The 72,089-nt window shown below is 39.9% G+C and overlaps 2 protein-coding genes across 9 annotated transcripts in view; both read left to right on the top strand.

The window, feature by feature from the left end:
* rgs3a (regulator of G protein signaling 3a) overlaps nucleotides 1-2,795 on the top strand; it is a gene marked incomplete at its 5' end in the record, with an annotated part of 139,806 nt that extends 137,011 nt beyond the window's left edge. For all 3 annotated transcript variants that reach the window (XM_080046981.1, XM_080046982.1, XM_080046983.1), the window contains 2 exons: nucleotides 214-380; nucleotides 523-2,795. In XM_080046981.1, coding sequence (XP_079903107.1) covers nucleotides 214-380; nucleotides 523-723 — 368 coding nt within the window. In that variant the 3' untranslated portion in view covers nucleotides 724-2,795. The remainder of the gene's footprint in view (nucleotides 1-213; nucleotides 381-522) is intronic.
* A 34,746-nt stretch (nucleotides 2,796-37,541) lies between these two features.
* Nucleotides 37,542-66,917, top strand: znf618 (zinc finger protein 618). 6 transcript variants are annotated; one of them, XM_080047066.1, is made up of 14 exons: nucleotides 37,542-37,838; nucleotides 47,756-48,098; nucleotides 49,605-49,682; nucleotides 49,899-49,976; nucleotides 53,522-53,611; nucleotides 53,976-54,056; nucleotides 54,859-54,948; nucleotides 55,097-55,190; nucleotides 56,478-56,551; nucleotides 57,960-58,004; nucleotides 58,713-58,790; nucleotides 59,726-59,920; nucleotides 60,186-61,294; nucleotides 61,658-66,917. In XM_080047066.1, the coding sequence occupies exons 2-14, from the start codon at nucleotides 47,780-47,782 to the stop codon at nucleotides 62,204-62,206; spliced, it is 2,880 nt and encodes a 959-aa protein (XP_079903192.1). In that variant the 5' UTR covers nucleotides 37,542-37,838; nucleotides 47,756-47,779; the 3' UTR covers nucleotides 62,207-66,917. The 6 variants fall into 6 exon arrangements, with proteins under 6 accessions (XP_079903192.1, XP_079903196.1, XP_079903194.1 ...); XM_080047070.1 differs by having other exon boundaries at nucleotides 47,753-48,044; nucleotides 49,932-49,976; XM_080047068.1 differs by having other exon boundaries at nucleotides 47,753-48,044.
* Nucleotides 66,918-72,089: the final 5,172 nt, after the last annotated feature.

Raw genomic sequence — 72,089 nt, 5'->3', positions numbered from 1 at the left:
TGCATATGTGCTGCTGTGTGTGTGTGTGTGTGTGTGTGTGTGTGTGTGTGTATATTTTTGTCTCACTTTATTCCAACCACATGAGTGAAAAAAAGGCCGTCACAGAGCTATTTCAGGCGCTGAAACACCAAGGAGGGCTTCAGCACGGAGGTTGCCATGGCACTCTAGTCAACTTTTCTCTTGTTTATTCTCCTCCTCTCTGCTCTCCCTCAGATGGCCTGGCAGCGTTCAGAGCTTTCCTGCGCACAGAGTTCAGCGAAGAGAATCTGGAATTCTGGCTAGCATGCGAGGAATACAAGAAGATCAAGTCGCAGTCCAAGATGGCCTCCAAAGCCAAGAAAGTCTTTGCAGAGTACATCGCTATCCAGTCCTGTAAAGAGGTGAGGGAGAGTGTACCACAAGTCCCATGTGGATGCTGGGAAAAAAAAGCCTTCTGCAAAAAAAATTAAGAATAAAAAAAAGGGGTTTCCCTAAATGTAGTCCTACACTTCTCTTACTTGTCCCTTTGTTTTTCTCCTGCAGGTAAATCTGGATTCGTACACTAGAGATCACACTAAGGACAACCTTCAGAATGTGACACACTCCTGCTTTGACCTAGCGCAGCGGCGGATATACGGGCTGATGGAGAAGGACTCATACCCACGCTTCCTGCGCTCAGAACTCTACTCGGACTTAATCAACCAAAAAAAGCCCAGTTCCACTCCGACTTCGTCCTCATCATAAGAGACCTATAGGAACAGATATAAAGATGGTGATGATGATGATGATGAGAAACAAAAAATGGGGGCAGACTTGAAAAACATAAGCGTGTGGTTGGGTTTTGTTTTTGGTGCGTGTGTGTCTGTCATCCTGTCCACTATTATTTTATGTGTTGTTATGGTGTGAGGGGACGCTGCAAAGCTATGGCACTGCAAAGTAAGAATGTAGTTTACACAGTTACCAAGTGGATGGATGAATGGTTGGATGGATGTTACAAGAAAAAAAGAAAAAAAAACAGAACCCCACATGCAAAGGGGGCTGGAGCAGGAGCTGGACGCTTGTCTGATCACTGTCTCTCTTCTTTTCTGTTTTTAATGTTTTTTTTTCTATTTTTTTTTATTTTGTGGGGTGTCTGTGTTTTGGTCGCTTTTTAAAATGCTTTTGTCCAGTTTTACTGGAGAAAAAAGAGGGGTTGCTTGGAAAAAAGCCCGCAGACATATAGACAGTCCGGCACTGTTTTGTCACTTTTTTTCTTTCATTTCCTTTAAAAAAAATCCCACTCCTTTCCTCCACCTCATTCTCTGTGAAGCCACTTCAGAGCTGTTGGTACGACACAAAGTCCTTTTTCCTTAGTGTTTATTTATCAGGCTCCAAACATGTATGACGGATGGTTTTTGTGAAGAAAAAAACCCCAAGATGTCTGAATGAAAGCTTGCATTATGGCTCTGCATTCACACGCATCTCTGTGTAACACCTACACCCTCCTACAAGCTTCTCTGAATGGCTTTCAGCTCATTCTGTTCATCCCAAGACTGCGAAACAAAGAAACTGAGACGGAGACAGCGACAGCGACGGGCAAGGACCATAGGTGTATAAATAACGTACAGACTGGAGGTGTGATGAGACACGGATATGTGTCACTCCCACTTTGAAATAACAGTCAGTCACATGCAAAGCCAGTATGGAGGAGGGAGAGAGTGAGAGAGAGACAGAAAAAAAACGACTTGCCTCCTGTCTCCAAAGACTGTTTACAACGGGGCAAGAAAAACTCCACGAAGAAATAGAAGAAAATGTTCCACGCAGCCGATCGACATTTCTTTTTAACATTGTAGCTCATTCTGGACTAATCGAGGAAGCATTCTCAGGACATTGCTACAACGACAGGTTCCTGCTTGGTTCATCTTCTCAGCTGTTTCTGTTTTTCTACACACTCACTGTTCTTTTTATATATATATGTGTTAGGGTTACAACCTGCAATCCCTAGTTCTGCTGAGCAATACAGCCACACACAAGAGGTCGCTCGTTTCATAGTCGGAGGAACAATGAAAAAATTGCTTCATGTTGTACAAAAGGTTTGCCTATTTATTTAGATTAACTCGCTGGATGCTTGGACAGACACCCTCACCTCCTCTAAAGCACTCAGCTAAAAAAAGCTCACACTTTTTCTCTTAACCACCAAACAGGTCCAATGCTGTCCTGAACTTTAAGTGCAATATGTTTTTTTCTATTTTATTTTATTATTATGTATGGTTTGTTCATTTATTTGGATAATTTTGAATTTTTATGGGGAAGACGAACGGCTTGAGCTCTGTATTAACTTTATTTGTTAAGAGAAAAAAACAAACAAACTTAGAGCTACAGTATAAGATTGACTTACAACGCAAACTTTCAAGAAACATAAGTAGTTTAATGAATTTTAAGCAAGTGATTCTAACTGTGTGTTAACCCCCCTGGCAGCAGGCAGCTGGGGGGGCGTTATGGTTGTAAATATAATTCTTTAAGAAAACTATGTGATAACACATTAAAAACAAACAAAAACAGAAAACCAATAGGTCTCTGCTGGTGATGAATGAGGGACCCAGCTGTATCTATGTATATATGAGAGACTCAAAACTATAAGATGACATGTATTGTTAAAAAAAAACAAAGAGGTGAGCAGGTACAATCTGCTCTTTACCCCTGGTCATACACTGCTTGTAAGGAGTTTTCTGAAATGCATTTTATCATTTTCACTGTTTACAATTCAAAATGCATCTCCTATAATAGCAAGTGAAAACAGTAGAGTACATTTGGTGTCATTGCTAATGATAAATAAACCAACCAACTGATGAAGTAAGATGTGTTGTCTGGATTTTTCTTACGATGTTCAAGCATTTTCATATTGGTCATCACAAACATGCCAAGAGTAAAGTTCTAGTCATACATTTTTTACAAATGTTATTATTTTCTTGGGAAATCAGGAGATCCAATTGGCTCTTGCACTAAATATGAAGCTACAGCAAATTAGCTTAGCTTAGTATAAATAGGCCTACTGGAAACAAATAGGCAAGTTTGTTTTTTCTAAAGATGCCTTAGAGCATCCATAAAGCTTAGTTATGAACATACTGATTAATATATAAAAAAAACTTAAAAACTAAAAACATCAAGTTGTGATTTATAGCTAGTTTTGTACTGGTGCCAGGTCTGACTTCATGCTAAGCTAATGGTATGGTGACACTAGCATCATATGAGCCTACAGATATGAGAGTGGTTTGGAATCCTCCTTTAACTCTGGACAAGAAAGTAAATGATTGTTTTGCTCCAAACATTATTTTTAAAGTAAATTCTGGTTTAAGACTTGGGTCAAGGTTTTAGCTACAACTCCTTTTGGTTCTAACATTATATTTTCTATCTTTTCACTATAACAAAATGATATACATGTTTTAAGCAAAATCACAGATGTACGGACCATTCAACTTTGACATAGCACAGGTGTTAGCGTTGCAGTTTTCCTGCATTTTGGGTTTGTTTGATTAACTTTGTCACCCCAAAATAAACTGGTTTAGAGTAAATGGTACATTGGTTATATGAACACTTGTGTTAGTCTAATTTTGTCACACTTTAACAACAACTAAACCAAACACAATGTGATTATCTGAAGCAATTGATATAAAGTAAAAAAAATAAAAGTGACTCCAAACGAAAAATATATTTAAAGAAAATAAAAAAGCTCGATATTTAATGTTTAAATAACATGTGAACTCCCATACAAACCAAAATAATGACTTGGTTTCCATACTTTGTCAATAAACTTTGGAACCTCAAGATTCGTCCTAATCCCAGCTGTCTGGAAAAGAGCAGGGACAAGTGTGACACAGGGGCAAGCGTTGGTCTGGTCTGGTGGCTGAGGGCAGTGTGTGTGTGTGTGTGTGTGTGTGTGTGTGGCGTTGGGGGGAACAGTTTGTTGGAAACAGTAGTAACAGAGCCTAATCTTCTTCACCAGCTGCCATCTGTTTTGACTGACAAAGTTTCTTTTTCCAGAAGGAATTGTCACCAGCCTTTCTTATAGCCTCTCGCGGCCTGTCTCCTCTGCGTCTCGCTCCTTGCTAACTTTGTCTTCAGAGCCCACACTAGACATTAAAAAAAATATTTTTATATATAAATTGTCCGCTCATCTTTAATGCCAAACAATGGAGGTCATGTTCCTGAGCTGGGATTCCTTTACCAAATCCCTTTGTTCAAGTTTCCTTCCTCCCGGTCATCTGTGTAAACCATTTCCCAGTGTCCCGTCATTGTTTTCATATTCAGCTTTCACGTGAGCCCCGAAACATGCCAGCTCGCATTTCCTGCTCAGAACCCTTGTGTTCTGCCATACCAAATATGGCCATCAATGTTTCCTCCACTGGGATAGTCTCTTATCTTACTTTCTTGTCAGGTGAAAATGTGTCACCAGGATATGGAGCTATTATCTTTATTTCCAGCAGTTTTGATATCCATGTTTTGTCTGCCAGGCCAGGGCTATAGGAAAATAGTAATACAGTACACTTGCTGCATAATTAAAACAAAAATCAAATTTAAAGACTTGTTTGTGTAACGGTTGGGTCTGGAGGACACAGGCGCGGAGACAGTATAAGTAAAAGATGATTTATTTCAGGAGAAACCAGCAGGGTGTTAGGACTGTGATCCGGGGAGGGGAACTGGCTGGCATGGGGGTCCAGGGAGAGAGCAACGGGGCAAGTCCAGGGGGCTGAGTGGAAGCAGGCTAGAGCAGGCAGGCAGGAGGGGTCCGAGGAGTAGTGCTGGAGAGCTAGGGCTGGAGCAGGTGGCTGGAGTCAGGCCGGGAGAACTGTGGCAGAGAAACAGGGGTTAACCAGGAAAAAATGCAAAAAAAGCGGAGCTGTAAACAGGTGAGCAAGAGAGTGAACTGACTGTATGAAAACAGAAGCTACAATCTGGCAGTGTCTGGAAGGTAGGCCCGGGTATATGTAGAGCAGTTGATGAGGATTGAAGGCAGCTGTGAATGTTGGTAATTGACTCCAGCACACCTGGCTCCACCCCTACAATTAGCTCAGCACAAAGACAAGGGTGAAAGGAAAAACACACACAAGGCCAAGGGGCCCAAGCGGGATCATGACAGTTTGGATCTTGTTTCAATATCCCATGTCTGCCATCAAATGGTCACTTCCCTCAGTTGGTGCTTCAGACAATAAACTTAGAGTCACAGACATTTTGGGAAATTATGAAGGTGTAGGGGATTGGCTTAGTTTAGATTTAAGCTCAAGAATAGAACCTCCCTGTAGAAACAACAACTCTTAAATTAAACAAACCAGTTATGAGGTGTTAATCATGAGCTTGATCCAGGCTCACCGTTTCCCCCATTTCCAGTTAAGCTTTTCTAATCATCTGCTGGCTTCAGCTTCATATTTATTTGAAAATATGATAGTTGTACCGATCCTCTCATCAATTTTCAATTTTTTTCTTCTAATAATTGTCATGATTAGAAAAAAGGTCAACAATTGTTGTTCAGAAATGTTCTTTGTGGACAGCTAGTTATTTTAACATTTACTTAATACATGGATTCTAACAGGTATTTTAATAAAAAAGTACATTGATAGTAAAGAAGATGATTCACACAAAACCATCACTGGATAGGAATTCAATGTTCATTTATTTTGCTTTGTGAGTTTTGTGCAGTGAAGGGAAACTAGCAGATACACATTTTCAGGAACATAAAGAGTTATGCAAAGGCCAATTCAAATAAAGACACAAACCTATGCTTTTTATGTTACAACGATCATCAAACCTTTCAATTTTTGTTAGCCCTGATCTGATGACCTCCTATAAATAACTGTCAAAAGCAAGCTGTTGAATTGTGTATTGAATTGCTGTTTTTGCTAAAAGACCCATAACAACACAGTGTTGCAAAATGCAGAGGGACTCCCCCTCTCTCACATACTGTATGTGTGCAGCAGTCAAGGGGCTTAAGCCTTGATTAATCCTTAATTCTCAGTTCAGCCTATCCCCTCAACTCTTGGCAGGTTTACAAAAGAAACATCATGTCTACCCAGCTTCCCTTGCTGACTCAGTGGACTCCCTTTAATCCTGTTTGGTGTGTGTTTGTTTGTTGTCTACTCTATTGTCCTATAGCCCGACTCTCGCTCACACAGTTCAGCACTCATTTTCATGAAGAGGATCCGTTTCATTTGACTGTCTTCCATTTAGTGTATATATTCCTCAATTCATGGGCTGATGTGCTCAATATCTCGATATCTATGCAAAAGCATTGGCCACGGAGGGCTACAAAGTCATTTTTTGATGTATTGGGAAATAATTTATTATTGAATTATCAATATTTAATAATTCCCAGTTATGTAGCCTAATGCGGAGGCAGTGAATGACCATTAGAAACATTGTACAAAAGTCCCAGCACTGGCCCTGTAATCCACGCCCCTTGCCAGGCCAGGCCCCTTGCCAGTTGCAGACACCTTCAGCTCAATCAGCCCTGATTGAGAGCAGCTGCTGGCCACCCTTTATCTTGCAGTCCACACAGGTAGGATCAACAGCAATGTCACTGGCTCACCTCTGAAGTGCATCAGAACAAACCACGCACAACCTACTGCTGCTACAAAACAGCCAATCACACCCTGTATATCAATAAAACCCCATATCCTTTGTTTGGAATCTCCATCTCATGTGTCTCATTCCACACCTCCACCCACTGGTCATCTGACAGTGGCCGCCCTGCCAGTGTCTATCATCCTGATCCAGCAATTATTCACACAGATCCTCTGAGATCTTTTTCAAACATGAAAAGTGGTAGCTGAAGTGTCAGCATAGGTAACAATCCTCTCATATTAAACACAGCATACCCTTATACCTAAACAAAATTCTAACCTTAACTAATCCCCTACCGAACAACAACGTGCAAGACATTTTTGTTACAAACGTGAACAAGTTTGGAGGCCTCTATGCATTCATGCATGTGTTTATCCATTTGTCCATCTGGGTAATGTACGTATAAAAGCATGTGTGTGTGTGTGAGAACCTGAGGAAAAACTCTTCCATTCATTCCTGAAACATGACATATAAGACATTCAGGCAAGCGCAGCTGGACTGGACTGAGAGAAAGCAGCTGTGGTCCTCGGAATTAGACACGCCGAACACACACACACAAACACATGCAGGGACACACACACTTTATAACCTATACAACTTCTGGAAAGTACTCCTGAAATACTATCCAGAGAGTCATATGTGTTGTGCGATATAGCCTAACTACTTATATTTGAAACCTGTAAATGTCCAAGGAAAGACTTATTTTTTGTTAAAGAAAGTCAAAATTTTGGAAAGTAGACCTAGATTAGTTTACTTTCTTGTTGAGATTTGGATGAATAGATGGACCATTTTTAAGTTCTGTTGATAACATGTTAAGGAAGTGTCTGCCTGAAGGTATCATAAATCCCGTTCAATAGGCTACAAAACCTGAAGCAACTTGTTTGTTTTACAGGGTGTTATGTGTTGAATGATTTCTAGGCCAGGTGCAACCTCACAGTGAAGACAACCATCCAGTGACTGCCAAGAAGTCCCCTTCACCCCAAACCCCAACATTTTTGTGTTAATTCCTGAGCTTTAGCCTAGACGTGCTGTGTAGGCGGATTTTTGTTAGAGTTGGACAGAGTCAGGCTAGCTAGTTCAGCCGGTTTCGAGGCTAACTAGGCTGCTAACTAGCTCAATATTTCGGCAATGCAGTTTTGCTGTCAAGGTTTGGCAGATTGCTCCATTGTGTTCCAATGCATAACTGCTAGCTCTGTTAAAATTCCTCCAACAAAATCATCAACCGTCAATAAGATTACTCAAGTTGTTTTCCGGGACCAGAACAACGCCTTTAACCAATATGTTGTCTTATTAGCCCCTTTTACACAGAGATTGCGGCATATTGACGGAACAACATCACTCCAATATGCCGGCTTTGCTTGCTTCTGTGTTATTTACACAGAACCAACCTCTATCAAGCTCACTGCTTTCCTCCCAGGAGAAACTACTCCAGATGGTTCCTCCATAATGAAACAGCATTCAATCAACACCGTGCAATAGTTAATTTCACGCTGAACTTTATAAATTTAAGTACATTTACAGATACCAGCTGGAAAGCGTTTACTAACAATTTAAGCGTCAGGTAAGAGATGTTTTTCCTAGCGACCATTTGGTCCATGCCCACTTTAAACCATCTGATGTGTGATGGGTAAGCACATTTCTCTTTTCATTTCACATGGTAATGGTACAAGGAAGATATTGCCTTTTCTGTTTACATCTTAAATCCTGTCTGTAAAAAATACAGTAAATTAGATATTTATTTTATTTCTTATTTCCATACGGTTAAATAAAGCCGTTGAACTTTTACATATCAAAAGTTTTTTTTTCAGATTTTTCATACACATTACGTCTCATATTCTCCTATAATAATATATTCAACCTATAATGTACACCCCGCCCCATTGTGCTGTTGGTTATGCAACAATCTAACAGCTGCTGGATGCTCCATCAAAGAGAGAAAAGTCAGGTGGATTCCTCCACAACAAAACACTTTATTTGATGAATGTTGTAGGTAAAACACTAAGCTTCAATAATGCACTTCACTAATAGGATTGTAATCGACCAAAGTCCCACTGACCTCATCAGATTACTCTACTAGCCTGTAAAATCCCACAGTATGTAGTTTGCTGTTCCCTAAAACGGCTCCTTTAAAAAAAACATTCAATTTAATTTCAATTGGACTTTTACCAAGAATATTGAGTTGACTTTGGAATAACCCATACTAACAACAGAGGTATCTCAAAGTTATAAATGAAAACCAGCCAAATTGTTTTATAATGTTCTTTCTTCACTCATGCAGGCTTCTTCAATTCCTTACAGGCGTTCCCAGCACCATGGCTCTACCATGGCAGTGTTCAGACATATCTCAGCATGAATCAGATGGCTTTCCTCAACATCTTTGAATGCACATTCATGTTTGCCAGAGGATCAAGCCTACTGACTTTTACCCTTTTAAATTTGAGGGCTGGTTCGGATCTGGTGCCCAATTGCGAATTAGTCCATTGGGCAATTTCAACACCCAAAGGAGCCAGCTCCCAGCCAAGAAAACTGGCTCAAGAGTGGCACCAACCATGTGCTGGTCTAGACCCAAGAACAGCTTACGTCAAAGGCTGGGGGCGGTATTATTGTGACCAACCAGACCAATAAAAAAAAACTTTGTGACCGCCATTTGATAAAACAAAACAAACAACAACACTATGAGATGTTATCAAAACATAATTGCTGCTTGTGGCGTTCGAGCAGCACAAGTGTGCTGGATCCGGCACGTTTGGATGCCTGTAAGGCTATAAAAACGTGAGCCCATAGCAACAGTCGTAAAAATGGGTTTTAGTCCACTGTTCTTGTTGTTGTGCACTAGCATTGGCTGGGAGAGTGGAGACATATTTATTTAATACAGACGTAAACAGAAATGTCATGACTTGGCTCTGTAGCCTATAGTAACTGCCCAGCACTGGCACCAGCCACAAACTAGAACCAGGTTCCTGTTGGTGGAAAAGATGATTTGATCCTCTGTCGCTTCCCTGACGTTGTAGTTTTGAGCACCATCAGCAGGTTGACATTTGTTATTAAGAGAAATATTCTTGACAGCTGTTTGATGGTTTACCATGCCGTTTAGTAAAGACATGAAATGTGAACTTTTGGGATCCCCTCATATTTTATGTAGTGCCACCATGCACTACATAAGCGCTTCATAAAATAGGAACAACAGATCATTGTATTTGTATTGCCGTCCAAGCTAATAAATCCGCATCTGGGATTTCTATCCCTTCTTGGAACATTTTCTTCTGTGATGTGTTCCAGGCCTCTCTGTGTAGCTTTCGGGCTGCTGATGGCAGCCACATACGTGCGTTCTCTGCCAGTTATGACACATTTAAATCCCTGTGCTTTGCACTGTTGATTGTGTGCCTCGATTCCGATTAATGAGCCATTACACACTATGGTGCTCTGGCATGGAAGTAGGTAGGGGGGCGGAACCAGGCTAGTCTGACACCACTGAGTGAGTGTTTGTGATTAGAAGTGAGGAAGTGAAGAAAAAAAACGGAAATGAATCAAGCCCATGATGTCATCACTGCACGTAGCTAGTAAGTTTGACTCATGGTTTGATCACAGATGGTGTAAAGTAGCAAGTACAGATGCATGCAGAGTAATCAATGTAGTCAAAGAATTACAGGAACTATACAACTCCTTTCTACAGAAACTGACATCCAGTGAGAACAGCAGAAAATATGTTGACTTAATCTAACTTGATTTTTATCTGGCTACAAAGCTTATGCTATTCTTGAGATATCATGTGAAACTATCCAAGCAAATCAACCAGAAGCATATTTGGAGGCAGAGTTTCCATTTTGTTTGGAAAGGAATGATGATCCATGACTGTGAAAAGATGACGCTCACACATCAAGACATGTGACCATGAACAACAAATGTGTCATTTTTTCCCCAGTTACCTGATTTCATGCGTTGGTGAAAATAGAAACGACATTCTCAACAACGTCACCACCCAATCACCTGATTGCTGATTCCTTTAAGGGTTGTCGAAGGTAAAATAGCGCCCAATGCTCATGCAGGAAAACAGATTAAGCCTTATGTTATCATAGGATATGGGCAACATGAGTGGAAGAAAAACCTCAAGGGAACACATTATAAAAGTAAGAATTGACATTCTACATGTATCTCTCTATACCCTGTTTCTTTTGACCAGATCGCCAGAAACACAGCAAATCTGGAACTCTTGAAGCTGCGGACAAACCGACAGACTCTTGTGACTAGAGAGCAGAAAAAGGATGGGACACGTGAGAAAAAATAAACTTGTTTGGTAAACGTCCATCCAGCTGTAAATACGAGATCAGCATCGGTGACCTCTGATCCTGTTTACTACACTGCCATTTGACCAAACTTTGTTTACATTGTACAACCAGTGCCAGGATGCCTCTTTTAACATGGCCAGATAAAGTCAAATTTCTCCTCTACCCTCTGCTGCAATGTGGTTCTGGAATTATTTTAAGGCCACGGCTTGGAGCATACAAGAGAGGCTTAGGTGAGAATCTAGCAAGCTGGAATCAAAACGATTTGCGCGGTCTGGATGAAGCCGTAACAACCGAATAGACATGGAATTACTGGTTTCAGTATTTTTTTCACTCAACCATATTTATCTGCTCCTTTAACTTATGCTAATGTCACACTGAAAACAAACCATCCGTTAATCTTAAACTTCAGTTTAAGCTGATTAATTTGATAAATTATATTCATGATGCACACTGGATGTGTGTCTGTATTAATTACAACTTACAACTACAATTTTTCTTGCTAAATGCAAGCTAAGTGATATGTTGTGAGAACATGGGTGGTAATCATACAGGTTTCAGATAAACCTTTAGCCTAGCCAAAGTTATACCATGCAAGCAAATTGTAAAATTATAAACATAAAATATAAAGTTAATGATGGCTGAATTCCATATAGCGTCTTGAGTTTCAGAAAATGTGAAAAAGGCCTCTTTTCAGCTGCTAAATGCTCAAAATAACTATGTGTTCAGTAACGACTGCCTGCTTCTGCGGCAAACCACACTGATGAGAGCTGTGGGAGTTAACCGAAAGATTAAAGATGCAAGCCAGGGTTTAGTTTTTGCCGGAAGCCTTTTTGTTTGGGTAGAGCTCTGATTGCAGTCCACAGTCCAGCCATAAAAAAAAAAATCACTTTCACATCTTTTAAAGTTCTGGCCCCTGAAAAGCTGAGGGATGATCATTCACAAAATACAAACTATTGATGATGAGTTAGGAATACTAAAACACAAAATCTATTTTACCACAGCACAGGCGCTCTTGGGATACTGGGACACTCAAAACCAACTGATGTCACCGAAGAGTGCAATTTCCTCTATTTTTGTGTCAACAATGTACTATGCACTGTTAGTACAGAGGAGTTGGAAGGCATCAGTGCTTCAGAGATCAATGTCGCTGTACGCATGCACACAAACAAACATTTCCTGAGGCGTGCACACACACACACACACACACACACACACACACACACACACACACACACACACACACACACACACACACACACACACACACACACACACACACACACACACACACACACACACACACACACACACACACACACACACTGCATTTCCCTTTGCATACAAACATAGCCTACATGCACTAATCAATAAATGATTTACACATGGATTAGGTGTACCCGGCTGCATCTGCAGGTGTTTGCATCAGCCAAATTATTTTTCCATTTTCTGTTCCTCTGTCGCAGTCATTTGGTTATGCAACAATCTTAACACTATCCAGACAGTCTTTCAGCTTCTCCTGCTTTTCATCTCCTTGCTTCTCGTTTTGACTATCGTTTATGTGTTGCAAACACAGGAAGAATACTTATGTGTGTAATTAATGCTTTAGGAAAAAATAGATTGTGTGTGTGTGTGTGTGTGTGTGTGTGTGTGTGTGTGTGTGTATTATTTTAGATTTCTTAACATGCACAGTGGTGTATCCAGCACGGGTTAGCCATTGGCAAAGAGGATTCCAAATAAAACAGGGCTCATACAGACATGCAATTGTGTCTGTTTGCAATTACAATGATAAGCCAATGTTCTGTTTTTAGAGTCTGAGCTGCACCCAAGTGATATTTTTGTGCCTCTTTGAAGAAAAAAAACTAAAATAACAGCTTTAAAAAATAGAAACATCTTTGGGCTTGGCAGTTGGAAAAATCTAAATAAATTCAATTATTTCTTTATGCAGAAGATTGAGGTACAAAAAAACTGTTGCATAAGATGTATGAGGTACGTTTTGGCAAAGATTTTACCGACTAATATAAAACCCTCCTTTGCAAAGAGAGAGAAATATTTGGACAGCAAGAATCAATCCAAACTCGGCGGTGTAAAGTTTATCTTCCATCACTAAGAATGTGGTGACTGGGTGACTGATGGCATTGGATGAGCGAGAGGGGTTTTTCAGCGGTTTCCATCTTGGCATTGAGTCATACATCTGCACATTGAATCTCCCTGAGGATTATTCTTAGCCAGCCAAGTCTTTGCAAGTTAACGCAGGAGGCAGAAAAGGAAAGCAGAGGGTTTGAGTAAGCATTCTGCATTCATGTGGGACTTTTCAATAATAATAATAATAACAAAAGTGTGTGGTTGTCAGTTTAGACAATAAAAACACCAGCACTGTTTAGTGAACTTTGAAGTGAAGGGAGCAATAGTAATGGACCTAAGCCGTCATCACAACAATGACATATTAACGCCATTTAAGGTAATATGGTGTGTATACTGTATATATGTAAAATATAAAGGGGCAATGCAGAAGGGAATAATAGGTCACATAGACTTGTGAGAATGGGGATCTTGAATAATATACTCCTACCATCTACTTTATATTATATTTGCTCCAATATATACATGCATAAGTAATTATGTATTATGTCTGGTCATGGTCAAATGGTCAAATGAAAATTTTACATTTGTCATTAAAATGGCCCATAAACACAAACATGTAGACTACATGACTTTGTTTTTACTTCACAGTTTAAGGCATTTTTTCTTCTCCTACAAAAACATTTCCTAGAAGGATGTTTTGGAAAACCTCATACCCTAAGCATGGCATCGGAATGGAAATACAGACGGTAAGAGCTTCACCACAGCTTAAAGCTGCATTAACTAATTTCTGACTGTTAAGAGTGCAGACTCCAAAACAAACTGACTGGCGACAATCCTTGAAATACTTTATTACCATTTTAGGGTGTCTTTGGTGAACATGTAGTATATCCATGTGGCAACTTCATGTCTGTAACAGCAAACCAGACAGAAGGAGGGGTCGAAAACCTCTGGATGGTAACATTCATTGGGAGCAGTTATGGATGTGTTGAGGCAGGTTACTGTCTGAATGAATGTGAATCACTTTTCTATCCTCTCTCTCTGTTCATCTCATCACTCATGGTGGGGTTTGGTTAAGGAGTGGCTCTTTCACACCAGATCACACATCGACACCTCAACAGCTGATCACTGTTGGCCTTTTGCCAAATCCTGTGATTGCAGACCACTAATTCCTTATTGTTGCATTTATAGGCTGCCTGATAAATAAGGATTGTATACGTGATGTAAAAATAGACCAATGGAAAGTCGATGGAGGTTGGGTGTGAAAAAGGAAGTACAGCATAGAGTATAAATCAGAACATTAGAATTCAAGGGCAAGATACAGTGGGTAAGGATAACAAATACATCCAATTCATTATGCTACGTTTTTATTGTTCAAATAACTGCTGGGTCAACTACTTTTTTGATATAAAAAGTCATATTAGATTCAAAATAGTATTTGTATTTATAAAATAAATTATGAATCAATGAAAGCAATGTTGCTTTAGTTCCCCTTACAGTGCTTTTATTTCATGATGTATCCAGCAAGCGAGCTGCATTTGGCAGGTTATCTTTCTAAACTTCAAAATGAATCACTAAAGAGGAATGACACTATCATTTTGTAACAAAAATGGAACAGATGTTATTTCCACAAATTCATAAATCAAAGTCCCCTTAGGTAAACATACAATTTTGCATGGCAGCTATACAATCCATCAATAATGAGAAGTCAGTTGGCCTCATCAAATAAGAGCTTAAGTATTGGGAATGGATAAAAGTCACAAATCACAATGACACACTTAATACCAATCTGGCAACAAAAAAAACAGGTGATCGACTGACTCTTAAAGGCCTACTTCACCGGTTTGAATATGAAGGTGTATTGAATTCTGAGATCCTATGTAGTATAAATGTGCGAAAAAAATTGAAATCGGTTCATCCTAGCCTGAGAAAAGGCAGAAAGAGTGTTTTTTTTAACCCTATATTTCTCTTTCTCGTGACATCACAGAAAGAGAAATATAGGGTTAAAAAAAAACTTACTTTGTAAATATTATTGTGATGTCTTTTACTGTGACATCACAGTAATATTTACAAAGTACGTTTTTTTTAACCCTATATTTCTCTTTCTGTGATGTCACGAGAAAGAGAAACATAGGGTTAAGAAAACACTCTTTCTGCCTTTTCTCAGGCTAGGATGAACCGATTTGTTTTTTTTTGCACATTTATACTACATAGGATCTCAGAATTCAATACACCTTCATATTCAAACCGGTGAAGTAGGCCTTTAAGTGTTGACAAGGGGACTGTACTTACGGAAATAATATATATGTTTGTTTTGTTCCAGGACGACAAGTGTGCTTCAGCGAATAACAAAATAATAAGCAGTGAGCCCTGCCAGCCACCTTTAGCCAGTGGCATTCAGTATTGTCATTACCAAACATATGTGGAGGGATTGTTGTCTATTCTGTTACGCAACAATCCAGGAATTTAGTCACAAAAAGGTTGGAAATTCCAGCTGATGATGGGGTGCAGCTTTTCGGCTTTGTTTATTTTCAATCACTTTGTGTAAGCTTTGTTAATTACTGCCCCTTCAGGCAGAATTATATACACTGTACTCACTTTGGTTGCATCACCATAGGCGAACACATGTGTGGGTTATGGGTCTGACTAGGAGGATGTGTGGAAAATATAGTGGTTCACTTATGGTCTCCAAACTGGTTCCTGGAGGTTGTTCTGGTCTTTAAAAGAAAATAATATTTCTAGTTTAAAAGGACTTAAAAGTTTTTTTTTATTCGGCCTGTGGTTTGACACAGCAGAATAGCTGGCTGTGAATCTACAACTGCGGCCACAGAAGCCCAGTAAAAAGCTGCAGTGATGACAAATGAGCTTTTTCCACTGTGTGACTGCTCTCACTTCCTCTGGATCTATTCCTGTCACAGAGGCTGTATGCCACATACTTGACCTGTGGTTTGAAAAGTTGCAGGTACAGAAGGATTCACAGCGGTTTCAGATTGTTTTTTCTGTGAGCCTCAGCAGAGGCGCTTTAGATTTACTTGAGTGGACAAGTCAAAGTTTAGATCTCGTAAAAGCTTTATTCATGCAATATGTGATACTCAAGGATTTATTTGTGATTCTCGTCTGCCACAAGGTCTTACATGACCTCGGCTTCAGCTTCCATCTTTAGAAAATCAACTGGAATCCTTCTTTGCCTTTGACAGTTTCCAAAAGGTTTCTCCTGTGGTACCAAGGCCATATTTTACATGTTGGTGGCCCCTGGAATAGAACCTTCTTTCACAGACTTCTGGTGTAACTGCACAGCCAAGCCACTTTGCGAACGGCACAGTGCTTGCTTGTTTGCTGAAATGCCTCATTATGAGCCTGTGTATATATACACATAAATCAAGCTGTCATAGCTGTTCGTGTAGCAAAGGCGGAGGTTCCCACACAATTTCTGTGAGGAACCTTTATGGCAAAAAAACTTGTTCCATTTTGTTTTTGCAGGTTTGCCTATTCTTATATTAATTTGTGAACATGTGCACGTGTTTGTCTCCAAATCTATTTTTGAAATGATCATTAATCATTTTCTTTCTGTTTTTTATTGGAAGAAACAATTTTATTTTGGCATATCATAAACGGCCCTCTCACAACAGCAGCTTTGCAACTCTCTCTCTCTCTCTCTCTCTCTCTCTCTCTCTCTCTCTCTCTCTCTCTCTCTCTCTCTCTCTCTCTCTCTCTCTCTCTCTCTCTCTGTTACTTGCATTGCAAATTTCTAAGGAAAGACCTCACTTCAGATTCACTTAATCATGCTAAACCTTCCAGGAACACACGTCCTCCCCTCGCCCACAGACGCGTTACTTATCACCACATACTTAATGCAACATTGTACAGTCAGGGGTTTTGTTTTATCAACTGTAAACCAGAGCTGCAGAAAGAAACACTTTAGCAAAGCCTCATCCGGTATAAGGTGAGGTGGCGAATTAAGTTGCAATATCTGTGACACATATTCAGGCAAACAGAGTGATGGATCAATCCTGGAACCTTACAACTTACTAAGTCTGGACCAGGAGGTAGAACCACTATACACTGTGAAGCAGACATATGGACCACTGCATGTCTGTCTGTACAGCTGAAGTGCATATGGTGCAGTTAAATGATTGAAAGCATGTATAATTCAAGTAAGTATCTCCCTGTAATTCTTTGCAGTCTTTATGCTTAGCTAAGCTCACTAACTGCTGGCTCTAGCTGTACCGTATAATCACGAGAGTGGTACAGATTGATCTTCTTATCTAACTCTTGACAAAAAAGCAATTAAGTGTAAATGAAAAAATAGGTTGAACCACTCCGATTCCACGAACAGTGTCACACCCTTAACGTACTGACGTCAAAAGAGCGACACCGGTAATGGCTATAATGATGTGAAATAAATGCCGCGAACACACTCATCTTTCTTGTTTCACTTCTATGTGATACTTTATCAAAGACGTGCTGCACAGATGTGGCTGCGCATTCATACAGGCCTTGTTTTGAGCAAAGGTCCCTTGTATAGGGACTAAAATGGTTTAAAAAACGCTCTCTGAGTAAAAACAATAAGGGTCGCTGATCCCTTTTGTTCGTGGAATACCACGTTCCAAGGCGTGTAATTATCGCTTGGACAAATCCATAGTTCTTCTGAGATGGAAACCGCTGAATTTAAATTCCTCCAGGTATTTTTATACTGTGGGATCAATACAACTGGGTCAATCAAAAGCAGCCAGTGAAGGAGGATGTGGGCAGGAGGACAAATGGAGTAATAAACAACACATGGAAAGCATAACAAACCAAAAGTAAATATGATGATACTAATTCATTTATCCACAGTAATGTAAAAGGTAGAGGATTTAATTTCCCATTTGAATTCTCTCTCTCTCTCTCTCTCTCTCTCTCTCTCTCTCTCTCTCTCTCTCCGTGGTCAGTGACTCACCAATGCCATTCCTTTAGCCCCTGATTTTCCATTAGTTTCTTAGCAACCAGGACTTGATCCCACAGGAGGCAGACAGGAAACGCCTCATCTCCTCTTTTTCTGATGTAAAATTAGAAAACAGGAACCGGGGGACTGGCAACATTATCCCCCATTCTACTCCCTGGCGGCTGGATAATTGGCCAGAGTGATATATGTCAACACATTATAAGATAATTGCTTTAATAAAGCTTCTAAATGGCAACGTCAGTCAAGAGAGGCAGAGTGGTGATGTTATCCTTTGGATCAGGGAATTTTTTTTCACTTTGTGTAGTTTAAATTAAATTCAATTATTTCTTTTGATTTGTGAAACAATGTTTGGGGCAAATTTAAAAGCTTTGAAGGTACCTGTCAGCAGTAGATCAAGTAGGGAAAATTGAGATTTCTGGGAAATTTTTGTGAAATGAAGGGATAGGATTTCAAAACCTTTGTGGGAAACAACGTGTCCAAGAAAGGCCTTGCTCTAATATATTATGACTTTCTGTCAATACTAAAAAAAACAAGACAAAACTTCCATGCCATTTCACTTGTGTTTTTTCAATTCGATTTCAATTATACAACATTTAAAGCTTTACAGATTTTTTTCCACCTCAAAATACCCATTGGCCTACAGTAAAATTTGAACTGACAATCTTTCTCCTCCTACTCGACTGGGAAGGATGATGAAGCAAAATTCGAGCTCAAACTGTCTGAGACTAAAAATAACTACAGAAATGAAAGCGGTGGTTTTAACAGGAAAAGCCACCTCATCTTTTACTCCTTTGCGCAAACCTAAAATATCCCAACCACTTTTTTACACAGCCTTTATCCCTCAGTTTTAACCTAAATATTAAATCATTACATTTCTCAGTCTTACCCACTAAAGTACATCATTGTTGCTAGCTTTTGAAGTCCATCATCCTATCATCGCACCAACAGCAATTCAAATACTGTAAAATCTTTGATATCAGATCATGCTGTAGATAAATAAATAAAAAATGTTTCTAATGAACGTGGAGTCAAAAAGAGTTTCAAGCTTCTTTTTTTCTCTTAATCCATCATAAGGAGCAGGTAGGAAACAGTCACGAAACAGGAAACGGCTAACAGATACCATGTGCAAATACTGAGCAGTTAGCTTGAACACCTGACGTCTATTAGCCGTAGTTTCCTGATAGCTTTACTCATGTATGTTTTAGATATCCATGGATAAGTGTAGTTTTTTTCCTGATGTTATCACACTGAACTTAAATCAACCCCCACTTACAAAAAAACAATGAGAAGATGGGTATAATGTAGGCCAATCATTCAGGAGGGCACTCTTTTATGTATTTAAATCATTTAATCTAAGAGCTCAAAATCAGGGGATCAACACATAAAGTAAATGAGGGAAATTGTTTTTTTTTTGTTCCAAAGATGCACATGCAGATTCCTCATTTCAATATGTTTACCACGTGCCCATAACTGTGTCAGTTCAGTAGGGTTGACGTATGATTCGCGTCACACTGTGAGTTACTGACAAGCTTAGGCAGCTGATTAAAGAGGGTTTTTTCAGAACGAGAGATAAAAAAAAGCCACTGGGGGAAAGGTAAATTGTTTCACTGCAAATCATTTCCTAGCCCCCCCCCCCCCCCCCCGCCCCCTTACTGTAAATGCTTCAGGAGAGCGTGACCAAACCCTGTGGTTGCAAAATGACGCAACACCTGAGGAGGAAGGAGACATAGAGAATGGTTTAACGTATGGCATTTTATTTGTTTTGTTATGGTGGATAACGCAACATGTCCACCACCCCCAGAGGAGGACGTAATAAGATACCATTGTCCCATAAAAAGTCTAATTCTGGTGCTTTTTTTTGTGAGGCAATCTTGACCAAGCATCTCGCTGCATGTGGTCGTTTCCAGGCTTGAAATATGCTGGGCATATTTCTCTTGGCCCACACACAAGTTTGTCTGTTAATTCAAAATAGGCAAAGACAACAGAACCCTGCCCTGCCTGCTTGTCACAGTTGTCTGCTCGCAACAATATTCATTTATGTATCTGATGAATTATTTCTACTTTATTTTGCTCAATTGTAATGCACTTTAACTCCCTGACACGTGGAAGAAAGCTGGTTGTAAGGATAAGTGATATAATACCTATACACATTGAGTGTAAAGGTAAATCTAAAATGACTCACAGGTTAAACCATAACTAGAAGCCCTGTTACAAGGCACCCAGGGCGCAGCAGAGCTCAGAGGCCTCAAAAACGGAGATAGAAGCTGACGGGAATACTCCACCAGATTATTGCTCATGCATGGTTTAGCATAATCCTCCAAGCTGGCATCACCAGCAAAGCGTTAAGATTAGAAATATTGCACATACAGAAGTGCCCTATTGACATGGGTGTGTATTTGTGACTGCACACAGAGCTGGATTTTGAAGCTACCGACGTCACAGGAGGAGGACTCATCCATTAAGGTTATTTGATGTCTATTTTTAGCTGCATGTATCAGAAACAATAAGGGATGATTGGCATCACGTGCGTACTCACAAATGTGCAGATGCGGACTGAAGCTCGTGCAGCTTGTTGATACGCTGTTTTTCATTAAGGGTGATTCAATTAGTGTGATGTAATTAAAAGACCACTGTGAATTGCATTCTTAAAAAGTTTGTTTTTTCTTATTTACAATTTTATCTACACTAAAGAATACACCGAGTTTATACTAACTATACTTTCGTACTATCCATTATGCTCTCTGTTAACATTTCTTTCAGTTCTGAAAGGGCACAAGAGGCTTTTAAGGAAAGCAAATACACTGGCACTTTTACTTTGCACAGAAACCACAACAACAGAATAAAGGAAAAGGACAGCCTATTCTCCTGGCTCTTCAACGCCATTATACCTGTAGATTTTAATGTCACACAATAATAGTGTGCGCTTATGTGACTTTTATGTATGTATAAACAGAGAAAAAAGGACAGAACAGTACAGTATAGGAAATATGTATGATCAAAGCACAATTGTTCAGGACGGATCATAATGGAACTATCTGTGCAAGGTTTGCGTAACGTTTGCACACATGCCCCCTGAATATGTTTTGAAAAAAAAGGGGATTATATTTAGGCTACCGCACCCACACAAGCACACATACATACAGTACATACAGCCTTGTTTGTTGAGGTCTGTGATGTAATAGTTGCTGTCTCTCTCATATCTCTCTTTTAACTTGTGTTAGGATCTGCTGTTGTTAATTTGTATTTATCCCAAATGCACTCAACGTATCATGTGTGTGTGTGTGTTTTCATATTGCAGTGAAGGCTGAACTCCTACCTTCTAACTCCTAAAATGAGTAAAGTGAAAGGGTTTCATTTTGAGATATAATCAACCTGTTGAAGAAGACGACAGAAACGTCAATGTCTATTTATGTCCATTGTGCTCACGATTTACAACAAATATGTGCAGATGATGTGAAATATGAAGAATCTTTCAAGTGAAAAAAGTATTTGCTTTTGTGGATCTTACTTTACTCTTAACCTCATGTTACATTTGTTCAGGGTTAAGGTTATTATCTCTGCGGAAGCTCCAAGAGAAAAAAAGGATATGGAAAATCCTCCCCTGCTCTTTCAATGAATAAATAACCTTATGCAAAAGTCAACATCATCAGGTATGATAATTTTATATCTGTATGCTGAACCTTTATGTTGGAGCAATCAAGCCATGAAACAACCTAGGGAAGAGAACCAATCATCCACCTTTAATTATAGCACAATGTTATAAAGAGACTGATTGATGCAATCACTCCAAATCAGCAGGAGGCTGCTGAAGAGCTTGATTTATACATTTCCACACAAGCTGAAATGAGTTCAAACCTACACACATGAATCATTGATTCTGGACTAGTATGAACAAGTTATTTGTGAATCAATCCGTTCATGTAGGTGTGTTTAGACACACGTACAGGTCCTGATGAAAGTAGGGCACCAAGGGCTGCAGTCTTTTGTAACATCCCAGCGCATAGGCTCATTCTCAATCACCAAATCTTCATTCACAAGAGTGAGCGACAGGCAGAGAGGGGGGGAGAAGGTAGATGATTGGGGGGGAGTCATGTGGAAACTGGGATTCATATGAGAGACATTGAAGAGGACAGAGGACACATAAATAGAGCTCAGAAAAGGAGAGCAAGAGGAGAACAGCCTCAAAATAGCAGCAGTTGGGTCAGATGAGGGAGGACTCAAAGAAGTCACAAGACTTCTTTAAAAAAAATTGTCAATCACCGAAAAAAAGTAGGTTTTTCTTCGACAGGCCAGACCTAGAACTTTAAAATGTGCTCCACCTACTTTTTTTAGGTCAATTAAGCCATTCTTTAAAGTCTCCCCGTGGCCATATTTATCTTTAGTTGCTTGTCATGCCACGTTCACGACAAGGGAGACATAAACCAAGCTGCACAAGAGGAAGGACGAGAGTGCAGATTACATAGAGGGATAATGAATATGGAAAATGAAACAGGCTTTTTCTTCACATAAGAATGGTGGCTTCAAAGAGCTGAATATTAAGCTCTCAGTAAACACTGGATTATCAGGCAAGTATATTGAAGTGACAAGCATTGCATAACCTGTAACAAGGTTCAGGAGCCACAAAGGTGGTAGGGAAAGAAATGGACAATCGACCTATAGCTCAAATAAAACTGTGATTTCTAGCGCTAGAACATATTGGAAAAATGTACTCACCTTTATTGGAGGAGATCAAAATAAAAGTAGTTTTACTATAGTTTGATCAATTTCGATCAAAGCCGTCTTATCACACTATAAAATCACTCCTTTACAACTGAATGTACTGCTTTCAGAATTGTTAGTAAATACATAATAAAACATTGGACACTTATTACTGACGCATTAACATCTAAGTAGCATTTTAACTGCTCCATAGTACATACTGGTGGGTAGCTTAAAGGTAACCTATTATTCAAGATTAACTTTTTCCTGGTCATTCAAAATGAATATGGATCCCCTGTCTGTCTACTGACTCACACAATATGAGAAAAAACTACCCTCTCCCTTTCTCTCAACCTCCACCCTATACGTTCAAAAACCCCAGTCAGATTTACTCTTACGATGTCATAAAGGGAGAAACCACGCCTCCCCCACATCCCATTACCAACCTAACTTATCACTACCCCAGATACCCTGAATCTAACTGTCAGTCTGCCGTATTTAGTAACCATATGTGAGGACACAATATGGTTGCGTTCCGAATCGCATACTCTTTCTTTTTTCTATTCTACATACTACATCCGACGATAAAAATAATCTAGTTAGGATGCAGTAGGCATACTATTGGGACATACTTTTCTCTCTTATTTCATCATAACATTGCGCCTTGATCTTGCCTCTTGCTTTTATATCCGTCGCATCCCCGTTTGTTTTCATATGGAGGCTTCGTCGATGTTACGTCACTTCACGTGCGCACTGGATTGTGGGTCAGAATCGCCCAAATAGGATGCACTTTTCAACACTAACAATCTTGGCCGCATGAAGTAGGACATCCGGGTACTTCTAACCATCCTAAATCTGGCCACAAGAATCGGGACATCCTAAATCTTTTTTCTACATACTATATAGTAGAAAGTATGCGATTCAGAACGCAACCTATATTTCAGCCCGGTGAGGGAACGGAGTATGTGAGAATGGTGACTGATTCTCTCACTGCAATCAGGTGTGGGTGGCACTGATTGGCTGATTGAACCCAGGTGTGAAGAGGTTATTTATGCCCTGGGACCCCAGTGCTCTGTGCTGCTCGTTGTCTCACCTTCAGAGGTAGTGAGAGGTTGTCTCTGAGTGCTCTCTGTTTTAAGGCCAGGACACACCAGTCCGACTACCCGAAAATGGTGACTGCCGATTCAGGGAGCTCCAGTCTTCCCGTCGCGGCCGAAAAAGTGCAAAGAACACACCAAACCGACTGTTGCCTTTCCGTACGCTCTGCGCTTGCGCGGGACGTAATGTCTCCATAACAGCAGACGGCGCTAATCTGTATTGTGGCCCAAAAAATACGGAAGCCGGAAATGATGGGACGGCTCTCTAGACCATAAACATAGATAGAAATACGTATTTATATTTATGGACCATAAAGAGCACCATTTTTAGCAAAGAGTGTTGAGCATGGTGTCGAGCAGTCAACAAGGGTTGATGCATGTGAGTACTCGCTGAACGAAACAAACAAACACATTAAAACGATGGCTAACTGTCATGGGCGTAAAATTGCGTATGGACGGTGTGGACGTGTCCATACCAATATTCAAATGTGCTGAAATTGTCCACACCAATATGAGAAGGATAATGCGCGAAACAGCGCCCCTTTACATTTAGATTCTGAAGACGCGGCGAAACACGACACTGCACACTGTATGTCTGCGAGGAAGCTTCCCTTGGTTAAAAAAAAGAAAAATAATTGACCAATCAGGTGAGGCTATTACCATGACACTGCCCTCTGTGTTTGGTCAGGAGGGTGCCAAGGGAAGCCACTCGGCCTTTGGCTTCACACCAATCAAATCAAAGCATCATTATCAACGTCACTGAAATTTAACAACAATAACAATAGCGGGAGATTAGCATGTTTGCATTGTTATCATATTAGCAAGAACAGTTATGGAGGGTGGAGATTTTGAGTATCTAGTAACAAATTATTTTACCAAACTGCCAATTGAGAAGCCATTAAAAATCAAATCTGACGGCAGGCCAATGCGTGTGGAGAGAAAGAAAGTTTATCGCACTTTCCGTGAGGATAACTGTCCGCACCGAGTGGCTAGCTGGTAGCGGCAAACTTCAGCTAATGGCCTTCCTCTACAAATAGTGAGTAAAATACACACCTTCTCCCGGCGCGGGTTAACTGTTCCCTTAACTGTCTGTGTAACTATGTGTGTTATGTTTTGTGTTATTTTATTGCTAATTGTGCCTTGATTGCCTGGATTAAGTTACATTGGTAGGCCTACTGTATATCCACTGAAGTTGTTCTGGGTTGTTTTAAGTATAGTGTTGTAATGAACATTTGGCCTAGTTCTTAAACGAAAAGGATGTATAAAAAGTATGTGTGTGTGTCAAGCACCTACAACTGATTGTGTGAGTCGTGTCTCATGTGAACGTGAAACTTAAAATAGCCTTAAACGTCCCCTAATTATATTGTGAATGAATTCGAATCTGCATTGGGCATTAAGCGGCTAGTTGTGCATTCCGGTCGGGGTTGGGGGGTGCATTCATAATAAAATTTATACTTTAATAAGACGATAAGGAAGTGTGTGAATGAGTGAGTGAGTGAGTGAGTGAGTGAGAGAGAGAGAGAGAGAGAGAGAGAGCGAACGAGCGGTGTCGGACAGATTACAGGCGTGTGTAAATCCTGGTAAAGTGACCAGGCGCTATAATAGCTCTTGTAGTTAGGCCTACATTAAATACAAGCTGCGACGTAGCCTACTCTTTTCTGTCCCCCACCTTCCAATACACATGTAGATTAAAGGTGTTGTCTCACTTGGCTTCCTCAAAAAAAAATCCCCACGCCACGCCACTGGAAAGGAGAAAGCAGAACCAAAGCACTGTGCAAATTTCGCACCATAGGCTATGCCTATTGATTCTGCTCTGCTATGTGCTGTAGTAAAGATAGGTCGCCTTGGAAACAATTAAGCCCCCGTAGACCGCGAGCATCTTGTCTTTTTTACTCGCGCAAATCACCATTCTCTGCAGCCGTCACCGGCTCTGTGTTGTTTCTCTCTCACCGGCTCGTCGAGGCTCGGGCACGCTCGCGCTTCAGCTGCGCTCCAACTCCCCGGTTCACTCGTAAACTGAAATTCCGAGTCGGGGACAGCCCTACTGTGAAACATAAGCAGCCAATGATGTATGAATATAATACGTTTTTTAGTACAAAACGATTGATAGCCGCTCAACTCTTGACTAAACTGTACATAGATACATGATAAAACTGGTTTGGTTAATTAACTAGTGAGCGGTTGGATGCTGGATCTGGGGCGAGGGCGTTTCGCCAAAATGTGTCCCCACCAATATGAACATCAAAGTTACGCCACTGCTAACTGTTGTTAGCTGTTTGTGCTACCCGCCTCACTTCCGGGCTTCACTGATTCGCTAGCCCTCCACAATTCAAATTGCTCAAACTGAAAGACTGTCCGCCGCCTCAAAAGAAGCCCGACGACATCAACTACGACCGATTTCACGGCACACACCAAACAGATTCGTCTCTCCGTCCCCTCGAAACTCTACGACGGCGATTATCGGGCCGGTGTGTCCTGGCCTTTAAGTGTTGCAAAGGAAACTGTTTTACTTGTGTATGCGTTCAGCTGCTTGGCAGTGGTGGTTTTGTTGTTGCTTTAGTTTGTTATATTAAAAGGTAGCCTGTGTGGCCCTTTAGAGCTCTGTGCATTTTTGTTTTCTCCCCCTCCCTGTAGTCGCTTTTGCGATTTAGTGGTTATCCCTCCGGGGATAACTTTCAGACACCCCTGGGTCCGCACCTGTGTCCCAAACCCCCTCCCCCCAGTCATTACAGAGTAGACTTTGTAAAATCATACAAAATTCAGGTAAAATTGGTTGGTTTTGATTCCAATTTTTCACCCAACTTATAATGTTCTCAGGATGATAACCAGGCAATAACTTAGACATGAACTCTTTTGTTGAAGAGCCCATAAGCCGTCTCGATGTGCATCACTGACAGAATTTAAAGCCCCCAGGGTACTTGAGATACCCTGTCTCTATTATAACAGCCCGCTAATGAGGTTCCATTTATAGACAGTTCATTTATATGATGTCAGCACTCAGGTCAAGCCAACACACACACACACACACACACACGCACACGCATCTCAAAGGAGCACATTCCTAATGGATAAATGTAATTTACGAATACCTTGAGAAGTCTTGCTTTCCTATTTTATTAGTCCAGTGATTTATGTGAGGGGTTCCTTATGACCCAGATGCATACTATCACTAAAACTGCCTTTTATCATATTGGAGACTTTAACGTGAGGCTGTACTTGACTTTGGCTTCCAGATTGATCTAAAAGAAACCGCTGACCAACCATGGCATTCATGGCCGCAGCCCAGGAATGTAATCACATCAAAAAGGATATAGGAGGGTGCAGATTGGCTATTTTGGCTTTATTGCTTAGCTATCGCCTCGTCGTCAGGATCCAATACAATTGGTAACAAGTTTTCGTCATACTACTAATGCTAGATACAGCAATTTTAGCAACACATATCCTGATTCCTGAGCAAGCTGTTTTTTTTAAATGTTATATCAAGTATGGAATTTTCCTTGGAGTATTACTATGGGTATGTATTGTGTCTGCAGCTGTCCACACATCCTCTGTGTGTCTGTCTGGTCAGAGGTCAGACAGCCTGTCTCATGTCGACTGTCCCAACCCCTGCCCTGGGTCAGGGAAAAGGTCATCTTTGAGACGATGAGCGCACCACATGAGGCCAAACTTACAAACTCTTCCCTACTGCCGAGAACGATCACAGTCTGTGTTCACACAGACTTCATCGATATCAAAATTAGTATAAGACAGGAGGGTGTATAAGATCCCCGGTAAACCAGCATTCTTCAAAACGACTTTAGACCAGAAACCCTTCACAGGGTGGACATTTTGTCAAGCAGGATTTATAGCTGTTCTTTGGGTACTTTGGAAACATTTCATATTTTAATAACCAGCATCTGTTTGAAAACACATTGAAACTTTAATCATGTAACATTCTCACATAAACAATCAAACAGAGGGTCATGTATTGTACATTTGTGTTCGTCCTCAACTTATTATGAGGCCATGTGCACTTTTTGTGAAATTTTGTCACCATCTGTAATTTCTGGCATGTGTATTCGTCCCTCTGCAGATAGAAAAAAAAACACATTTTGTTTTCCTTCATACTTGGGGTGCCTTGTAATCAGATGTCGCTCTGACTTGGCTCGCTTCCTGGTTTTGTTCTCCAGCAAGTTAAACAGATGGTGCATTTAGGTCATTGCCGCTGTTTTCAATTCACTAAAGTCAGTTTACATCTACAAGTGCTTCGCCTTAATTTAGGTGATGAACTCAGTAACCCTTGGGAATCTGGAGTGAGGAGCTAGCGATGTTCAGAGTAAAGCAGGGAAACAGATTTCGGAACATTCTGTACAGTACTCGGTTGACGGGATACTTCTTTTCCGTTGTCTTTTTAGAACACCTTTCAATTTTAAATCACTAGCTCTATTCGTGTTCTGCGGAAACAAAACACTGCTTTTGTTACGGTAAGATGTATCAGTTCTGGAGGACGTCCAGAGGAGGCTCAATAGACAACAAACGGAAGACAAAGTAGAAAAAAACAGGATAGAAAGACAGATAAAGGATAGAACAGGATGTCCTGGCTTCATATTTAAAATGTTGAAACTCAAAGTGAGTTGTAAAAACTGGGGGCTGGAACCACTTTGGTGATTCAGAACTATCAAAAGTTGCAAAAAGCACAACGTTCATGGTGGCAAAGACAGCTGTTTTGTCAGGCATCTTTGACACAACACAAACACCTATTGCAAATAAGATATTGTATTTCCCATTGTGATAAGGCAAACTGATAAAGACCGGAAGGACCTTCAATTTGTGTCTCACTTGTTTCAGAGGAAGAGGAAAAAATACCGTCATGGAACGAGATCAAAGAGAAATACTAAGTAGTGCTAAGGTGTTCCTTACATTTTACACAAATAGTAGTTTGAAATTAGGCTCCTCGAAAAAAATAAAATAAAATTGGAAAACAAGACTAATTCATCCGTAGGGCTACATGGTGGTTAAGAGACTGTTCTGAGTCGAAGAAGAGGGTTTGGGAGAGGTTACGTACATTTTTAAGAGATGTGCATGGAAAGGCCTATTAACCTTGGCCTTCGTGTGAACTGCATTGAGTCATTTTGAGGTTTTGAATGTATTTATATATCTATTTCCGCCCAATCACACTCCGAGCAGTGGATTGTAACAATACAAAGGAGTGACAGTGTGACGAACAGGAAGTGGTGATGACATATACAACTGTTATGTAAATGTCTATTGGTCTGTCCTGCTCCTTTTAGCCCAACCATAGTGACACTCAGTCCACCACTTTAGTCCAGAATGATACACCTAAAATACTATCAGATGTATTTCCATGATGTTATGTACATACATTCATGGTTCCCAGACAATGTATCCTACCAACCCTGGTAAGCCCCTGACATTCATTGGAGCCTCACCATGAGGTTGACATGTGTGTGGTTTTGAATCAAATATCTTGAAAGCTATTTGTTGACGAATGACATTCCCCCTAAAGCAGCACTGTGGCGTGGCTGTAGACTTGTTTAATTAGTTTCCATATGGTCACCCTACTACATGATAAGCTGTACCAATTTAAAGTGCTGTTAATGTGAACTTTCTTCATAAAGGAAAACGCTGAAATCCACCTCCTGCCTCTACTGTCTGCGTCTGGGTCAGATCTCTCTCTCGCAAAACTTAATATGCTGGTAGTGGGCCATACTTGAATGTGTTTTATGAGAGTATTGTGTGTGAGTCCTTCTCAACTTTTCAAAATCGTGCCTTTAAGCCTTTCATTGCAGCAGTTAAATGACATCATTCTCTTGAATTCAAAGCATGTGCGGCTTTCGTCGGCAAGGTCAGAATGACCACAAAATCTCAATGTTTACAATTACCGAGCTTATTTTAGGCAGAAGTTTATTACACATGAAGAGTAATAGTTATTTAGTTGCATACTAATTTTATTCAAGTCCACACCGGATGCCTGGTTAAAAATAGGTGATTCTTTCAAGGGAGACCTGTTTTCCTTTCCCACGTTACCATTCACACACACATTCATACACCGATAGCAGGCTAACTATCGACATTCACACGAGGCAAGGTGGGTGAAGTGTCTTGCCCAAGGACACAACAACTATGACACAGGTGGCAGGGCGGGGATCGAACCTCCAACACTTTGATCATCAGCCGACCCGCTCTACCAACTGAGCCACAGTCGCCCACACATTTTTGATTTCCACTTTGAGTAGAGCCAAGTTCAATGGAAAAATAGAAAGACATCACATGTAGGCTCTGATATTTTCCCCTTCCTTGATGATGATGTTAGGTTGTGGCGTTGACTCTGCAGTGACCAGACATAAAAACAAGTGCAGAAAGTGGATCACTATAATTAGCTTGTGAAAGGGCAATGCTGTATTCAGATGCATTTGGTCATTGTGGGCAGCAGACGCTCACTGCACAATCACAGTAACTTTTATTCTTAGCTACTTCCTTGACTTCTCATGCATAAGAAAGGTTCAGTCAGTTCATACTTCCCTGTCCTACCTATAATTACATTACTCACTTCTCTTTCCCTAACCAGGTGCACACGATATAAGTGTGGGTATGGCCTTAAAGCAATTATGTGATTTTTAATCGTTTTTCCCCTAGGTGCTTGCGAGGTGCTTGCAATCATGCAATGAACAAAACCACCTGATTGTGTGATTATCTAAAGGGTATTGTGTAATATCTTTTTGTTAGAGAAAACCTGTTCCAAGTTACTCTGACACATGTATACACAACTTCTTTCACTTCTTACAGTTCTTTGCTTTGCTCTAGATTAAATTGTTTTACAAAAATGTTATGGTACAAAAAAATAATATATATATACAACAGAACACTTTGCCTGATCCTAAATAATACAGTGCACATGGACTGAATATTTGGCCTTTCAACAAAAGCCTGCAATTACCAGAGGCAATGCAACGAACAACAGTCAGGATTCCTTCTTGCATTAAGTGGTCTGCTTTTGCTCTGTGGTGAGCCGACAACTACTGTTTTCTTCTACCAACAATGCGTGTTAGGTAAAGGATGAACTTGGTACTTGGTGTTTTGAATGACAACAGAGATTGTATCATGTTGTTTACTGATCACGCCACCACTGTATAACTGCCACAGTCAACAATAACATCATTCAGTGCCATACCTTTAAAGTCGTTTTTGACAATTCAACGATCTTGAATCTTGAATATAATTGCACATCGACATACCCTAACAACAGCAAATGTATGTGTCTATACTCTGTCTCTACACTGGTCTGTGTATTTTATTTGTACATAACTACTTACTGTAGGCCTACATCCAGCCCTCACCTTGTTCAGTTTGTGTTTTCACTGTTTGTGCCTCATTGCAGATAAATTTAAAAAACAGGTAAGTGAGCTTCTATATACGCTAAGGGTACAGAATAGATGTAGGGTGGGCTACTGATGTTCTGTCTGTTTACACTGCACGTATATTAATGTACAAGTATATTTACTGAATTATGCCTTACCTTACCGAGTGTATGTTTGTTGAATTCGGGCAGTCTCAAATAAATAAATGTACATGTGTGTATTCTGGCTTTAAAATAGGCCTACTTGAATGCAGTCCTCCAGTACTAAAGCTGCAGTGGGTTTTTGATCTGACATCAATTCTGTCAGAAATGATTGTTGGGCCAGAATGGGAGTTGGAGGGAAACCAACTCTTCAGTCAGAGACGGTTGATCAAGTTACCATTACAGAAGGACAAATTGAATTTCCATACCTTTCTGCCGAGGTATGAAACTTGTTTTCCTTTTCAATGAAACCATTGACATTTTTGTGATATGCTAAAACGTACATACTCTAAAAGCAACAACAAAAAGGCAAGTCATAAAGACAGGCAACTGACAGCAATGTCGGTAACAAAGCAAAGTCTATCAAACATTAGCTATCAGAAGCTGCTGGTTCATACCAGAGAGAGCGCCTGGCTGTGGGAGCAAAACAAAGTGTTTTCAATTAAATAAGGGTTTGTTTTATTGCTTACTGGTTTTCTTTGTGCAGGTTATTTATTGTCAAATTGTTGGCAGACCTATATTGTAGTAATGCCAGTGGTGGGGAACTGTTTTCTTATTTATACCAGGCTTTTGAGCACGCAGCAAAAGGTCTGGTGGCTTTCGAGCCCAAGTAGGTCACTAAAGAAAAAATAGCATCCTTGTTGTCAGCCCCACTCACCTGTTGCTGTCTTCTGCCACTTGACGGAAGGATTTCTCGGAAAGCAAGTGGGAAAGTAGGCCGAGTGGAGGTGAGGCCATCCTTGAGCTGTGATAAAACACAAGTGTGTTTTGTAATATTGAGGACACTGTGGTTCCTAGGTTTTATTAACCCAAAATTCTGAGCTGTCAAATGTTTCAGCAGGATTTAAAAACACCTTCCCAAGTATGAGTCAGTGGATTCAAGTTTGTATTTATTGCTCACTTACTGAAATACCCATCAGTCTTCGCCTCTTGTCTTACTCACACATTAAAACTCGGAATTTAGGGCTGTTGGTTGCCAGCAGAAAACCTCTTAAAGAACATTGACTGATTTAAAACACATCTTAGAGTATCATCACCGGTAAGTCTTTGACACACATTGGGCTGGCTTCAGTGTTCACCAGTGTCTTCAAGTACCTCATGTACACAAACAAAGCAGTATTAATCCATCTTTGCTCAATGCCTTAGATTTTACTCATTGACAGCATCAGCAGCATTTCCAAAACAATACTTTTGTCACGGAAAGAGATCAAAGTATCTGTTTTTGGTCAACCTTTTTCTTCTATAAAGATGGCTGTAACTCACTTGGAATGCTGCAACCCTTCACTTGCCCAGGACAAAAAATAAATAAATCATATCATATCATCTTAAACAGCTCCAATTTCCCAATACACAACTAACTCATTTTACTCCTTTTCTTTACACCACTTGTATGTGGACCCAGAATATACTCTAATCGGCCACTTTATTAGATACCGCGGTTCATGTTCTTGTTAACACATATAACTTATCAGCCAACCACATGGCAGCAACAATGCATTTAAGCATGTAGACCTGGACAAGACAACTTATTGAAGTTAAAACTGAGAATCATAAAGGGGAAGAAAGGTGGTTCAAGTGACTTTGAACCCGGCAAATGTATAGTTTGCCGGGTTCAGCCAGAAGGGCTGTGTTGGAGCCATTATGCTATTTTATTGTTTGGTGTATTTGGTGACATGTAATGCTGTGTGTTGACCACTGGGTGGAGCTTTGGGCTCAACAGGGCACGGCCAGGTGTGTGTAATTGGGATCGCAAACAGTTTTGTACCATGAGCGTGGCGTGACATGTCAGTGATATTTGTTTGAGCTGCACAGAACCAATGGAAAGGAATGAACTATGTATGAAACTAACTGGATGGTGAGCATGCACCAACAGCAAGAATAAATGGGTTACAGCACCCAAAGATACAAATTAATTGGACATTTATTATTGGCACCACAGAACACGCGTACGACCGAGTTCTCCCCATAGATAGTATAATAAAGTTCTCCCACACCACACCAAGCAGGTCTAATGCAGGTTAGTTGGCTCTACAGGCTGGTTTGACTATTTTAGAAGCTGCTGATCTACTGGGATGTTCATGCACAACCATCTCTAGGGTTTACAGAGAATGTCCCGAAAAAGAAAAAATATCCAGTGAGCGGCATTTGTGTGGACGAAAAGCCCTGTTGATGTCAGAGGTCAGAGGAGGATGGGCAGACTGGTTTGAGATGATAGAAAGGCAACTGTAACTCAAACAATCACTCGTTACAACCAGTGTATGCAGAATACCATCTCTGAATGCAAAGAATCCACCAACCTTGAAATGGGCTACAGCAGCAGAAGACCCCACTGGGTGCCACTCCTGTCAGCTAAGAACAGTATACCATTGACTTTTGCAGGTAAACTCAAGACGTTTTGTTTCATAAAACTATACATTTGTTGTGAGTATGTTTGTGTGTGTACCCAGATAGGGTTTGAATTCCTTTTGTCCAGTGGTATTGGCCCTCTCAAAGGTATCCTACGTCAGTTCAAAGCATAGTGTTAACCTACATCTCTTTCTTGACACATTGCTGCAAAACGAGGTCGACCGATCAATAAAGTGACGCCATCGACAAAGGATTATGCAGTCGCTGAACAAACTGGACTCTCCAGACTGCAATAGTAGGATCCTTTTTTCTTTCAGCCCACACCTAATGTGTGCTGATGCTTACCGAACAGCCCCTGCAATAATCACCTCAATACCCGTATGAAAGAAGGCTTTTCTCACATGAACGTTTGGGAACTGTTCTCTGTACTGCTCCATTGCATGGCTATCAGAGAACATACTATCATCATCATGAGGAGGCAACAGAAGATGTTTTGGAAAGCAGTCTCTTTGTAACTGTTGGGAGGAATTGGATTGGACCTTGGCAGCCTCCTAGCAGCAGGGGGAGACAAAGAGCGAAATAAGTGAGTAAGTTCTAATGCACTGACAGACACCCACTAGTACACTGGCCATTACATAGGAGCAAAGGAAGTGACAATTTTTCTTTGGTATGTTGGTGCTCTCTGCTGGACAGAAACAATAAATACAGCAGGAGAGAGAGAGAAAGGCAGTAGGGTTTCTGAAGTCAAAACAAAAGACAGGCACTGAGCGCACTTCATAAGCACTTAACTATTTGATATGCAATAAATCACATAAACACAAAGGAATCCATTCAAAGTAAGTGTGGCATTTAACTTATATATAAAGCAACTGAAGAAAACTATAAAGGCATACAACTAAAAGTAAAAGTACATTTGAAATTCTTTCAGCACGCTATAAATAAGAGGACAATATTTCCTTTGCCCTGTTTGACTGTTTAACCTTTAATCTTAATTTAAATAAGACAGAATGAATTGCCTCATTAGCCTGTGTCTATATTGAAACTGCAAGGATTCAGGGAATTATCATTGTTCTCACTATACTTTCCAATTGCAAAAGGATGTTTCATTATTTAAAAATTCTCAAAACAGAGTATCACAGATTGCATAACTGTGTTTCAGCAATGCTTTAAAAAACAGGAAATTGCTGGGACTTTTCCAATCCTACCTATATAGCAACTGTATTTCTGTGTAATAATCATATAATTGTAGAGGAAAGGAAAAGATGGCCCGGCTTGATTTGATATTTAGGGTAAAATAAATCAGGCTACACCCACAAGAACATACATTCTCATTATTCATACAATGAGTTTTTCCTGTGTTGTACAAATAAATCAGTGGGTGTAATTGGGATTTTTCTCTAACCACTTCACCACAAGCGTAATTGGGATTTTTGAACTGATAGTGATAACAGAAAAAAAACAATAAATCTACAAAATGAGTTAAGTCCAAAAATAAAAGATGGATTGGATATTCAAATCTTCTAGAGTCACCTTATCTTTAACAGCAATAAGAGCCTTTTTGCAGATTAGTGTAATATCTCCTAAATGTACCCCCATTGGTCTTTGCAAAGTTGCTCAAGCTGTGTCTTTGCACAGGGGCCTTTGGGTTGACAGCAAATTACAGGTCCGCCACACATTCTTGAATGGACTCAGCTACTCTCACACACTGTTGTTTTTCTGCTTCTCTTGTTTAGCCGCCATAGCTTCATGTTTATAGTTGTTGTAAAACTATTCTCCCAAGTTGCAGACTACAGCAAACTTTCCTTCAAGATTTCTATTGTATTTTGCTGCATTCATTTGACCCCCCTCCCCTCCACCCCCTCCAGCACTCTGCAGAGAAGCATTAGCATGATGGGGTGTTGTGTTTCTGCTGAGGTGCACATTGTTTACTATATATGATGCCCAAAAAACATATTCACTCTTCAGTGCCCTCTGGAAAACTTCAGCTGACATGACATTCTCGTTGCCACTCTGTAAAGCACCTGGACTCCTTGGAGCTCTTTCAGAAATTGTGTAGTTATGCCATATTTAAGATTGACCTTACTATTTATTTGTATTTGTTGCATTGAAAATGTATTTGTATCCATCGCCGGATTTATTAAATAATTTTGTTACGTATGAGTTTGGAGTGATTTTTTTTTTCCATCCTGCAGTTTTTGTCAGGAAATTGACTCTAAATTGACCGACACAGGACCATATGAGGTTGCTATATCAAAACAAGATTCAAGAATATTATTTTTATTCAAACCATATAGCAGAACTGTGCAGTGCACAATGACATAACGTTTCTTCGGGCCGTTGCAAGTGCTACAAGTGGTGCAGACATATTTACTTGGGACATAATACATTATTGAAATACTTTCACAATAATAATAATTACCCAGGTTAGAAAACAACCTATATTGGTAGTTGTGTCTCTTTTTTTTTTTCATGAATGGCAAAACTGTCAAAAGTAATTGCACGAAACAAGAAAGTCCTGGATGGAAAAAAAAAACAGATATTTGTGTCATGAATGTAAAACAATGCCTGGTATGATTGTAAAATAAGAAAACATTTACAAATGAATCTTACTGAGAGAAAGTCAATCCTGGGTTAATACTGATTTGTATTTTTAGTTATCTTTTCTTTAGCAGTTTATAGATTTAAGTATCAGTTGTTGTGGCTTTCATTCAACCTTGCCTCGTGTGAATGTCGATAGTAAGCCTGCTATCAGTGTATGAATGTGTGTGTGAATGGAAACGTGGGAATGGGAACAGGTCTCCCTTGAAAAAGAGTCTCCGGTCTCAATGGGATTTACCTGTATAAATAAAGGTTAAAAATAAAAAATAAAATAAAAATTCATTGTAGACTAATTCCTTTTTTGTATTAAGCACATTCCAGAATTACTAACTCAATTACTATGAATTAATTGATTGACTGAATATATAATGTATTATTTATAATAATAATAATAATAATAATAATAATAATAATAATAATAATAATAATAATAATACTTTTTCAGATGACTGATCATCCCCTATGAGAGGTTTATAAAAGCACCAACTATCTATCCTTCATTTTTTCAGTAATATTATGGGAAACTGTTGCTATATTGCATTATAATAGCAAATCATATTGTATTAGTATTGTGGCATTAGTGTTATGTAGTCCACATCCACATGCATCTATATCCAAAATAAATGTATCAGAAGTAAAACGTATTAGTTGACAAGCAAAAGCTGGTTCTTTAAACACCCTCCCCGGAAGCCTTTTTCTCTTTTAGAAACTAAAACTAAACTATTTCAAAAGAGAAAAAAATCAAGTTAATTCTGAGTGGTTTCGAAATGCAAAATGTGTTGGCCAACCAAAACCTTTCTCTGTACAAGTAACCTCACAACAATCTGCAGGCCAGTGTGGGTACGCCTGCAGTTAGCGATAATAACATCAGTGGAAAATAGTAAATTTCTCTTTTCTGTTAAAAGTTTGGTTTGATTGGGGCACACCGAACAATACGTCTTAGAATAGACTGTTCACAAATGAGGACTGACAGTTTTAATTCCATAAAAATATTAATATACAAAAAACCCATTCAAATAAGCTCAATACAGATGGAGCGAATCATGATCTTTCTTCTGATTAAAACAGCCTCATATGTCTCAATAGTGTAGTTATAAGCAGTAAGAGCCATGTTCTTATAGCCAAATGTTATAAACTCACAAGGTGTTTTTTTTCTCAGCGTAATTTCAATGCTGCCCCTTTCCTCTGTGAAACCTCATAGTCGGCCAACCTTTTTTTTGGCATCTTCTTCCTAGACTTTTTTTTCCCCTTTTCTTTCTTTTTGTTTTTTTCATTTGGGCTAATATCACAGACCGGCGCTGCAATTTCAGAATCTGCCCTTGCATATGGCGGACGAAATTTCCATAGGAGGAACCGCCGCCACACTAACCTCCCTTAAAGCACGGCAGAGACGGAGATATTTGCACGGGGAATGACTAAACCTTGGCGAATTCATGATTCATTATGGCATTACTCTTCCCCCCCCCCAAATAAAAATGTAACGCAAAGTGTCGCGCGACAAAAAAACACCGCTGTGGTGATTTTTTATTTTTTTTTAATTTCTCATAACTAATTCACAATTTTTTTTGAGGAAGCAGTTGTGCAGTCACCTCTGGTCGAGGGAGGGAAGATTTCTGGAGAGGGAGCCGTGTTTCGCATGAGCTGCATCGTTTTTGGAGGTATGTCACACCGCCTGTGTTTGCTTTTTTTCTGATTTAAGAATCCTGAATTTTGAGAAATTTCACTAGCGGATGTCAAGTTTAGTTCCCCTTACCTAAATAGCCTGACACGAGACCTGGCTGTGTTTCTGCACTATTGCCCGACACTACACCAGGTGCAGGCTTTAAAGCCATCCGAAATAGTCCTAATCTGTTGATGTTTTTATTCTTTGCCTGAACATTTTTTCGCAATTAAGTTTCCGTGTAACTGCTGACTAGTCGTCCGTGCACCTAGTTTGTTCACATACACCACCTGGGTTAAAAGCGCTGTGCGTATTACGACTGAGGCGATAGTGGCAACATGAAGGACGATGAGGGGAGGAACAATCTCAAACACAAAAACCTCCTGCAGCCATGTTTTATGAAAAATTTCCATCAAATTCTTTGAGCAGGGCTCCGGAGTTACTTCCTCTCAAAACTCACACAATACTAACGGTACTTTTTGGCTGCATTGTAGGTTGTATTCGTCCTAGATATCCGATACTGTACAGCAAAGTGTCGTCATATCAAAATAGGGACATGTCGAATATTATTTTTTGGGAGAAAGATAGGGGATTTTAAATTTGGGCATCGTTGGCGCCACCTGTAGGCAGTAATTTGGGGAAATGAAAAAAAATGTAATTTGTTTAGTTTTGAGATTTGTTTTTGTTTCGTTGAATTTTATTTATGATTTTGAATAGAAAAGTTAAGTAATAATATTACTATCGTCATGCTTTATTGGTGCAAAACAACCTTTCCTTTTGAAAATACATTTTGTTCCTCCTGTTTTTTTTGTTTTTATTCCTGATTAATATTCTGGATTTAATTTTAAAGTTAAAGGTTTAAGCATTTATTTTTCAAATCAATCTTTTAATGTGCTAAGATAAAAGATAAAACAAACTAAAATCAGCTACTGAATCAAGTTGTTTACCTGTTTCCCCTTGCTTGTGTATGTACATGTAGCTTATTTTGTGTGTTTTATGACTGGTGTCCAAATGTTATTTACTAGGCCTACTTTATTTCTAGAAATTGGAAATGTGTTTGCGGAAAATAACTACCCAAAGTGAACTGGAAGAAGGGAGTCCGTGTCAGCATAATTTGAGGGCAGGAAAAACAATCACAACCAGTGCCTCTACTGTTTATATTAATCCTGCAGACGCCAAACAGTTTCCCATCTTGCATGGCTTGCTTTTATTTTAATGTAAGGGTGGTGGGGGCTGCGGAGGCCATTTTGCTCTGGGTAATTTTAATGCTGACCTTCAAATCTGTATAAATTTAAAGAGCTAGTGGAAATTGTATGGTTGGTATGCAAAAATCTGCTTGTATATTGATATTCTGACCTTTGCTTGGAAAGTCTAATCAAAATGCAGGGGTGAAGGGAGGCAACCAGTGTCGTGAGTTTAATAGGGTTGGATCGCTCTTTCTGTGATGAGAAAACGTTTATATTGTTTATAATGTTTATGTCAGCTGCATCGTTGACATTGAAAAAACATTTTAAACCCTGATGTGGTTCATTGGAACTGCATTCTGGGAGTGCACTCATTTTGAGCGAGGTAACAGGAATGCTGGTCCGTCTGTACTTCTATGAACAAACGCTTTGTTTCACTAAGGATATTTAGAGCACATAGTTTGGATGGAAAGGTGAAACTTGCCCCCCTCCTTCTTGCTAATAAACACAAGTTGGTGAGGGATCATATCAGAGCCTGCGGGTTACAGTGTTTGAAACATAGTTTGTGCTCTGATTGTCATTAACTTATTACAGAGGTTTTGTTCTCCTTTTAAAGGGTAAGTGATGTCACATAAACAGTTTCTCTCTTTGATGTCTTGCCAGTTCTTTTTATGTAAATGCACAATTACCGATTCATGATTTGTGCTTAGATGTGCCTGAACAAACATACTGTACATCTTTAGTTTTCAGACATAGTGAACATCATGTGGTCTGCTATTTTCCTAGTGGCACGTTGAAAATGCCTGAAAATGGCTTCTCTTAAATTAGTCTCCAGGGAAAGGCTTTTCAGGGGTTGAGGCTGCTGTATTAAAAAAAAGTGCATTCTGCACATATTTTCCTCCCTCCTCCTTTTTTTTTAATAAAAATGAACCTTATTGTTTTCATGCATAATGCATAAGGACGTTCAAGTGCTGCAGCAATGAAAATTAGGCCTGTTTACGTGCAGTGGTTATGTACACAGCAGCTTCTTTTTTTTCCTTGACCATTTTCTGAAGGTAGGGCAGAGCCTGAGTAGCTTTTCTGAAAATACAAATTTTCAGCAGAGCAAATCTCATTTCTTTGAGTGAAAAGGGGAGGGGGGGTGAAACTCCCGCGGGTTTAATGAATCCATAAATCACAATAGTGCCAGGTTTGCTGCGCCTGCGTCAGTGTGCAGTGTAATTTTGATTTTCATCAAAAATTTAATCTGCCAGCCTACAAGGGTTTAGCAGCAGACCGGATGCCGCCCTGAATTTCTAATTTTAGGGGCCTGATCTTTCAGGATTTATTTTTGTATAATTCAAGTCTGCTTTTCAATATCTCTTGTTATTACATTTTAATTCGTGGCATTAACATATAGATTGAAAGGGTTTTTATGGGGGTTTTGAGTGTATGCTGATGGAATTTTACTACACGACTCAGTTTCTTTTTCCAAAGCATCTTTTGTGTGTGTGTGTGTTATGTGTGTTATGTGTGTTGGGGTGAGGGGTGGGGATTTATCCATTTCTCAGCATTATTGCTTTTTGAAATCATTGGTCAAACACCATCTTGGAAGACATTTATTACAGAGGACAGGAGAATGTGCATTTGATTAAAGAAACAGGGAAAGCAAAGCACTTGGTGTGAAACAGCTTTTGGTCAACTCCTTGCTCCTAAGTCTCTGACTCTGCTCCGGATAATACAAACATGCATTGAAAGCAGCAGTGATTTGAAGTGACCCCTTCCATCCCCCATATTTAGCTGATTCCTATTTTTAATCCCTCCCAGAGTGGAAACATTTTCATGAGCCTTAAACAAATTTGTATTTTATATTTGGAATCTCTATTCCAGTCTACTTAACATGCAGAGCACAGGGACTTTTGGCAAAGCAAGGTACAAATTCAAAGTCAGAAAATCTCTCTAAGTTAGAAACGATTTTTCTTCTTTAACCAAGCACAGTGATTGATTTACTTCATTATTGTGCAGAGGCAGATACAGTACTGCCCAAATATAGGCCAATTATTTTAAGGACCTCAACTAAGGTCTGAATTCTGAACGGTATGTCCTAGAGAAGTTTTTCCTTGTACGCCTTAACGTCCTTATTCTGTAACCCCTGATACATTTACATTGGTCGAAATATATTGTTGTTAACACATGCATGCATAAGACATGTTAAAACACTCTGCCAACTTGCCAAGTCACAATAACAATCTTAGACTGTTATATGCAAATAGTAGCCCTGTTATTTACAAACTATATTTCCATAGTCCTGTGGTTTTCTGTTCATCTCTATTGGCATTCTGTTTTAGGTTTAAGATGTGCTTTATTTATAAGGAAGATCAAGGAAATGTACATCTGGTTTGGATTTTGGTTCTGCATGGTGCAGTAGGTCACAGTATATCAGAAGCCTCAGACATATGAAAGAACTGAAGGCCAGATGGCTAATTTAGCATTTTGACTTTAATTAGAGGAAATAATGCCACAGCTGGCATTTTCATATATGCATTCAAAATGTTGTGCTGCAAATATTACATGGATGACTAAGGGATTGATCTAACTCAGATATGTGTTTTTCTGGCATTTTTCTCTTTGATCTCGGATGATCATCTTCTTTTTGTTTAAGATGGCGACGAGATGCACTGCTTTCTCCCCACAGTAGGGCTACGCGGATCAATAGGGAACAAATCAATATCAGCAGATTTCCATTAAAGATTACTCAACTGGCGGTCTTAAAGGTGCAAAATGTTATTCTTAGTAATGAATAATTCTATCATCATAAATCAAAATGTTATTATTTTGAGGAACCTGGAACCAAACGTAAGACTAGAATGTGTCTGTAAATAAACCTGTGGGCACTGCGGCTGTAAACAACAACAACAACAACAACAACAGTGAAACAGTAACTTTTAAGGTAGCTTTCTAACTTCAAAGAGTCTTCCAGGGATCCAAGTTAAAGATATGAGTACATCTTAAGGCCAGGATACACCGGTCCGACTACCCGAAAATGGAGACTGCCGATTCAGGGAGCTCCAGTCTTCCAGTCGCGGCCCAAAAAGTGCCAAGAACACACCGAGCCGACTGCTGACTTTCCGTACGCTCTGCGCTTGCGCGGGACATAATGTCTCCATAACAGCAGGCGGCGCTAATCTGTATTGTGGCCCAAAAAAATACAGCAGCCGGAAATGATGGGAAAGCAAAATAATAACATGTTCAATCAGCAGAACATGTTCATTCGGCTCAAATGAAGCCCGACGACATCTACGACGACCGATTTCACGGCACACACCAAACAGATTCGTGTCCCCGCCCCCTCCAGACTCTCCGGCGGCGATGATCGGGCCGGTGTGTCCGGGCCTTTAGAACATGTTCTCTTCTCTTACACACCCAAAGTTATATAGTGCACCTTAAAAAGTAGCTGATTTAAAATAGAAATCATGAAAGTATGTAAATGAGGAAATGGTCACTCCACCATTGATTTCACTGCTTATTCCATCCTGGCTGCCGGTTCTACTTTTCACAGCTGTCAGAAGCAGCTCATGGTTTTCTCTCTTAACCACTCACAGGCTTGACGTGACCAAGTGGACCACTGACGGCGTGTGTCCATGTGACACTCCCTCCTGTCGGCTATACAGCATAGGCGAGCATGTTATGATGAGCAAATGGTGCCAAAGTAGAATTATCCAAGAAAAGGGACAACAACGTTTTCAAATCCTTTTATTTAGTGATAGTAGTTACCAATTCGTATTACCAATACAACACCAAATAATCCAGGTAGTGAGGTCCAGTGGTTTCCATCCTATGGGTTTCAGGCCTCTACAACAGGTCACAAGAAATTTCTGAGGGGTCGTGAGGTGATTAATGGGATAGGAAAGAAGAAGAAGAAAAAAAAAATTCTGCTACACAAATCTGTTTTCATTTTTTGGACTTTACTTTCATCCTTGCTTTATTTTGGAAATTAATGAATAATTTTACCTCTTGTAGCTTCAAAGAGGGATTTAAATGAAACCATGTGAAGAAAGCTTTACAGGGGAAATGTCCCTTAAACTTGGCAAAGGGCCCCAACCAGACATTTTTGGCTGTTGCTGTGAGGTTTTCACGAGCCAAATGGTTTAATCTTTAACAATAAGTTTTTTTTTATACTTAAATAAATAAAGTGTGATAAAATGCACATTTTCTTTTTGCAAATACAGTGAAGTAACAATAGTAGTAGAGTAAAAGGACTGGTAATCAGATGTAATCAAATAAAAAAATTAAAATAAATAAATATTAATTAAAAGTACTGAAGTGGAATATATATGTGTGTTTGAGTAGTGGGTTCGATTTTTCCTTCTTTTAAAGCATTCTTTAGTAAATACTAAAAATAGGAACCAGTCACTAATTTGTATTGGTTTAGCCAATCCTAATGATGTAAGGTTGGTGATGGGGTACCAACCCTAAAATAGCCTCCAATCTGACCTTTAGTCTACACTACAGCTTTGAGGAACTCTCTTCAAAGGGTTTCAATATCATAGTAATTGACATGATCAAAGCATTACCTTTTAAGTGTTTTGATATATAAACAAATTACAAATACATCAAAGTCAATAGTCATTATATTTGTGCTGTCTTAATTTTTTTTGGCTGGACTTTAAACTGACAGGACATTCTTTAACCTATAATTTCTAGAAGAACAATGATGACATTGCTTTCTGTAGCCGTGAGGGATTAAACTTGTCACGGTAGAACACTTTCATAACCATGTAGGTTCTGCCAGAACACTGCCAAATACTTGTGTTGTCGACTTTGAAATTGCTTACCATAGGCTATGTCTAAAAACACTTAGACGGAGAAACCTAGCTTTACTGGATATTTTTGTGGCTCACTTTCTAATTTGCACAGAAATCCGCTTTTCACCAAGCATTTTCATTAAGATGAATATTAAAGAAATTGTCGCCAATTACTGCCAGCTTAAAAACCAAAACCAAAACCATATAAGGAACAGCCCACACACTGCACTTGACCGTTTGCTCTTTTGCTCTCACACATTGATAACTGGCTTCACAAAATAAAAATTTCCCCAAACCTGTCAGAGGCAGAGAGAAGCTAAACTGCTGCCATACTGGAGCTGTTGATTTTGGCAAACTGATTCACTGCCATAATCTGCCATCTGCAATGACATCATGTCTTTCTCCACTATGACTAAGAAAATGTTCAAATTGAATCCCTTTCGCTCAGAGGTACTGTTCATTTTTACGGTAAAGTGTTTGTCTCCACAGTTGCTTTAATCATATATGGTGCTGCATGCCTAGGCTTATTGAATTCATTGGATTTTTACAGAAAGTCGCTAGACAGTAGGGAATTGTGGAATTACATTGATGATGTAGTATTGGGGACCGTATACCACCGGTGATCCTGCCCACTGCAACAAGCCACGTAGGGAGATTGTGTACCGGTACACACACACATCAACCAAAAACAAAACACTAAAAAGTATTTTTCTATCCTTATAGAATTGATCTTTAACATGTTAATGGTTGTTGTAAGGGGAATGATCATTGAGTTTATGTCACTGCCTGATGTAAAATTTGGTACTGCTGCATAGTAGAAAATAAATGGTCCACTAACTTTGCCAAACCTAAATCTTTCTGTGTGTGTTCCTGTATTTAAATCGGGCTTAAAATGTACAATTCATTTTAGTTTGACATTGTATCTATGGCTACACCAGTTTCACTGATTTTGCCTTAAGATAAATATTGATAATTTAATAAATATACAAGATCTTATGAATAAATAATTGTATTTCATTGGTCGTGGCTTTAGTCTGTAAATTGGCTGCATATAATGCCAGACCTTTTTGTTACACAATTTAAGTTCAATACATTTTTGTTATGTTTATAAAGTATTTGTGTATAATTAGGGCTGCAACTAATACATATTTTCAGTGTCGGTTAATCTGTACTGTATTGTTTACCTGAATAAAAGGTGATTTTCTTTCCAGATGTGTTCTCTTGTAAGACCAACAGTCCAAAATCCAAAGAAAACATATATCCTAATTCACGAGAATGAAGAGAAACGGTTATCATTTGGCTTTTTTTAAATGTATTTTATGACTTTATTGATTAATCAAAATGTCAGATGTCTTTCTCCATGACTAAGAAAATGTTCGAATTGAATCCCTTTCGCTCACAGGTACTGTTTATTTTTGCGGTATACTATAGTGTTTATTTCCACAGTTGCTTTAATCCTATATGGTGCTGCATACCTAGAGTGAGGCTCATTGAATTAATTGGATTTTTAGAGAAAAATAGTTGCTGTATTTCTTATATTCTAATTTTAATAGCTCAACTTGAATAATTGCATTAACACATTTCTTTCTCCTAAATTGAGCATTTCAGACCCCACATGGCTAGACACAACCTATTAAACATTTACAGTTCTTTTGACATTTCTGCATTTTCAGCAATATTTTTCAGTTCCTTTTGACATTTCTGCTTTTCAGCACATTTCTGCATGCCCTTTTCACAATTCTCCATCTCACTCTTCAACTGAGATCCAAATCCTGATTCTGCTTACATTTCACTTCCCAGGTTTTTCCTGCAGTGCAGTACATTTAAGCTCTCAGATTTTTCAAGCTAATTATTTCACATGGCTGAATTTTCAGCAATGTTTTGCCGTTCAATTTCAGCTTAATTTTTCATTGCACATTTTCAGCCTCTTTTAAAATCTTCATACTCCTTCAGCAGTCCAGTTTAGTATCAGCTTTGTGCATCTGGCATTTCACACACATTTTATGCTGGACATGCATTTTTATGTTTGATTTAAACATTTCCACATATGGTACCTAATAGCTTTTCTGCTATTTTCTTTTAGGCTAAGCTATTTTCAAGAGGAAGAAGACTTTGACCAATTTTCATACCAATGATTTAAAATCATTGTTTACCTTAACTATGCGTTTGATGTTCACCAAAGCGCATCAGCATTTCCTCAGCCAACCAGCTCTGTTGTGCAAATCATATCTGCTAACAATTAGAAATTGGCCTATGAGCTTACAGTCAATAGACAGGGTGGATAAAATGACATAGGTGTACACAGTTGCTGTACACCTCATGCCACTGCTGGTGAGCGTACCCATGACAAAGGCATGAAGAAAAACTGTAATTACTGTAATTTATTATCATCAGAGGAAAAATTAGACTGTTTCAGAAATATTTAAAAGTTCCTCATAGCAGCTTTAAGTAAAAAATGCAGTGGATTTTTATGACCCCCACAATTTACAATTGTTCATTTAATGTACCTTGACATCTTAACATGTCCAAGCTTGTTCCATGTAACGATTGTAACGCCCTACCTTCAGGACTTTCAAGTTTTGCGTATACAATATGATTGAGCTGAGAAGACTTTTTTTAAATTTTTTTATGAGATGAATGCAAGCAATTTAAATTGAATGTTTCGCACAAAGGGCCTTCTTGGTTGTGTGTCATAGCCAAAGAAAGGTGTAGTTAGGCTGTTCCTGTATTGGTTTGCTATTATTAGAAGAGCAATTTTCCTTCTTTCCATAATATCAGTCATCCTGGCATAACTCTGTTTTGCTTGGTTGCGTTTTGAGCACATTCTCTTGACAAGGCCCTTTTATAGCCTTGTGCTGAAGTGGCAAGTTGTGTAATTTGGATATTTCAGAAATTAGAGCATTTGGGTGTCGCAAAGCTGTGGACTCTATGCCAGCAAAGGCCACTCCTGAACAGTTAGGCCTCTCTGTTCTTCATGGTTGACAAGAACAATTTGCCTTTTCTTTCTGTCACAGATATATTACTGATGGTGGTGGCTCCTGTGTATTCTGAGCTAACACATCTCTTGCTAACACAACTGCTTTTAGAGAAAGAGTGGAGGTTGTTTTTTTGAGACTTCCAATATTTGCCAGTTTTGAGCTAGTGCTTAATATTACGGGTGTGTATACTTGGGTGGGTACAAATACTCTCAGAGCAGGGACGTCTCCACCCAAACCCAGCCCTCCCCTGAAGCAAAACATCTCCACCCAAACTAGTCCTACTGTCATTCAGCCGGCTTCATCCTCCATCATCAGCAGCCCCACCACACCCATCCCTACAGCACAGGATCCAACACCACCCACCAGTCTTCACCCAATCTGTACCAGTCTGCCCCCCTGCTTACTGTACAGAACTTCGCCGAAACTTTCAAACTACATTGCTGGATTTGCCCTGTTTTCTGTGAAGCACCTTGACATTTTGTTGTATTTTAAAGTGTACTACATAAATAAAACCCATTATCATTCAATCATAGCTGATCTCTATAAACAACTTTTTTTGGATATGAGTTGTGCTGCCGTGCCAAAAACATCTGTTTGAGCCAGCAGTGCTGATATTTTGCACCAATCCTATATCTGGAAATAAGTCATGTCTGAATCTTTGTATACAGTGTATGGTCTGAATCAACACTGTATTGTAAAGTCTTTGTCCTGACATTTTGCACCAATAGGCATGTTGTTCCAAAAGTAAAGAATTAGTAGCACATCTGAAGTTTCCAAGTTAAGGAGAAAAAAAAATACTGTAATTTCACTTATTCAATTAGGCCGCCTTCAGAGTTTTTTTCACCAATACTATAGGAGTGGCAACAGGTCATGTATGGATGAAGAGTGCTTAATGTTACAGGACGTGCTGTATATTTGAAGTAAAGTCTTTGTCTTTCTGTTTCTGCCTTTTCCTCCTTGGTACAGAAGCCTGGGCTCACAGGAGGCGGAGTCATGAGTGCAAAAGAGGCAGCCAATCCTGTGAGGGAACAGGCGGACGGTGGGAGTGCAGCCACCGAGGGCCCCTCTCCAACTCTAGTCCCAAAGTCCAAGAGTAGCAGTCCACCGGCTGTCACAGTCACAGTGAAGAAGGAGCCCGGGACCTCAGAGACAAATAACGGGAAAATAGGCGTGGTCAACCCTGCTGAGATCTGTGTTGTCATTGGTGGAAACGATGCAGGAGCAAGTGGAGGCGGATCCCGTCGAGCTCCGACCGAGGGTATGTTTGCCCTTGGTACTCCTCCTCCAACGAAGAGCACAGACTCATGCATAGGTGTGTGAATATACATACTGATGTATAATATACGTTTATACATTTCCTGACTGCAATCATGTCTGGTGTCTCTTCTTCACCCTGACCTAGCTTCCTGAAGAAACTCACAAAAAAATGTGTACATCTTTTAAAATTTCAATTTAATGGCAGTCTCTTTTCAGAAAATGACTTACAACCCAAATGCACTAAATCCTTCTCACTATGTTATTTCAGTTCTGGCAAACGTTTTGGACAGTAAAAAGCATTTTTTTTAACTTAGTATTAAATATTTATGAACATTTAATTTCAATCAGATTTTTTTAAAAGCTTATTGAGACACCCAACTTGATATCATATATATATATTATTGTTACTAGACCAGGTTAATAGAGGCTGCCTTTAACAGTGATTTTAAATATAGTTGGGGAAAATATATTTAAGCTGAATCTTGACTAAAACAACCAAGCAAGTTGCACATAGCACACAACTTACTGCAGGGGTACTGAGGCCACGCCTCCTACATGCTCTGTGCATTCCTCCATCACAGAGGGGGGGGGGGCTTTACTTCATTTATTGAATGGGTGGGGTCAGACAGATGCGTAATATTTTTCTCAACCTTCATCCTTTTGTTGTTCAGTGAAATAATTGATTGTTCATAAAATAATCAAAACTTGTTAAAGTCCTAATTACAAATAAATCTGTTAAAATTTAATGTTTTTTAATTGTATTATTTTGCATTGATGTCTGCCTATGACAAAACATATTGTTAGATTTATGTTTGGATATGAAACAGATCATTTAAATTACCAGCATTTAGTTAATTCCCAATTTTGAATATTCCCGAAATTCCCGAGCGAAGCTTCCTGTGGAAAGTTTCCGGAAAGGTTCTGGAAATGTACCCGAAAGTTTTCGGAAAGATTCCTGAAATTTACTAGAAACTTTCCACCCCTTTGCAATCTTAGGTGTAATTAGCTCAAACCAATGTAGTCTTACACAACAGCACTGCAGTAACCCTACTTTCATGAAGGTTGACTATTTTGCAGCTCTCATACTAATACTAATTGCAAATAGAAACTACTTTCCCATAGCGGCTGCTGACCAGCCTCGAATGAACCGTATGCCAGTCTTGGCTCCTTGGCTTCTTTTCATTTCTTAAATGAATCAGACCATGAGCTAAGAAAAGGACTCATTCAAACATTTAAATTCATGTAAACATTGTGTGGAAAGTAATGTTTACTTGAAGCTTAGAACATAACATTATATATGTTGCTTATACTCAGAAGTAACTGGGAGATAAATGTTCACATTAGTTATAATGGTGTTGTTTTTATGACATTGTTTTGCACTACATGTAGCACTACATGCACTTAGATGTGGCACTACGTAGTTTGTCTTATTTGAAGCGAATGTATTTGCTTGATTCTTGCTGTTCTGAGTTTGTACCTTCATGGTTGAATTTATTGAAAGGCGCTTTGGATAAAAGCGTCAGCTTAATGACATGTAATGTCATGTCATGTTCTCCTTCAGGTTCCTATGTATGTGGAGTATGTGGAAAGAAGTACAAGTATTATAACTGCTTTCAGACACACGTCAGGGCACACAGAGGTAAGACACTTATTACGTATACATTCAGTCTGTATGAAAAACCACATTATAACTGACTACTTGCTTGGTTTCTACCTCCCTTGAAATGACCATCCTAATGATTCAGTTCCTCACATGAGTCATGCATGTCCTGCTTTGTTTAATTTGTTTATGAGAGATTGCAATTGTTGGACAAGTTGGAAGCCGTGCTGCTCACATCTGCTCATCTATTCACAGACTTCTCTGTGGCTGACTATTTTTCCCCTATAGAATCAGACAGCATGGTGGGAGATGGCCTGCCCCAGACGCCCAACAGTGAGTACACAATTTTGCGCACTCACCCAGTGAACACACTTAAATTCATCAGTGTGCCAGAGCAAGCTGTCTAATTCTTACTTGGCTCATTTACCAGACATTAGGTTTCTATAATAGATGTATTTTCAATGGCTAATAAAAAATACACCACGACAATTAACTGAAGTTAGTATTTTACTATTGTGACTTAGCAGGCTAAAGTTAACATCAAGTACCTGTAAGGCAACATCCACATTTTGCTCTTAAAATACATTATCCATCATGTGCCACGGGCCCTTTTCAGCAGCCATCTTAAAATCACAATAATGAATCACATTGTAAATTGGATTAGGATTAAAAATACTCCCACCTCAGAGTAATACTTTAGAGTTATTTATAAAGCTTCCTAAACGCACTCTGGGCTATCATTACATTAATGTGCACATCGCTCTAAGGCAACACTATCAACTCTTTTCTCTGTAAGAGGAATACAAACGCAGTGTGGCAGTGGCAATGTTAATAAGTAGGCCAGAGAAGCTGCTTTGCAAGAAAAAAAGAGTGCTGATAGATTGAACTCTTAAGAGGATGGAACATGCTGTAAAGCATTTTTGGTTGACACCACATATTAAGAATTCATACTGGATAAAGACTGGCATGCCAATTTAAGTATATTTTGAATATAACTTGCTTCTATGAGCAGTCCAAGCAGCTCAAAGGAATTGTGGCAGCAAGTAAAGATAGAACAAGCTGAGGCTATTTATTACTTTTTTAGAAGCTTTAAATTAAGTATAAATACATAAGCCTTAGGAGGAATAAAATTGGTTTTATATTTTCAGTAATCAAAAGAAGTGTAAAGCTCACAACAAGCTGAAGATATGGCATTATTCTAACCTTGACTTTCAGCCTGCTTAACACCAGAAGTGTTGATTGGTTACTATAGCAACTTACCCTAAATCATTACAAGCCTGTATTTTCAAACCAACTGATAACAATTAAGTCAGGCCAACTGATACAATAAGCCTGGATTTTCCAGTTATGAGTTAGTATGGTTTTTAAAATATCCCTCTCTGTAAAAGGAGTGTGGGCATGGGAGAACTTTGAAACGCAGGCTGTAGTGTTGTTGTGGAGGAGTTCTTGGAGCTGGAAGGGAATATTTTGAGAGCCCCGCTAGTGCAAACTTTCGGTATTTCTGACTCGGTGGGAGTTAAGACCAAAAACAGCCCTGCATCAAAAATATGCACCAGTTGGGGGTGTGCTGCTGCATCAGGTTCTGGAGAGACAATAACATGCAAACCAGGAAGTGTAGTTTGACTTAAAGATCATGGAAGCCAACACACTTCACAGGTTTATACTAATTGCACTGTAAAAGAAAGTGTTCACACTGATAACCTATTTATCTTTGTTTGGCGGTGCTGATAGCCTGGTAAAAACACTGTGTTCACTTTACAAGTAACATACCAGGAATGTGTGTTTTTACTCTGATTGGCAGACGCAGCTTGCCAGATGACAATGCATTGTGTTTAGCTAGGTTCAACTTCTTTGCTAGACGAGCCTGTGTCTGTTTTTTTTGCTGGAGCCCCCTGAGTTGGCACCCCTGCTGCATCAACAAACTAGTCAATATGACATGGTACAGCAGGATTTTTTGCAAAACCTGGCTCCATATACATTCATTATCCAAGAATATCTCTTTGGAATCATGCTGAAAGTAAGACTACAAATATTTGTCTGCATTTGTTTTATTGGGATCATTCATTGAATAAAAACATATTACTTAGAGTCCATTGATGTTAAAGGTCACTCTCATGTCCCCCACAAACCAGGCCCTTGCGGACACCCCTTCAACCATTCAACCCCCACCTCTGGCCCACATTGTCTTTTGTCTTATTCAAACTAGTCTCCTTGCTACCTTAAATATAATGGATTAATTTAAATGGGTCACAGACATTGTCTCACTTTACCCGACAGCATTTGCCTCACTTTACCCCACCGCTACAATTTGAGAAAAAACTACCTCTCTTAGCAATTCAGGCTAATCTTCAGCTAGCATCATCACATGGTTTTATATGTTGTTCATCAACATGTATGATAGAAGTTTTTCTACCTGAATCAATTTGCTTTGGCACAACAGACATGCAAAAACAATATGTTTGTGAAAAAAAACATGCTTACAACAGTACCATGAGGTCCTCTCCTTCGTGGCCAAGGGGAAATGAGAATGGCTTGAAAACATAATTCTCACATGACCAAAAATGTGTTCCATTACCTAGATGTCTCACATTCCCCCGTTCTCCCCTAGTGAGATTTTCTACATACACACACCCGCTGTGGTCTTGTTGCAGATTGGGAGTATGTGTGTGTGGCTGTGTAACAACATGTGTAAAAAGGAGAACATTAAACTTATGACACAAGTTCAACCTGCAAGGATCAGGCATCCAAAAGCACGTTATCTTTGTTTTTGCTGTGTAATTGATTTACTCAGAATGTGTCCTCACCTATGCCTGGAGCAATGATGTTATTTGAGCTTTAATTACACTGACAAATACTAGCACTCCACTGATTTGTGTAAAATAGTTTTATCGACTTTAATTGGTGGTGTTATTATAGAATAAGAATGGTATTGGAGCCCTGGGGTGCTATAAATGCAATTACAGTTAGGCACCCTAATAATCACTTTTGTAGCCGTATTTCCTTGTTGCCAATTAAGCATGAATTGTACTGACACTTGCTGGGAAGTGGAGAAACACACTGTTGGCTTTTTTGGCACCTCTTATATCACGTTTCTAGGACAGCATGGCCAGAGATCATGAGGACAAAAAATCAGTCCGGAGCAGAATATTTTATGTTCTGTTATAAATATGTTGGACAGTATTTCAATACATCTTTGAAATGCCTCAGGAATTCAGCCAGGAATGCTGCTGATTGAAGAAACAGAATCAGAGTGGACTGGAGAAAACATAGAAGTTGCCGTTCTACTGCTAAATGATATAACATTTGTCACATGGGTGTGTAAGGTGAGGGGGCCTTCTGCTGGGGCCGCATCAGGCAGACATATTATTATTGAGAGAAGACTGGAACCAACTGGTTTAGGGGGCTGGAAATTGATTTTGTCTCACAGTTTCTCTGTACCATTCTGTTTATGCAACAGATTTCCTTTAGATATGATTTCAGTTGGTCGACGTGCCAAGAGCGGTTTAGGTGTTCTTGTCAACAGCCACCAGACTGCACAATGCTTCCCACTGCAACAACATCAAATGCAATGTTACAGTCAAAGTAATCTGCATTATTTGTCCTTTATCTCCCTTAGCCCTCAATATACCTGGGAAAAATAGCAGCCAAGGTTCAATATAAAGGCACATGGATGGGATGACATTTTCAGTATGAGTATGACAGTTCAGATAATCTAGTTTAGATCATTTGCTGGCATTACGTACAATCTGACACATTTCAAATACAAACGCAAGAACAGTTTCCAATTTCATTCTTTAGGACTTTATATTATGTTTAACATATAACACTATTTGAACTTAATAAGCAATGCTGCCCTTTCTCTTCCTTTTCACCTATAGATAGCTTCCGTTACTCCTGTGACATCTGTGGCAAGAAGTATAAATACTACAGCTGCTTCCAGGAGCATCGTGACCTGCATGCAGTTGACGGTAAGCAGAGGTTTCTGGACAATTCGCATGACAATGTTGTTATTTCTTTGGAGACTCCAAGACCTGAACTAGAAAGCCATTCATAAGAGAACTTCCCATTACACATTGTCCAGTCGCTGCTCAATTTCTACTTCCTACAGCAGCAACAAAATCAGAGTAAATAAGAAACAAAATACACTTTGAAATGAACAACGGTCTGACCCATATAACAGTCTGTCAGGCTAGTTCTTGTTTCAGTGGATGTGTGAGATTTATGAAATGTACAGTCACATTAAGTTTTATGATACATATGTATAGAATTCTGTAAATTAAACAAATTGTCCATTTCTTTTTCTTCCTCACATCAATCCCCCATTCTTCTCAGATCCGTATGAACAGGTAATGTTACCTGTGGATGGCCTTAAAGAGGAGGAGCCAGTTGAACCCTACCAAAAAATTGGACCAAGTAAGACTGTTCAATGCACTTTGTTTCAGTTTCACACAGATACAATACAAAATATACCACGCATACACGTTACTTAAGCAGCAAATTATCACACCCTCCTAGATTTTTGGTGCATACATCATACCTTTGCTTGTTCTTAACATGCCATACAAATTGACAGCTTGAAGGTCACCTGTGGCGGGATCAGCTTATTGGACATAGCTTGTAATCAAAGACCTTAAGTCATGGTTATGACCCATGTTAGAATAAACATTAAGCATATGAGCTAATTTCACACTGGAAAGATTTCAGAACATGAGTCCAAAAGTCCTCCTTCGCAGGGGAAAAAGCACTCGCCCTCCTCCGCAGAGACCGCGGGTTCAACCGGCGGCAGCGGGTGTCCCTTCAAACACAGTTGGCAGTGTTCGCAGGTGGGAAGCCTGCACTTGTCACTGCACTTATGACTCCTACTGATCGGGGTATACGATGAACCTCCATGCACTATGCAGGGTGGCCCCCGGTGTTTTGATGTTATTGGGGGTATTGCTAAATGTAAACTTTCAGAATTTTCTGTCTGGAAAAAAAGATTCGATCAGAATCACCTGCACCTTCCTCTTTTCCAGTCTGTTAGGACCTCTTTTTCCTGCTTCTACCTATTGAAATAAGATTGTCAAAATTAAGCTCTCCCCTTTTTTATTTTATTTCATTGAACACAACTAATCCAACAAACTATTATAGTTTATAAATTGATATGATTCAGGTTTTACCAGTAACATGGATTTTGATGGAACCATTGTTTATTGTGTGTGTTTCTTGTCTGCAGAAACTGGGAGCTATGTTTGTGAGTTCTGTGGGAAGCAGTACAAGTATTTCAACCCATACCAGGAGCATGTTGCTCTTCACACACCAATGGGTGAGCCCGATAAGTTGCCGCTTAAAGCTGCAATGTTTTTTGTAGAAAATATAACCTATAAACCTGCAGTTTTGGAATTTTGTTTTAAATACTTACAACTATCTGGATTTGAGTGTTGAGCTGACAATGTCAATTCATCTTGATGTAGGCTCCTTTGATATGAAGGCATCACGGGTACCGGAAATTGCTGGCATTGATATGAGTAAATTTGGCCACAGTCAAGCTGCTAAAATGAAAAGCAAGTATACTTTTTAATTTATTCTACATTTCTTTCAGTAGTCTTGACACACACAGACACACACACACACACACACACACACACACACACACACACACACACACACACACACACACACACACACACACACACACACACCGAAAAACACATAACAACCTAGTACACATGATCAGAAACCAAACCCCTATTAGTGGAGCGGTTAAGTGCTTATTTTCGTCAGAATCTTTCAGTTGATGATACAAGCGTGAAAATTGGCATGAGAATTCTCCATGGGTCACTTGACAAGAAAATTGTCCGAGTCATTTGAAATTGTGAATTTGAAAATGTCTCATAGAAATGTTTTGGCTTTTTTCATTCATTATTATTTTTTTGTTCATTTAATTCTCTTGACAATTTTCTTGTCAAGTGACCCATGGAGATTGCTCATGCCAATTTTCATGCTTGTATCACAAATTGAAAGATTAAAACACTTATCTGCTCACCTATATTGTCTGTATTGTTGAACAATTTTTTTTTTTTTAAATAAATGGCACTATGTCACTTGCTTGACCAGAGAAGTGCAGCCTGTCGGTTTACTATGCTTATGGCATTGCTACATTTGAAGGCAGGGACCGTCACAATAGTTTCATAGTCACTGCAGTAAGGGTGTGTTTGAAATTCATAAAAGCATGCCTCACTACGTTTGAAGTATGCTTTACTTAGCCAGTGGAAAAATGGATATTGGAGAAACTTAAGAGATTGAATGTAAGGTTCTGGGTGACCTTAACATGGTATTTGTGGCAACCTTGCTGGAAACTATTAACCTTTCGTTTAATTGCACAATTTAATTAATAATACATTGAAGTTTTTTTTCTTGTTATGAATCTTTTCAATCTGATTGCCTCAAGATCCTAAACATTTTTAATTATGTTTGAAAACATTCAAAAGCACAGATTCTCCACATCTACCAAAACTCACATTAGTACTTTGGTCTAGTCCTCCAACCTTCTTTCTGTTAAGAAGCACTCTGCCATAAAGAACTATTTAAGGAATGGCACACACTCACATCTGAGAATTGGGTCAGAAATATGGAATGACAAGAAGGAATTAAATCCATATTTAAATGTAATATGAACATTTTGATCCTTTCTCAAGGCTGTTAGTGTGATTGCGGCAAGCTAAGATAAATACATCGACTTTGCTCCATCTTAACTGTTGTGTGGATTAATGGCTTGAATAAAAAAAATATATATCAAAACATTTAGCATGGGATGTCTTTCACTGTTTCCCCTGTGTTTTCACTTGCAGGCAGTCCTTTCAGGCGGAAACTGGAAAGTGCTATTCAGTCTAGTCTGGTTGACACAAACAGCTCGCAGAATTCAAGCGGTGAGTCACTTATTTTATGTGGAGCTGCGGAGGTGTATATGTGTGCGTTATTTATGTTTTAATGCATCATTTCCCACTATAACAACGTAAAGTATTTTCAGTTGCCCGGACTGACAATTGAGATGGAGGTTAAAGCTGGGGTATGTGATTTCTGATTGGTCAAAATTAACATGAGCGGTACACTTTGACCAATCAGAGCGAGGCTCCGATTCTCTGTTCTTATTGGCTGTTGGGACTGTCTATTCACTTTGGCACCGACGTTGTTGGTGTAGAGCGTGTCAGGGAGGGACCATAGGGGAGGGACCAAAGAGAACAAGTGGAGCGGTTGAGGTATTTGGATTTAAATTTCTATCCCAACTGCTATTTTCGTCCCAAATTCTCCACCCCAGCTTTAAGTAGAGGATGTGTAAAGAGGTTTGCGTGACCTACCTCGCATCAATTCTTACCATATGAAGTTCTATTATCAATAATCTACTCCACACTCAGACCTGAAAATGTTGAATAATTTGTTGGATCACCTTTGGCTTTGAAAACAGATGCAGTTTAGTAACCCAAACATAGCTGTGTTGTAAAAGATCACCACCTATTTGACAGTTTTGCGTTAGTCTTTCAGTGGTTTTGCCAAGTTGTTTTCCTGGTGCTTGAATCGATCAATAAGTACCCGTAATTAATAAGTTTATAAATTTATTGTGTAGAGGTAACATCACCATCTGCCCATGATACATTTTAAAGGTCTCTTAAAGCCTCTGGAGACATGATCTAAATTAGTTAAAATAAATGTATGATATCAAAGTTGGGTGCTTATACAACAATCCGATTGAAAATAAATGTTTATTAATATTATAAAGCGTAGTTAAAACAACAGCTTTTTTACTGTCTCTAGACCGTTTGAAACGAGTGTTTGGGCGTGGCCGTATCAACCGGTCTCCATGGCAACAGTCATTGTTTTTATAGAATGTCCGGGCGGAGAACTGTCGTGATTGGTTTAAAATACCTACTGTGTCATAAGAACCAGAGCATAGCCCGCCTAATCTAAACCGAATTTCTATAAAGTTTATCAAACTTAAATGATAATATGTTTTTAATTTGGATTGATTTTATACCTAGCTCTTTTCTGATGCTTACTATCATGCGACTAACTCCCCAAATCACATAGTGAGAAGGATTTTGTGGATTTGGGTTAGCGGGGGGTTTAAATGATCTGTAACAAACCATGGTAACAAATCATAAAAGTATAGAGTAGATGCTGTTTTATAACAAACTGCATGCCTTTTTAAGGAAATACCATTGGACACTGAAGGCACTGATTGAACAAACAAGGGAAGGGGAGCGACAGAGAATGGCCCATTTTTGCCTGGCCCATTTTTGCCTGTAGTTTAACTCCCTTCCAATCCTCTCTTGTCCTCAGGAACTCCGAGCCCCCTGGTGGCCGCTTCATTCCCTACACCCCAGAGTAAGTCCAACCCCACCTTCCCTGCTCAGTACAGAAATTACGCATGCTGCCTCTTCCTCCTCCTCCTTCCATCTAATTTCACCTTTTTTATTTTCTGGGTATGTTTCAGTTTAGTTAATCCGTCAATGTTTGGTTCAAAAGGTTTCTCTGTAATCCGTTGTGATACATATATTTTCTGCATTTAGCTTTATTATCACAAGGGCTTGTCTGAACAGGACTGTATACATTGGTCTTCTACCTCTGCATTGTGTTCAGACATGGCTGTGTGTCGTAACGACTGAATCACGCAGAATCGGCTGACTCCTACTGTTACAAGGTTTTCTTTTGATGGACAAAGATTGGTGTTACATTTCGGCACATTCTTTAATGCATTTATTTAAAGATGTGGACATTTATTTGTTTATTACGTTTTGTCTATTAGACGGGATACAGTAGAAAACGAACAGAAAATTAGAGAGATATTTAGGGTGGATAACATGCAACAAAAGGCCTCTAGAGTCATACCGGGACACACCCACATATAAAACCTATTCACTATGGGTTGCAAAAAAATATCACACTGGAACATCTTGGAACTGAATTTTTAGAGCGGCTGTTCCAGTGTAGGTCAGGGCTAATGGAGGCTAGTTGATGGACAGATACACAGTGTATTCATTTTGTCCTTCTGGCAAAGAGTCAACGGTCATCTGGGCCTTGTGATTTCTTTAGAACCCTACACTTGTGGTGCCTGTGGCATCCAGTTCCAGTTCTACAACAACCTGCTGGAGCACATGCAGTCACACGCCGGTGAGTCCACGACTACAAACGCATAAAGTGATCACACCCCTCGGTGGCTGCACTGCATGTGAAAAGTCTGTATGATCTCACACCATTTTGCAATTATTTATTGAGGTGTTGGCATTGAATTAATGCAAACAATGCAACATTTGTACATGGAGTTCCAAGTAAAATATTGTTGTAATGGAGGGTTGTTGCAGATCTGGTTCTGAGGCTGCTGGGTGCGTCAGGTTTTGTTGCATAAAGCTTCAGTGAGGCCTTTAGTGGGTGTATACATACTACGTGCATTGTCTTCAGATTATTCAATTGAGTAATACATCATTTAGTAGTAGACCAATTCCTACCTCAAGCAACCACAGTTGAAAGTCATGAAACATTGTTGCATAAAACACATTCTAATGGTATAAAAAAACAAGGATAGCAAACAAGCACCCAAATGATTCGTATTTTACTTGATAAACGACTGAGGTGCAGTGTGTATGAATCATGTCACCTGTTTTCGCATGCAGAATTATGCCCAGTTATCATCTGGGCATTTTTACTAAACTGTTTTGGCTTCACCAATGCAAACCAAGTATCATTACACTAGATAATAAATGATCATGGATTTTTTTTTTTGGCGTTTTTTGGTTTGTTTGTGACTCACTTCATTTAATGATGTACGTTGTTGCAAGAGTTAAAAGGTTAATCTTATGTGAGAAATGACAGAGAAAACAATTCAGTTGAACTTCTTTGTTTGAACTTGCGTAGCTCGTTTTTGAAGGCACACATTGTTAATGAGGAAGGCTAAGTTATATATTTCTATGTTTTCTTGTTTGTTGTTGTGTCATAATTTGATTATTTCTTTATTTTTCTTCACTGAAAACTTAACAATTTCCCCAGATAAATCCATACAATATTTTCTGCCTTTTGCCTGATGTTCCATTTGTGTATCTTTTTACCAGCGGACAATGAGAACCACACCAAAGGGGACTCTCCCAAAGCCTCCTCCGCCTCTGGTCCTCAGGAGTCGCTGTGGAGAGTGACTCAGCCTCAGGCTCCGGCTCTAGTTTCAGCTCCAGCTCAAGCACAGACCCATTCCTCAGTTAAAGTTCAAATCCAGCCTCAAAGTGTCACCCAGAGAAACCACACGCTCATCCGTAAGTACTGGCACCGACTTCAGTCACACACCAGTAACAACCGTGTAGATAGAGGGCCACTGTGCTGTTTGCAAATTATTGCAAGTGAATTACTATAGAGGGCCCAGCATCCTGAGGTGGTTAAGAAGATTAATTGTCATTGTCATTTTCTATGATTTAGTATTTCCTTTTCCCTTCAAACATACCAGTGTTTTCTTCCAAATTGTAAAAAAAATAAATAAATGAACACCTCTTCTTTTCATTCTTCTGCTGTCTGTGTTGACAGAGAATAACGGACTACCTGAGAAGGAGCGGCAGCAGGTGGCGGAGCGCCTGTTACGGGTAATGTGTACAGATCTGAACATGCTAAACGTGCTCAACAGCAAGGACTTCCTCAAGCTGGCACAGACCTTAGTGGACACGGGGGCCCGTCACGGCGCCTACTCCACCCGCGATGCTTTTGGCAACATGAGTGCCTTGGCACTGCGCCAGCTGCCCCGCATGTACAACCAAGTCAAAGTCAAAGTCACGTGCGCTTTGGGCTCAAATGCCTCACTTGGCATCGCCGTCACTTGCCACTCCCAGACAACCGGCCCAGACGCCTGCTACGTGCTAACAGCCTATCAGGTGGAGGGCTCCAGGCTCAAGCGCTACGTGCTGGGTGTGAGGGAGGCCGAGCTGAGGGAGACCCCCGATCAGGTTCACCACTGGGTGCAGAATGTGCTGTCTGAGTTTGTGATGTCAGACATCCGCACCGTGTATGTCTCAGAGCCTAGGGTGTCTGGAGCAGGGCTTTCAGGATCCCCTCTTAGTGGTGGAGGTGGCGGGCGCAGCAGGATATGCCTGAGATGCGCCGGCTGTTCACTGGGTGCAGTGGTCCAGGCCGTTCTAGGGAAGCGCAGTCTCCAGGCTCGAGGTCTTCACGAGCTGGCTGAGCTTCTCTCAACGTGCAGAGAGATCTCCTCCTCCTCCTCCTCTCTGGCCCTACGTGAGGAACAGAGCACCAACTCGTCCACAAGCACAACAGAGGAGGGAGCACAGGGCAGCCCCGCACAATGCCCCAACCCTCCCTGCTGGGACCGCATGGCCGAAGCTCTGCTGCAGGTCCACGTCCACTTTGAACAGATCATTGAGGCTTACGGGCGCAGTAAGGCCACGGCTCCGATCCTTCAAGGTCTCAATAAGCATCTGCTGGGGACGCTGGCCTGCCTGCTGGCCCCTCTGCGTCTGGCAGCTCTGGAGCTGAGCAGCCAGAGAAGACCCACCTTACAGCAGGTGCTGCCCGTCTACCTGCGCCTGGAGAAGTTCTTCACATCAAAAGCTGGGGAGGCTGGAACCGGCACAGCTAGCAAACTCTGCCACTACTTCCTAGAAGCACTAAAGGAAAACTTCAAGGTACTGAACTGGTATAACTAAAAATGAACTGTCAAAATGATATGATTCCCTTTTAAATTACTGAAATTCTTTGAGAAAAAGGTTAGGTAGGTTTTGTTGAAATCTACCAATGCAGATTAAATTCCAGAGTTTCAGCACTTTGTTTCAGTACCCCAATATCGAAGCATGTTACTCCCCATGAAATTCCTGTGTCACTCAAAAATCTAAAAATCAGCTGTTCAAGAACTCAAACCCTAATTTCTTATTACCCTAATAAGATTTATATTGACATGAAAACCATGAGCTATTAATAAATGTTTATCAAAAAAGCTCACTTTTAAGGAAGGACTTGTCAGTGATTGAAACGTTGCTTCTCTTTCCCAGGTGGAACGAGCCCACCAGGTGGCCATGGTCCTCGACCCTCAGCTCAAGCTGCGCACGGTACCGGCCTACCAGCACGAGGACATCATCTCCCGTGCGTGCGAGATGGCTTCTGAGAGCAGGGATGGAGGTATGAGTGGTGGCGGAGGTTTAGGGGCCGAGGAGCGCGACACCGACGGCCCACCGGCCCCTAAGATAACCCGCGTGGAGGGAGGGGGGAACAATGGAGGCGTCTCACGGGGGACCTCCTCCTCTTGCACAGTTTCCGGTAAGGACGAGGGTCACAGCCAAGTCAGAAAAGAGATTTTTCAATACCTCGCCGAGCCTCTCCTCCAAGGCACACCTGACCTCTTCCAGTACTGGAGCTCGGCGGTGGTCGACAAGTTCCCCAAGCTGGCTCGCCTGGCCCTGTGGCTGCTTGCGGTGCCGGCCGTGGGCATACGCAGCGAGTGTGTGACTGTGTGTGAGCAGAGCCTGGCTATGAAGAGGAGGCAACAGGTCACAGCCGAAGAGATGAACAAACTCATTTTCCTTCGCTCCAACATGGGCTAAGAGTTAAGAGAGAAACCCCAACAAGCAAACCCTAAAGCAACCAAACCATTTCACCTCCAACCTCCAAACCAATGACTGAAGACTTTTATTTATATACTGTAGGTTTTAGACTGTAAACTTAAAAATGTGTATGGACGACATTAGTATACTTCTCCAGACTAGATATATACAGGAAGCTTTACATTGTACAGGTTGAAAACAAACACTCATAAACACAATATGGCTTATTACATATTTTATACAGAGGAAAGTACTGTGGATAAAATGTAGGGGTGGAACGGTTAACAGTTAAAAAGATTGTCCTGTTTGGTACCCCACCCTCTGTATGGGATGCACATGTCAACAGGATGAGTTTCAGTCTAATCACGTCCAGTGATTTGAATTACTCTAGCCTAAATGACTAAATGCTAACAAGGCTATAATGCTGTTTTTCTCACTGGATGGCAACATTTTCAGGTAAAGTCAGTTTTCACGGCTTTAAACTCCTGTCATAGACCTCTGAAAACTTATCTGACTAACTTTATTTTGAGAGATATATAGCAGTAAGGACTGTAGCATGTGCAGTATGTTGGAGGATGATTATTTGCATTGGTGTATGACAAAAAATGACAAGTGGTGAATCCTCACTGCCATAGCACCTCAGACAATTAAGTGTACTTGGTTTATTATTTACCAACATGTGTCCCTGACAGAAAACAAATCTATTTTCAAATGTATTCAGCCACAAGAGATGGCCAGGTAACTTACACAGCCAAATCTTTGCAGCTTCAAATATTACTGTGGATCGTTTGCGTTCACTGCACTTCATGCATTTTTCATTGTAAGGGGGACAAAACAGCTGAAAGATTTAGAACAATTTGATCCTTTACATATTGTAAAGAAAAAATCATCCAAGTCTTGTTTTATTCCTAAAATGTACTTTTACTTTTATTAAACAAGAGGTCTTATGCTGCTAGAAATGCAAGTCAAATGGCTAGACTTGTACAGAAGGGCCAGTATCACAATGTTAACTTAATTTCAATGAAGCTTTTGGATGAGTTTTCATAGCAAATATTTGTTTTTACATGCACAAAAAGGATAGCATCATATTAAAACATATTAATACTTGATGGGACAACCCAGCTTGTATGTGTGTCACTACACAATATTGACATCTAGAGGCCATTTTGTCTGGCTTAATGAAAAGGTGTCTCTTTGAAAAGAGACACCTACAGTCAATTACAAGTTGCATCAATACATCATCTTATACCGAATACGTTTTGCCTGTGAATTTTGGTCACATAAACAGCAGTAATACCATTAGCCATTCATAATTACATTATGGTAAATCCTTTAGTGGTTCCCCAATGGGCCCTTTGTGTGTGTGTGTGTGTGTGTGTGTGTGTGTGTGTGTGTGTATGTGTGTGTCTATATATTTTTAAGTTTAATTAGAAAGACTTTACATAGGAAAACCATAATTATTTGTATTTATTCTTTCCTCATTTATCATTCTAATATTAACACTGTCTTCCTCATGTGAGCTACACATTTCCACTTTTAAGACAATAAGCTTTAACATAGCAGGGCATAGTTTCCACCTCTATCTACTATAAATGACTGTTCACGACGCTCTAATAGTAAATTATTAACAATAAATTATTTTTCCGCTCATGAAATCCACAGGATTTTCTCAGGAATGCCTGCAACCAAGCAGGCACCGCCACTTTTTTTTCACTGTAACGAAAAAACACACCAAACTGACCTCAATGCCGAGGCATGAATTGAACCGTGACTTTTTGCGTAAAGCGTTCCACCCCAAACACAGTTAGTGCCATTTGCAACAAAGGAAAAAAAAATGCATCACTGGGGGTGTAAGGAGGAAGCAAACTCTGCCAGTACATTCACTAAAGTCGACACATGCATGCTAATGAAGCCGTCAAGTTATTTATTTTTGTATGGATTCTAGCACACATTTACCCAAGCTTATACCTCCTGAAATGACTTGGATGAATGGAAGTAATACTGTACATATCTTTGTTGCCTTTGGTACTAATAAGTCAAGTACTAGTTTCTGTCATCTCTGTTTTTGGGCCTTAAGTCTTTTTCATGCGACCACTTTAAACCCTAGAGTCAGAACCAACATCATGCCTTTTTAGAGTTGCTGTTAAATTGCCTTCTTTTCACCATCTTTTCTAAATCTTGGTAGTTTTCTTTTTCTTCTTTATTCACTCCTGTGTATACTCAAAGGGACTAATGGCTGTTGATTGGGAACGGTGTCCTCTAGTGGTCAAATGTGGACATGCACTGTGGTATTGACAGAAGTGCTTCATCCCAATGTCCCCAAGTTTTTTTTTATATGATTTGAACATGCAATCTTGGTTTATAAAACAGTTCAGGAATGATTTCAACAATAACACATGCACACAAGCACAAGTATTCACTGTATTAACGTATGCTGCGTACTAGAGCAGGAAGACATACCTGGTATTGTAATGAGACTCCTTTGGCTTTTGTTTATAATAATATCTGTGGTGCAGCTTAAATATTGTCTTTTGATCCTAAAGGGTGCAGTGCAGTCCAATGCTCCAAGTGAATAAACAGGGAATATGTCCAACTATATGGCCAGAATTTAAAAAAAAAATGTTTCTACTACTGTTAAATATTAAACAGTAATGGTCATAAATGAAAACACTACCCTATTGTCTATTAACTGTCAACAGTTAAAAAACAACGACATCATTTTATCTCTTTAAGGTACGGTCACACCACACATCCTCCCAACGAACATTAGCTCAGTCTCACATTCATTTCTCTTGAGGCCTGTATGGTGGACAAATTCAAGCATCCAATTTATGTTTTGTGACTGTCCTTTATGGAGAAGTCACTATTCTAGCCCTTTGGCATCATCTTTGTTTTGTGCAATATCACCATAACAGACTTAAATACTGCTGCATTGCCCCCAAAGACCATTTATAGTTAGTGATTGCGCCTCCAGTCAACATTTATTTATGACCCAGGTCTGTGGCGTGTCCCTTTGTGTGGGGCAGGTTTATCAAACATTAGTGTACCTTTCCTATTTTCCATACCTCCATCAAGAGCGTTGATTTAATGTTTTTAACTTAACACCAGGCGGGGAAAAGCAGTGTTCTGCTGCCCTCTTTGGTTGGAAGGTTTAAAGCCTGTCTCACCTCTGACCTCAGAAATGTGCTATGCTGCACCATACAGTGATGTCATGAGACTGTACATCACTGCAGCAAAGTGAGAAGTTAAACCACTGGAGGTCAGCAAAGACAACGTTTGTTTTGAAGGGTTGTTAAGTCACTCTAATGGTTTATTGAGATGTCATTTTTGCTTAGTTTTTTTTTTTCATGTTAAGGATTGTGAAAGGAATTATTATTGTGTGTCTGCGTTGATTTGGTTATCCAATTTGTTATCTGTAAGGCTTAGGGGATAATGACTCAACTCAAATCCATATGTGTACTGCTGTTTTCAAACTGATTCACATCACACTTTTATACTTAGTTTTTTTTAAGAGAGAAATTTGCCGTAAATTATATTTTAAGTTTTCATTTTTCAGTACCAACCCAAGGTTTTACCTCAGCACTCGGAAGGTAATGTTGTCGTTTCAAAGATTGGAAATCATCTGTTGATAATAAATTTAGCTTTAGTCAAAAGGATGTAGTCATAATACTGTACATTGTTTTGTTGCGGTTTGCAGTGATCAATTAATCTGATAAAAGGGTTTTTTTCTTACAGTTTTTAAATAAGTATTTTAAATAGAAGAAGCTCTGGGACAAAATGCCATCGTTGACGTAATTATGTCGACTTCATTTTACTTAGAAATAGTGTTTCTTTTTTGTTGATTTAAAATGAGAATTATATCTCAGATATGCATGCGTTTATTAAGAGTACTGATATATAAAGTTATAGAGTCAACATGATTCACTTGCATCTGATGAGAAACACTGGTAGACGTTACCTTCAAGACACTCAAGAAAGAGTCAGAGAAAATGACCCAAAACTGAATTTGAACCTTTCTAGATTGCGGTAGCGATGGGCGATCATTGGTTGGCGTTTATGGGTTGACATCCATTTTCAGAGGATGTATTATGTAAAGTACAAGAGAACTGCTGTTTTTACGCCACAAGGGGGAGCCTTCATTTCAGAGTGACAGTAGGGAACACCAATAACATTATACCTCTATTTTCTACAGTAGCATTTCAAAAAGGTTTTTTGATATAATATAAAACTCAACTTAAGATACTGTTATTAGAAGAACTGAAATCCGCTGTAAGTTTTATTTTGTTTTCAGGATTTTAACTTATTCAGATATAAATTGTAAAATATGGTATAAGAATGGTAACATGGAAACCGGTTCTGTTGTAGTCCGTATTATCAATTCAGGTTAAGAAATTAGTGTTGCTTTCATCCTATCTTACAGGCATTACTTCTTTTTATACTCTGCTAAAATGCAACAAAAACATATGTTTGGATTTATTCTTTTTGTCTTTTTTATCGCACTTTGGCAGCAGATTCCTGTGTAGCTTCAGATCTCAGTTGTCCTATTAGTAAGCCTAATTTATACTTTTGTAGCAACACTATTTTTATATAATGGCAAAGAAAGGGTTCAGTATCTTTTTTTTCTTTTTGATTTTTTTCCTGTGTCATATGTTGCAGCGCTGTTCAATGTTTCTTGAATACATTACCCACTGTAGTATGTGATGTGCGAATAAACTCCAATCTGTGTCAAACTGCGGCTTCTGTGTGTGTGTGTGTGTGTGTGTGTGTGTGTGTGTGTGTGTGTGTGTGTGTGTGTGTGTGTGTGTGTGTGTGTGTGTGTGTGTGTGTGTGTGTGTGTGTGTGTGTGTGTGTGTGTGTGTGTGTGTGTGTGTGTGTGTGTGTGTGTGTTTTGACAGAGGAAGGCTGGGGAAGGACCTGGTAAGTATTCAAATGCCAATAAACTTGGAGCCAGTGATTCTGGAGTAAGCTTTTTGTCAAAATCAGTCAAGATGCACTAACTTTCAGTACTGTGTGCTTCGAAAAAAAAAAGTCACAGTGTCATAGCGTAGGCTTTGTAAAGGGGCATGTTGCTCACTACAGTGGGTCATTTTGCTTACATACAGAACCTAGGCTGTGAATAAACAGGCTTTTTTTTCTTTCAGTGCACACACAGTATGGATGAATATCTCGTGGGTAGATATTCACTGAATTTGACTAAAAGTGATTTCGACATAAGCTTCCTCCAGAATCGCTGACTCCCTCTTTAGGTCAAAGAGGGTGAAGTAAAAGGTTTAGATAACATTTATGAATCGGGAGAACTTCCTCCTTTAAAAAAAAAAAAGGGTCTGTTGCTTATTTTCAGCATAAATGAGGACTCCCATCTAGAGAGAAATGAAGGAGAGCTTTCCACAGTGGCTGAGAGCCTCAAACACATGTAGAGGGGAAAGAGGCCCCATGTAAGGGCCGAGCCATGCATTTAAGACTCGTGTGGAGAGTGAATATACAGAGGCTGCTTAGAGGTGCGTGCGAGGGTTCCACAGGGGCTACGGATAGGGCGAAAAGGCAAGAGGGGGGGGGGGGTAGAGAGACAGAACAGAAAGAGAGGGAAAGAGCAAGTCTTCATCACAGCCTTGACGTCTTTATCCCTCTTTTCGCACCCAGGTCAGCCGGCCCATGGCTGCAGCGGTTCTGCAGCCATGCAGAAACTTCCTGCACTCTTGTCTCCTCTGCTGCTCCCAACACAAGGGCTGCCTACCAACGCTTAATTCGCAGCACATGAGTCCCAATTTTGCCTGCAACACACCAACCCCCTCACCCCACAACAAACACACTCACACACGCACACACACATCAACAAACACATGTTTTTACAGCTATACTTGTGATAACATTCATTGGCATAATGCATTCCCTAGCCCCTTACCTAAACTAATTGCCTAACCCTAACCCTTACACAAAATCCTAGCCTAGACCTAATTCTAACCTGAACCCTTTTCTTAACCCTCAAACAGCCCTTTAAAAGGCCAGTCCAAGAGTGAGAACCATCCAGAATGCCATCCCTTTTCCAAAAAATTCCTTGCTCTTAAGGTCTAAAACTCAAATTGGTTCTCAAACAAAAGTTATACAAGTACACACACACACACACACACACACACACACACACACACAATGCAAAACTCCTCCCTTCCTCCAAAACCCAACTGCTGAAGGTGACGTCTTTCCACAAGCTATTACTACAGTGACATGCTAAGTTTATTTTTGCTTACAGCACAAATTATTTGCGAGCCGCCCCTCATTTTCAGTCATTTAGAAAAGCTAAATGGGGAAAAAAAGCCGCCCATTGGACAAATGCTCCCTTTTCATTCTGGGTTAAGGAAAAGTTGCATATCGGCTCTTTTCTCAAGGAAAATCAGGAGGAGCTTGTGAGGCTGTTTTGCAATCAGCATACATCTAAACAAGTCATATAAGCAGAGAAATTGTTAAAAAAAATAAAAAAATTGTTAAACATTTCATTACTGGATAATATTGTTCTGAAATGGAATGGAATCATCAACTTTGGTAATTTACAGCATTGAGCTAGTGGTGAATGCAACAGCAGCTGAATATAAAGGGGGTTCCCTTAATACAGTAATACCAGTAAGTGAACACTAGGTGGCAGTATCTGACTTTTTATCAGCTGCAGAGTACACTAAAAAACATCACTATATGATTTAAAGCCTGTATAGCAACACTACACAAACTGAGGCCTCATGAGTGAACCATTTGGATTGCATTATATTGTGCAGGTGTAGACTTTGATTACTGAAAACACTGTCTTCCTGTGGAGCTCAAGGTAACCAAGGTTAAGATGTTCATTCGGGACGTGTAACGCTTAGATGTTTTGGCACACACTAATTCCAAAATGATTTTCTGCTTTCATTTTGGCCTCTATGCCTGTGTTTAGGGGCTGATGCCGTATACACCATGCATATTATCAGGAGTCTAACTCCCCTTCCATAATGAAGGAAGGGAATTTAGTTTTTGGTTGATTTTGGAGTTATAAACGTAAAGGGTTTTGACAATGACATAAGTCATGAGCGCCTGAATATATCTCCTGGCAGCAGGAAAACATGTAAACACTACAAAAGACAATCACAAAGTCAAGTTACATATTTGATACCCAGTAAGATACATGTAGTGATCCAGCTACATTTACAGTAACAGAGAAAGTTATGTAGACTTCCATTTTGCCCTTGGCCGTTACACAACCAAGAGAGAGAGAGAGAGAGAGAGAGACCAGGTCCAGGTTTGGTTTTTCCAAGTCCAAATCACGGCGGTGCCATGCAGCCTTTGCTCACACCTCAATGACAAGGTTGGCACCTTCACCCCCCTCCCCTTCCAACCGATGGCCCTCACAAGCTGTCCCCGATTGGTATGCTCGGTAAGCATCAGAGGGGACAGGGAAGGACAGGCGGAAGGAAGTGTTCCCATCCTCCTTTATCCTTGTCCGGTATGGAGGACCCGGCCCTGGAGTTTCTGCTGACTTTTATCGGTAGTGACATGAATGTACAGAACTGCCAGGGCGCATCGAACCAGTTGCTGTCAGGTGTCGTTCCGGCTAACACTCCACCTAGCCCCTGACCTCAGAGGCACCCGGTGCGCCTGTCTGTCCCCCCCCCCCCCCCCTCCTACCTGCCTCTGCTCCCTCCTGCACACCTGACCGCAGAAACACTCTAGACACACATGCACGCACATCACACACACCGACTCAGATCAAAGTCTATTTTCCCACAGTAAAGGCCACAACGATTGAGTTTGTGGCGTCTTATGAGTTGCCACATAGAAAACAAATACGATGTAAACTAATCAATGATGCCTTCAGTGTTTTTGGCTGCTCCTCATATGTACCAACACACACACACACACACACACACACACACACACACACACACACACACACACACACACACACACACACACACACACACACACACACACACACACACACACACACACACACACACACACACACACACACACACACAGGTACTGTTTAACATCCTCCCTGAAACAAAGAGCACACAGTCTGTGAGGCTTGTGATGAGGAATTTCACAGCCTATTACAGCAGGCATGAGCAGCATTTGAATATTTCATATCTAAGTCAGAGTTATGAGATGACGCTGACGTGTGAAAATATGATGTTTGACTCTTGGCTTGAGAGGAAGGCAAGTGTGGTCATCACTGTGAAAAAGGAGGTCAAGGTTAAATTTGCTCTGTGGATATAAATAGCCCCTTCAGTAATGTCCCCCTGATCTCACCGTTATTATTTATTAATCGTTGTCATGATCTGGGGAGCACATCCTCCAGCCTAACCATGCAGTTTTCAGACAGACTTAAGACAATGACAAGAGGAGGACAGATATCTAATCAGAAAAATAGACCCTTAATATGAAGCCGATGTATTTTGGGATCGGGTGAAGCAGGCCTATTTGTTTTGTGGAATGACGTCATTGCCCTTTTTGCTAAACTGCTGCCATATTCAGTATTGCTGACGCTGGTTCTTGAAAACCATTGTTATTGCCAGTGCATATCAGTGGTTGTGTTCCCGACATGACTCTGCGTTTTGTTAAGTTTCTTTTTTCTTTTTTTTTCAAAGCCATAATTTCTCTGTTCTACAATTAATTTGAACCAAGAGGACCTTAGGCTTGACAAGTAACATTGCACATACCGATATGTGTTATTTGGCTGGGAAATTATAACAAAATGTCAGAAGTTGAAAGTAATCAACTCCTCTGTATTGGCTTATTATACAATTTTGTTCCTTTTGCTGCTTATTGTTTTGGTTGTTGCCTAACCTGTTTTCTCCCTCTCCTCTGTAGCATCTGCACAGTTTTCAGCTGCTCAATCAGTTCACCCTCCGCTGCACTAACTTCTTTCCCTGCAATGACTTGTTAGACACATTCCCCTGGGCTGTGTTGACAGCTCACTAAGCTAAAACATATACCATGTACTTGTAACATAGTGAATTTTAAATTCAGTTCATGACCTGTTTGTTTTCTTCCATTTCTCCTCTCTCTTCCTCTAGCAATCTGTGTCCCCCTCCGCATGGAATTGGTTTTACAGTAATGCAAAAGAGCACTGACAGAAATTTGAAATGCGCTTTTAAAAGAATGTACAACCCATCTCTTTGGGCACTTGTTTTCGAACTTGCCTGCCGCAAACTCTAATCCTGCAATGTTTGTGTCTTGTTTTACTTATTTGCTTTTGGTCAATGAAATGTAGACTTGAATAATTGTTGACATAGCATTCGCTCACTTTAAAAATTCAATAGGCCTATGTGAATATTTTGGGAAAATAAGTCTCTTAAATCTCTCCAGAGTTTGCAGTTAAGATTGATACCACTCCGTCTTTTTACGAGGAACATTTAAATATTTCTGAAACTGTCTAATTTTCCTCAAATGATCATGAATTACATGTAACAGCAAATGCTATTATAGTTTTTCTTAATGCCTTTGTCATGGGTACGCTCACCCAGAAACAATAGCTGGCGTGGTAAAAACACTACCGCTTTTGTCCAAAGAGCGTGAAAGAATCAACACAAACTGAAAGTTCCTCTGAGCACATTTAATAGGAAACTAAATCCAGTAGTTAATTAGCTTAGCTTAGCTTAGCTTAGTTTAGCATAACGACTAACCAGTGGGAAGCAGTTAGCCTGGACCTAAAGGCAGTGCCAACCAGCAACTCCAAAGCTAACTGATAAACACAATATCCAGTTTGGTTGAATCCTAACAAAATGGTTCAGTTAAAGCTGGGGTATATGATTTCTGATTGGTCAAAGTTAACATGAGCTGACACTTTGACCAATCAGAGCGAGGCTCCGATTCTCAGGGAGGGACCATAGGGGAGGGACCAAAGAGAACAAGT

Source organism: Ammodytes marinus, assembly GCF_949987685.1.
Source record: "Ammodytes marinus genome assembly, chromosome: 18".
Classification (NCBI taxonomy): Eukaryota; Metazoa; Chordata; class Actinopteri; order Uranoscopiformes; family Ammodytidae; genus Ammodytes; species Ammodytes marinus.
Note: the sequence above shows the minus strand (reverse complement) of the source record. Positions and strands in the feature narration are given on the sequence as shown.

Bases quoted from the DNA above. Each gene is read 5' to 3' on its own strand.
- znf618 (XM_080047066.1), top strand. From the start codon at position 47,780: ATGAGTGCAAAAGAGGCAGCCAATCCTGTGAGGGAACAGGCGGACGGT. The intron at 49,683-49,898 runs GTAAGACACTTA...ATCTATTCACAG, and splicing joins ACACGTCAGGGCACACAGAG to ACTTCTCTGTGGCTGACTAT. The intron at 59,921-60,185 runs GTAAGTACTGGC...CTGTGTTGACAG, and splicing joins GAGAAACCACACGCTCATCC to AGAATAACGGACTACCTGAG.